This window comes from Muntiacus reevesi, chromosome 2 (assembly GCF_963930625.1).
Source record: "Muntiacus reevesi chromosome 2, mMunRee1.1, whole genome shotgun sequence".
In the NCBI taxonomy this organism is placed as follows: Eukaryota; Metazoa; Chordata; class Mammalia; order Artiodactyla; family Cervidae; genus Muntiacus; species Muntiacus reevesi.
Genome location: NC_089250.1, coordinates 276,386,184 through 276,458,113, shown reverse-complemented (window position 1 = coordinate 276,458,113; position 71,930 = coordinate 276,386,184). Strand labels below are relative to the sequence as shown.

Sequence of the window (71,930 nt, the reverse complement as noted above, 5' to 3'; positions counted from 1 at the left end):
ATGGTCTCTTTTGTTTCTTTTGCGTTTATTTCTGCCCCAATTTTAAAGATTTCTTTCCTTGTATTAACCCTGGGGTTCTTCATTTCTTCCTTCTCTAGTTGCTTTAGGTGTAAAGTTAGTTTATTTATTTGACTTTTTTCTTGTTTCTTGAGGTAATCCTGTAAATTTTATTTTCTTGGGCTCCCAAATCACTGCAGACAGTGACTGCAGCCATGAATAAAAGACACTTGCTCCTTGGAAGAAAAGCTATGAGAAGCCTTCACAATGAATTAAAAGCAGAGACATCACTTTGTTGACAAAAGCCCATATAGTCAAATCTATGGCTTTTCTTGTTGTCATGCATGAATGTGAGAGTTTGTCCATAAAGAAGGCTGAGCGCTGAATAATTGATGCTTTCAACCTGTGGTGCTCTTGAGAGCCCCCTGGACAGCAAGGAGATGAAAACAGTCAATAAAGGAAATCAATTCTGCATATGTATTGAAAGGACTGATGCTGTAGCTGAAGCTCCAATACTTTGGACCCCTGATGTGAAGAGTTGGCTCATTTTAAAAGACCCTGATGCTGGACAACATCAATGGCAGGAGGAGAAGTTGTCAACAGAGGATGAGATGGTTGGATGGCATCACTGACTCAATGGGCATGAGTTTGAGCAAACTCTGAAAGTTAGTGAAGGACAGGGGAGCCTGGCATGTTGCAGTCCATGGGGTCGCAAAGAGTTGGACATGACTGAGCGACTGAACTGAACTGAAGAGGGTATGGAAGGGACAGGATTTGATTATTCTGGAAAGTTATTCAGTTTTCCTTGGTCTTTCTCCTGTATTGTTTTTCAGTCGCTCAGTCGTGTCCAACTCTTTTAATTTCATGGCTGCAATCACCATCTGCAGTGATTTTGGAGCCCCCAAATATAAAGTCAGCCACTGTTTCCACAGGTTCCCCATCTATTTGCCATGAAGTGATGGGGCTGGATGCCATGATCTTAGTTTTCTGGAGACTAAAGAGGGTGTTGTAGGTAGTGGTTTCAGACTTGAAAGAGAAGGAAGGTGATTCACAGGAAGATGGAATAGTAAATATTTGATAGGCTAATGTTAGCCAAGCCAGGTAGAGAAAATGAGACAACGGAGGGACTCAAATCTCCAAGTCTCAGTGGGTTTCCTGATAACTTTGAAACATTTCCTTGCATGCAGAGATGTTTGCCTTAGTAATTTTAGTCATTTTAATTATACATATTAACCAGAATTCCTAACGCTTAAAAATTTCGATTTCTAGTGAAAAACAAGAATTAAACAATTGTAGACTATTGGTCATACCAGTATTTTTTTTAAAAATTGAAGTATCTCCAATTAAAATGAAATTATATTTTTAAATAAAAAATGCTATCAACTTAAAAAATTGAAGTATCATTGATTTACAGTATGAATTTAGTTTCAATATACAGCACAGTGATTTGGTATTTTTACAGATGATACTCCAGGGAGTTATACAAGATAATGGCTATAACTCCTTGTGCTCCAAACATATCCTTACTGACTATGTATTCAGTTCAGTCACTCAGTGGTGTCTGACTCTTTGCAACCCCATGGACTGCAGCATGCCAGGCCTCCTGTCCATGACCAACATTTGGAGCTTACTCAAACTCATGACCACCAAATTGGTGATGCCATCCAACCATCTCCTCCTCTGTCATCTTTCTTCTCCTGCCTTGTATCTCTTAATCCCATACCCCCGATTTGCCCCTTCCCCTTCCCTCTCCTCACAGATCACCACTAGTCAGTTTTCCGAATTGGCGAGGCTGTTTTTGTTTTGCTATATACATTCATCTGTTAATTTTTCAGATTCCATACGTAGTATTAATACATTAATTTTTCAGATTCCATATGTAGTATTATACAGCATCTGTAAAAATACCAAATCTACGCAGTGTATCTAAAACTAATATCATAAACCAAGTCTATTTCAATAAGTAAACAAACAATGAGTTAGACATCCACTCAGGAGGAAAGGCACCTCTGTGAGTGTGGGGGACACAGCGCCACCTGCCCAAGGAGCCCTGGAGGAGTCTTGTCCGTCTGTGCGTCTGGGTCACAGGCCGACAGACCTCGCTATGGGCTGCAGAACCTGCAGAGCCAGGGAACCTGCCTGAACCCCTCTGGGGGGTGATGCTGCCAGTGGTGGTGGTGGTCGTGGTGATGGTGGTCGTGGGAACCCAGAGATACTGACCTAGAGATTCCATGCAAGGGAGGGGATTTGCAGAAGGTCAGCCTTCACAAGGGGTTTCCCCCGTGGCTCATCAGCAGAGAACCCTCCTGCCAATGCAGCAGACACAGGAATCATGGTTCAACTCCTGGGTTGGGAAGATCCTCTGGAGGAGGACTTGGAAACCCACTCCAGGATTCTTGCCTGGAGAATCTCATGGACAGAGGAGCCTGGCGGGCTAGGGTGCATAGGGTTGCAAAGAGCTGGATAGAACTGAAAAGACTGATTACGCATGCAGCCTTCACTTGCAGGGGCGGGGGGCCTTCTGGCTACAAAAAAAAAGAGGAGTCTGATCAAGGCTCACGTAGCAGACGCTTTCCCCTCCCCCCCACAAGGAAACATCCCACGAGGTTGACCTCCCACCACAGAAAAAGCTGCCCTAGCTCTGCAGACATCTGTGGAGACCCCTGTTTCTCTCCCGCAGCACCGGAGACCTGAGGGGGGACCCCCATGACGAGGGAGAGGAAGGGTTTTGAGGAAGGGTTTTGGTAAAGAGGCTGATAAACACTGCGAAGGGCGTGAAAGGGACCGCTCCCCACAGGCAGTTCACTGAGAAGCTTCTGGGAGCACCACACCCCGGAACCTCCCTCCTGGGTCCCCGGGCACCCTCAGTGCCCCGGGTGCTGGACCTACACCAGCCCCCCAACTCTCCGGGGGCTCCTTGTGTGACCCACCCCCTGCAGCGCCCATGGCAGCTCTGGTAGGCAAGGAGCAGGCTCAGAAACCAGCCCCTGCTATGGGCGAGGGTGCCCGCAGACGTGAGGTCTAGTGCCGCCTGCTGGAAATCCAAAGACAGGTTTCCAGGAGGCAGCCTGGTGAGTTGTAAGAGCAGCCCAGCTCAGTTCAGTTCAGTCGCTCAGTCGTGTCTGACTCTGCGACCTCATGGACTGCAGCACGCCAGGCTTCCCTGTCCATCACCAACTCCCGGAGCTTGCTCAAACTCAAGTCCATGGAGTCGGTGATGCCATCCAACCATCTCATCCTCTGTCATCCCCTTCTCCTCCTGCCTTCAATCTTCCCAGCATCAGGGCCTTTTCCAATGAGTGAGTTCTTCGAACCAGGTGCCAAAGTATTGCATCTTCAGCTTCAGCATCAGTCTTTCCAGTGAATTTTCAGGACTGATTTCTTTTAGGATCGCAGACCAGACAAGAATGCTTAAGAATTCTCCCACAAGAGGGAGCAGGCAGAGTGGAGCAGGTGTAGGGAGAGAAAAACAAGAAACCCCAGGAATCACCACAGTCAAAGAGAATAATACCCCAGCTGGAGGGAACCCCCACAGACTGAGGGACAAGTCTGCTCCTTCAAATGTGAGAGCACCGATGGAAGACTACAAAAAAACCCAGAAAAAATCAAGCAGATGCGCCATCACAAATAAAAAGCCAACGTTTCCAATAAGCTACAGCATGGATGAGCCTTGTGGCTGTTATACTAGTGAAGGCAGTTCCACAGGAAATGACACAGACCGGAGGACCCCACTTAGTGAAGTACCTCGAGGGGTCAGGTTAAGAGAGTAGAATGGGGGTCGCCAGGAACTGCAGAGCAGCAAGAGGGAATTTCAGTTTAACGGGTACAGTTTCAGTTTTGCAAGATGAAAAAAAGTTCAAGAGATTTGTTTTACAAACCAATGAATGTCCTTAACACTTTTTTATTGGTCCTAAACCATTTTGAACTGGACAATTAAAATGGTTAAAGTGGTAAATTTACATTATGTGTGTTTTACCACAATAAAGGCCATCTCAGAACTATCTTCTGAGGGTAACCACAGAAGAGTCAGGGCTGATAGCTGCACTGCAGGTGTTTCCCCCTGACCCCAACCCCACCCCAACAACCCAGGGGTGAGGGCTGTCTTCTGTGCTCAGGACTCCCTGCTTCAGTTCTTGGAGATGTCTCAGCTCCAGCCTTGCACGGCTTAACCTCAGCCTCCCTGACTGCCCCAGTGCTCCAGGCTCTGCTCCAAGGATCCAGTAAGTCTCGGGTCACCCTCTTCTGTAGGAGACTGGGCGCTGAGTTCACATCCTCCCAAAGAGACCTCTGCAACCCCAGAGTTCAGGGGGGTCAGCCCAGCTCCTGACTGAGGGTGGAGAGACCCGTTTTCTAGATGAAAGTGTCTATGGGGTGTGTGTGTGTGTGTGTGTAAGGAAAGGTGTGGGAGATTAGATCAGTGCTCTGAGACTCTAAGACAATTTTACTCAAGTTCAAATAATACTAGCGATTAATTACCCTTAAGTAGGGGCTATGATGTGGACCACTGATTTCAGGCTCCTGTATTCTTCTGGCCCTGGGAATCTATGGGTTCCTCCTCTTCTGCAGATATTGGGGTAACTGTAAGGGACTTGAACATCCACAGATTTAGGTTTGTGTGGAGGACCAATGCTTGCTGACTTATAGTCAGTCCCCTTTGGGTTTCCTACACCCAGTAACTGTGTGAACCTTGTTCTATTACTTATCATGGGCAGCAATTTTTTTAAATGGTGATAAAATACATGTAACATAACATTAACAAACTTACCATTTTAAGTGTACAGTCCAAAAATGTTAAGTATATTTACATGGTTGTGCAGCCAGTCCTGCAAAAGTACGAATTCAAGAAACACCTGCAGTAACAGGCAAATTTGGCCTTGGAGTATGGAATGAAGCAGGGCAAAGGCTAATAGAGTTTTGCCAAGAGAATGCACTGGTCATAGCAAACACCCTCTTCCAACAACACAAGAGAAGACTCTACACATGGACATCACCAGATGATCAATACCGAAATCAGACTGATTATATTCTTTGCAGCCAAAGATGGAGAAGCTCTATACAGTCAGCAAAAACAAGACCGGGAGCTGACTGTGGCTCAGATCATGAACTCCTTATTGCCAAATTCAGACTTAAATGGAAGAAACTGGGGAAAACCACTAAACCATTCAGGTATGACCTGAATCAAATCCCTTATGATTATACAGTGGAAGTGAGAAATAGATTCAAGGAATTAATCTAATAGACAGAGTGCCTGATGAACTATGGACAGAGGTTCGTGATATTGTACAGAAGACAGGGATCAAGACCATCCCCAGGAAAAAGAAATGCAAAAAAGGAAAATGGCTGTCTGAGGAGGCCTTACAAATAGCTGTGAAAAGAAGGGAAGTGAAAAGCAAAGGAGAAAAGAAAAAAATTCCCATTTGAATGCAGAACTGCAAAGAATAACAAGGAGAGATAAGAAAGCCTTTCTCAGCGATCAGTGCAAAGAAATAGAGGAAAACAATAGAATGGGAAAGACTAGAGATCTCTTCAAGAAAATGAGAGATACCAAGGGATCATTTCATGCAAAGAAGGACTCAACAAAGGACAGAAATGGTATGGACCTAACAAAAGCAGAAGATTTTAGAGGTGGCAAGAATACACAGAAGAACTGTACAAGAAAGATCTTCATGACCCAGTTAATCACGATGCTGTGATCACTGACCTAGAGCCAGACAGCCTGGAATGTGAAGTCAAGTGGGCCTTAGGAAGCATCACTAGGAACAAAGCTAGTGGAGGTGATGGAATTCCAGTTGAACTATTTCAAATCCTGAAAATGATGCTGTGAAAGTGCTGCCCTCAATATGACAGCAAATTTGGAAAACTCAGCAGTGGCCACAGGACTGGAAAAGGTCGGTTTTCATTCCAATCCCAAAGAAAAGCAATGCCAAAGAATGCTCAAACTACTGCACAATTGCATTTATCTCACATGCTAATAAAGTGATGCTCAAAATTCTCCAAGCCAGGCTTCAGGAATACGTGAACCATGAACTTCCAGATGTTCAGGCTGGTTTTAGTAAAGGCAGGGGAACCAGCGATTCCAACATCTGCTGGATCATCAAAAAACCAAGAGAGTTCCAGAAAAACATCTACTTCTGCTTTATTGACTATGCCAAAGCCTTTGACTGTATGGATCACAATATACTGTGGAAAATCCTGAAAGATATGGGAATATCAGACCACCTGACCTGCCTCTTGAAAAACCTGTATGCAGGTCAGGAAGCAACAGTTAGAACTGGACATGGAACAACAGACTGGTTCCAAATAGGAAAAGGAGTACATCAAGGCTGTATATTGTCACCCTGCTTATTTAACTTATATGCAGAGTACATCATGAGAAATGCTGGGCTGGAAGAAGCACAAGCTGGAATTGAGATTGCCAGGAGAAATATCAATAACCTCAGATATGCAGATGACACCACCCTTATGGCAGAAAGTGAAGAGGAACTAAAGAGCCTCTTGATGAAAGTGAAAGAAGAGAGTGAAAAAGTTGGCTTAAAGCTCAACATTCAGAAAACTAAGATCATGGCATCTGGTCCCATCACTTCATGGGAAATAGATGGGGAAACAGTGGAAGCAGTGTCAGACTTTATTTTGGGGGGCTCCAAAATCACTGTAGATGGTGAATGCAGTCATGAAATTAAAAGATGCTTACTCCTTGGAAGGAAAGTTATGACCAACCTAAACAGCATGTTAAAAAGTAGAGACATTACTTTGCCTAAAAAGATCCATCTAGTCAAGGATATGGTTTTTCCACTGTTCTTGTATGGATGTGAGAATTGGACTGTGAAGAAAGCTGAATGCCAAAGAATTGACGCTTTTGAACTGTGGTGCTGGAGAAGACTCTTGAGAGTCCCTTGGACTGCAAGGGGATCCAACCAGTCCATCCTAAAGAGATCAGTCCTGGGTGTTCATTGGAAGGACTGATGCTGAAGCTGAAATTACAATACTTTGGCCACCTGATGTGAAGAGCTGACTCATTTGAAAAGACCCTGATTCTAGAAAGATTGAGAGCAGGAGGAGAAGGGGACAACAGAGGATGAGATGGCTGGATGGCATCACTGACTCAATGGATATGGGTTTGGGTGAACTCTGGGAGCTGGTGATGGACAGGGAGGCCTGGCATGCTGCAATTCATGGGGCCGGAAAGAGTCGGACACGACTGAGTGACTGGATTGACTGACTGCACCCAGTCCCTGGAACACGTTCTCCTGTGTCTCCTTGGACGATAACTCCCCAGTTCCCCTTTACCTCAGTCCCTGGCCAACCACCATTCTACATTTGTCTCCACGGCTTTGACTCTTTCAGTACTTCATAGAAGTGGAATCATGTGATATTTGTATTTTTGTGACTGGCTTAGGTCTCTCAGCATAATGTCCTCAAAGTACCTCCACATGGTAGCATGCGTCAGAAGTTCCTGCCTTTTTAAGGCTTAGTAATATTCCACTTGGGTATAGACCACCTTGGGTTTATCCATTTCTCATGGATGAATGTTTGTGATGCTTCCAACTTTCAACTTTCCAAGTTGCTGGGAGAGCCCTGTGAATGGAGGAGTCTGGCAGGCTATAGTCATTGTGGTCGCAAAGAGTCAGATACAATATGAGCGACTTTAATTTTCAACTTTCAGCTCCTATGAATAATGCTGCTATGACGCTGGGTGTACAAATATCTCTTTGAGAATCTATTTTCATTTCTTGTGGGTGTACTTGCTGAAGTGGAATTGCTGGATTTTTGCAAATTATGTTTAACTTTCGAGCAACCACCATACGTTATCCAGAGCAGGTGCACCATTTGACACGCCCAAGAGCTCATCAGCAGAATTTAAACAAGAAGAAAACATGGGTCCAGAGAACTAAATGACTTCCTCAAGGGCACAAGGTGTTGGCAGAACCAAGATTCTAATCAGAGCTTCCTGGCTCTTTGAATGCTCGCTCTGAACCAAAGTGCTAACCTTGGACTTTGGAGTAACAGTTGTGGAAGCCACCTGGCAGGTGACTTCTGTTAACTGGGTCAGTCGAGCCTTGCAGAGCCCTGTAGTGAGGTGTATTTCGTGCCTCAAAGAGCAGGAAACAGGGTCCTGCCATTTCTGATTCAAAATGGAGACCAGATCTCTCTCCCTCCAGGCAGGTTTTTTTTTGGAAGGGAGTATAATTGCTTTACAATGTTGTGTTGGTTTCTGCTTTACAACCACGTGAATTAGCCATGTGTACACACACATCCCCTCCCTCCCAACCCTCCCACCATCTTGGTCCACACAGAGCCCCCAGCCGAGCCCCTTGTGCTCACAGCAGCTTCCCACCAGCTGTCTGTGTTGCACGTGGTCGTGTATATGTCAATACTACTATTTCAGTTTGTTCCCCACCCCTCCCCGCCCTGTGTCCACAAGTCCATTTTCTACATTTGCTCCTCCATTTCTAACCTGTAAATGGATTCATCAATATCGTTTTTTTAAAATAGTCTATATATTTTCATTAATATACAATAGGTCCTGTCACACAGAGTGAAGTAAATCAGAGACAGGCTGCTCTGGGGTGGGGGAGAAAGGATACATGAATGTGTATGGCTCAGTCCCTTCGCTTTTCACCTGAAACTGTCACAACATTCTTAATTGGTTACACCCCAATACAAAATAGAAAGTTGTTTTTTTTTTTTTTTTGAAAAAAAAGAAAGAGGCCACTCTGCTTTGCTGATTTGACTGAGCCGGGCTAGAGTCTGTCCCTCCCTACAAATTCCATTTCATTCTGCCCCAAAGCAGAGTTCCAATTTCATGTCAGTCTGCAAACAGTGAAACAGAAGGCTTCCAGGTTTCGGGATCCTTGGTGAAGATTGTGTGGAGTGTGAGTTCTCTGATCATCAAGCTCCTTAAAGACACTTCGTCCCTATCCAAGAAGGCAGGGAATAATGATGATGATAACCTCCCCTGAATCCACAGGACAGCAGGACAGAGATGGTAGGCATTTTGTGCAACATCAGGCCAGCTGAGATGTGCGGGAGCTTGGATGTGAACCAGCAGAGCAGATTGATTTCAATGAAAAAAAATCATCATTCTTATCCACTCAACTTTTACCGATTAAGCAGCTACTGTGTGTGCCTGGGACTGTGCTGGAATCTTTTGCTTCTGAAGAAGCAGAAAACTTTGCTTTCTAGGTTGTTTGGGTGATCTAATAATTAATTTGACATGAGACAAATTAACACATTTGATTTGTTAAGTGTGAGAGCCCCATAGAACTCTTTCTGCTTAGATTATTTTTCATTGGAGGATAGTTTCTTTACACTGTTGTGCTATTTCTGCCACACAACAACTCAATTTAGCCATAATTATACATATATCGGAGAAGGCTATGGCACCCCACTCCAGTACTCTTGCCTGGAAAGTCCCATGGACGGAGGAGCCTGGAAGGCTGCAGTCAATGGGGTCGCTGAGTCGGACACGACTGAGAGACTTCACTTTCACTTTTTACTTACATGCATTGGAGAAAGAAATGGCAGCCCAGTCCAGTATTCTTGCCTGGAGAATCCCAGGGACAGGGGAGGCTGGTGGGCTGCTGTCTATGGGGTCGCACAGAGTCAGACACTGAAGCGACTGAGCAGCATACATATATCCTCCCTCTTGAGCCTCCCTCCCCTCCCCCAACCCACCCTTTAGGTCTCCACAGAGACGGGGCTGAGCCCCTGTTACACACCAATTTACTGTCAGCTCTGATTTACACGCGGAGGTGTATGAATGTCAGTGTGACCCTCAGTTCACCCCACCCTCTCCTTCCCCACGGTCTGTTCTCTGCGTCTGCCCCCGGGGGGCTCCCAGGCACAGAGGCCTTCCTGTCCCCCGTTTCTTGCAGGCAAGACTGCGGCCGTGATGACCTTCCAAGCGTTCCAAAGGGCAGATTCGCACGGTTGCTGATCAAGGGAGGAGCAGCCCCAGAACCAGCTGAGATTAAAGGGACCAGAGAAGGTCATCAAGACTGGGAGAGCCGACCACCACAGACCCCGGGTCCCCGAGATGAGATGAAGGGAGTGCATGCCCTGCTCAGCCTGCAGTCTTGTCAGGGACCCTGCCTTGGACCCACAGGTGTAAAGGCCCTGATTAAATTCCCTGGGGTTGAGACACATCACTCTTTTCAGGCAGAAGCCTGGTGTGTCTCCCTTTGCCCAGTAAATAAGGAAGCTGTCCTCTTCTACTTCCCCCAGAATTGTCTTGGGGGTTGATTCGGCATCTGTGTACACAGTCTGAGTCTTCGGTAACCCTGGAACAGTCCAGTGTGGAAACAGAAAACAGAAAACCGGCCAAAGGCTAACATAGACCCAGAAGGACGGCCTGTAGAATGATTTACCTGCGTGTTCATGGAACTCGTCCTCATGGGGTGGGGGACCCCACACCCTTTCCCTCTGGGTGTGTAACGGCCTTGCTTCTGTCTTAACTGAACAAACTGTGCTCGTCTGCTTGTTGGGCTGAGTTTCTATAATACACGTTCTACCTGTTCTTGTTCTTGATTTTTACAGTTTCTGCCTCCTTGAGAAATGCATTTTTCAATGAGGGCAAAAGCTGGGGGAACCCGGTTTTGAGCCTCTAGCCCCTGGTGGACGAGCAGCTAGGATTCCTGGTTTTCATCCAGGCCCCCCACCCTCACCCCAGGTCCAATTCCTGGGCAGAGAACGAGGCTCTGGCTTCAAACCACCGCTCACGGCTGACTCTCTCCGAGATCATTGGTGCTGAAACCCGGGATTTCAAGATAAAGCCGGTCTCCCCAGACTGTTGGCTGGAGACTTCTGAGTCTCTCTCTCTCTCTCCATGAGAACTTGCTCTCACTCTCTGCTTTGTTCTCTTTCCAAGACCCACAGGTTTTGATCGAGATCCACTCAGTGAAGGAGCCCAAGTTCTGGTTTTTCTCTCTCCTCTCTCCATCTCTCTCACTCTGCTGAACTGCACCCCCAGCATGTCCCCGCCTTCTTCAATGTTGCGAGCAAGGCACTGGGAGCCGTGGCTCACCTCCCACCACCTCCAAGAAATCGCTCCCTGCTACACCCACACTTTATCCCCCAGCCCCACCGTCTTCTAATGTATGTCTCCCCGAGCAGCCCGCACAAACACTGCCTTTCTCTAATTTTTTTTCCTGTGATTTCCTTTCCTACTTTACTCGAGAAGCAAGATTTCTTTCTCACCTAAACTTTATGTCCCCTTCAGTTTTACCCCAATTGCCAGACAAACAGGTGACAGACTTGGGGTGCTCCTGTTGTTTAATCTCCCACCATGCCCAAGGCCCACAAATCCTCTGGGAATCCTCCTGCCTCCAGGCCCTCAGGCCCTCCAACAAGTCCCCCCTCACTCCGGGCAAGGGACAGCCTGCTGGGCGGGCCACGTTCCAGCAGACCTCATTGCTGCAAAAGACGCCTCTCAGGAAAGCCTTGGCAATGCCTCCCAGGAGGGACTGGCCCACCAGAGATGTCTGGTCAGGGGTCAAAGGTAGAGAAGAGACGCTCAAAATCCCACCAAGCACAGGATTCGAGGGAAATCCAGAAAACACTCTGAGCCGCCATCAGGTGCCCCCTAGGAATGCTTCTGGCTTCCCTGGTAGCTGGGACAGTAAAGAATCTCCCTGCAATGCAGAAGACCCGCGTTTGATCCCTGGATTGGAAAGATCCCCTGGAGAAGGGAATTGCAACCCCCTGCATTATTCTTGCCTGGGAAGTCCTATGGACAGAGCGGCCTGGGGGCTACAGTCCATGGGGCTGCAGAGAGTCAGACATGACTGAGCGACTAACACCAACACTCCTTCTACTACCAGGAATGCTTCTGGGATGCAGGACTTTACTTCCAAGAGTGCAGTTCTTGGTTGCAGTCTGCTCACCATGGAGAATCCCTTTCTAATCCAGAGAGGCTGAGAAAAGGAAAACTAGGCTTTGCTGTAAAGTTGCCTGGCCTTTATTTAAGTTGGGCATGAAAAAATTTGGTCTCTAGATTATATACTATCCTACAATTAGATCTACATTGCCAAAGTATGGGAACATGGATGGAGGTTAAACCCCCTACATTCTTAATGATCCCTTTCAATCTTCCCGCAAATCTCAGGGGGGAAATCAAGCTTTCCCCACTCCTGCAAGTTCCCTTACTCCTTCAGCTTGTCCTGATCAGCCAAATGAAAACAATGGAGCACACACACACATACACCCAGGAACAAACAAAAACATTCAGAAAAATAAGTAAATAAAGTACAAGAGATGGACCCAGGAAGCAAAGGAAACCAAAAATGATAGCCAAACAAGATCAACTAAAGCACAAACTGGAAAATGAAACCAAATCAAGGTGCCAGCTGGGGAATAAAGTAATAGAAACAAAACAAACATACATGGTGAGAAAAAAAAGAGGAAGAAAGAATACAAAAAGCAGAGTTAAATACGGGTAGATAAAGATTTATGTATATTAAGGACTAAATGCAACAGGAAAATAGCAATAAGGAAAGCAGAGAATAATTGTAGAAAAAAATAATAAAAAAATTTAAAAGTTTAAGAATTAAAAAGGAACACCCCATAGAACCACAGAAGGCCAACATAGAGGCAGAAGAATAAACAGGAAATAAAAAGTGTGGTTAAAAAAAAATCTCTGCCTTGGGGGAAAATTCTCAAAAGTTTAAGTAGATTTAATAGTGCTAATAAAATCAACTACTACAGCAACAGAGTGGGGAAAAAAAAATCCAGAAGCAATTTCAGAACAAGTGAAAATATAAGAACACTAAATGCTTTTCTTGGATCTCAGCTGTCAGCATCCTTTCTGTTGCTGAGAGTCTCCGCGCACTTCGCCTCCTGGGATGCCCTCCAACACTGTGCTGGTCTTCGCCCTGCTGTGTGGGCAGCTGAGACTCTAATCTGGTCCTACTCCTGCCTGTTCTTGCCTCCACGGTCCACAGCTGCCAGAGCTGTGTGTTTTCTTCTGCGGGAGCGCTCAGTGTCCTTTCATATGTTGAGAGACACAGAGTCTGCTCCTTGATCGAGTGGCTTCAATCTGCAACTTGTGCAGCAGGTGGGAAGGTTCTGAGTTCTCCTCCTCAGCCGCACTGCCCCTGGGTTTCAGCTGTGGCTTGGTCTCCACCTCTGCCTGTGAGTCGTCCACAGGGCTTTGCTGCTGAGGCTGCCCTGGAGGGGGTGCGGGGGGTGCAGCTGCTGGGGTGGCAGGGCCCGGGGCACCAGGTGCTCAGGGGAACTGGTGGCTAGGGCCACGGGAAAGGGCTTTTTCTAGCCCCTGGCAGATCTGCCCCAGTGAGGATCCAGCGTGGGGGTGGCACAGCTCCTTGCACCGTTGGAACTCTGGGGGCGCTGAGTGTGCAGGGACCCCAGCTGTCTCAGCCGAGGGAGCTCTGGCCCTCCCAGAGTCTCGCCCTCACCTCTGGCAGCTGCGGTCAGAGCACCTCTGGGGTGGTCCTTCTCTACAGTGATGGCTTCACCACCTGTGAGTAACTCAGCAGGATCGCCCTGCCTCCACAGCTGCCCAGGTCTCCTGCAGAGGCATTTCCCACTGCCACCTCCTCCCGCACATTCCCTGGGGCCCTCTCCCCGCAGTCAACAGCAGACCTTGCCCTGGGGTCGCGCCACAGTCCCTCCGCTCCAGCTCCCAGCCCTTTGCCTTCTAGGAGACTTGCGTCCCTGTCTGCAGTAGTCTCCATGATTCTCATTGCATTCAGACACTCACAGATCAGCTTCCCTCGTAGCTCAGTCAGCAAAGAATCTGCCTGCAATACAGGAGACTTGGGTTTGATTCCTGGCTCATCAGGAAGATTCCCCTGGAGAAGGAAATGGCAGCCCCCTCTAGTATTCTTGCCTGGAGAATCCCATGGAGAGAGGAGCCTGGCGGGCTATAGCAAGAGTCATGTCTTAGTGACTGTACCCCCACCACCACCATCTCAGATCAGCTGCTTCACCCTCAGCCTCAAGTGCTTCTCCTCTGCTCCCCAGACAGTTTCCTCACCCTCCAAGGGCGCCAACGTGGGGATCAGACCCCTGCTTCAGTCCCCCCACCTGCCAAGGGCAGGTCCAGTCCTACTAACTCTCTTTTCCTCCCACTTCCTTCACCCTACCGAGTTTTGTGTGGTTCTATATATTCCTCTCCGGTGGCCAGGAGCTCCTGCCTGCTCTCAGCTGCTGTTCTGCAAGATCTCCTGTGTCTGAAGGTGTCTTCCTGATGTACCTCTGGAGAGAGAGGAACTCCACGTCCACCTGCTCCTCCGCCATCTCGTTCCCCCTCATCTGATCAGACTAAGACCCCACCTCCCCAGAGGGATGATCCCTGCTGGGACAGCATTTTATCAGCCAGCCTGCCATTCTTATCTGGGCCAATTTGAGCACTATCTGGGCTAAATTTTAGCTATAAAACTTTCACTAGAGAAAAGAAATATGACATTTTATTATGACATGGTGTGGCCACAAAATTCTCTGGACTCGAGAAAACTGGCTAAGGTAAAACTTTTTGAAATTGGGGGGGTGAGGGTAGAAATCAGCAAAAACAACATCCCCAAACAAAAGCAAACAAACAGAAACTGGTTCTTTTTGCGTGTGCAACTAGAGAAAGCTAGTTTGTAAAATACTTTTTTTTTTCTTTTCAGAGTTCTGACACTGAGAGAACAAGTTCTGCTAGAAGAACATGACTTTCCCTGTGCACTCTCTTACCTAATCTAATAACTCTGATTCCTGAGACTGAGGGTGGGAAATGGAAAGGAAATCTTTTAAGTTTTTACTTATTAAAACTGTTGATGATAAACTAGTGAGTTTTATACTACCTGATTCATGACTAAGTTTAGAAAATGAAACTGTATTATTTCAATGCATGTATAGGCCTCATCACATTTATCCATTTCTTTGAGGATGGACATTTGGGTTGCTTCCAGCTTTCAACTATTGCGATTAATGCTGCTATGAATATAGGTGTGCAAAGATCTGTTTGAGATCCTATTTTCAGTTCTTTTGGGTGTACACCCAGCAGTGGAATTGCTGGATCATGTGGTAAATCCACTTTTAGCTTTTTTAGAGAACCTCACATTCCTACTCATGGTGCTCAAGGGTTCGTCAGTAACGTTTGAGCAAGAAGAAAACACAGGTCCAGAGAAGTATATGATTTGTTCAAAGGCACAGTAGTGTTGAAGGAGCCAAGATTCTAATCAGAGTGTCCTGGCTCTCTGAATGCTTGCTCTGAACCAAAATGCTAAACTTGGACTTCAGAGTGTCAGGGGTGGAAGGCCCCTGATGGTGACTCGTGGTCACTGGGTCAGCCTAGCCCTGCAAAGCAGTGTAGTGAGGGGCCATTTCGTGCCCAAAGCAGCAGGAAACAGAGTCCTGTCATTCCTGATTCAGAATAAAGGTTAATCCCTCTTCCCTCCAGGCAGTTAATTGGGAGGCCACTCTGGTTTGATGCTTTGACTGAGCTGGGCTTGAGTCTGTCCCTCCCTACAAATTCCATCTCCTTCTGCCCCAAAGCAGAGTCCTTATTGCATGTCGCTCTGCAGGCAACAAAACAGGAAGCTACCAGGTTTCAGAATCTTCATCATGGAAACATGTGGAATCTGTGATTTCTGATCACCAAGCCCCTTAGTCACTTCATCCCTATCTAGGATGGAAGGAAATAATGATCATAACGGCAGTTTCCCCAGTGGTATAGAGAAAAGCAGGACAAAGATGGTATATAGCACGTGCAATAGCAACAAGCTAATAAATAGCAGAGCTAGATTGGAGAAGGCAGAGCTGATTGATTTTGCTTAAAACAAAGAAATCAGCATTCTTATCCACTCAGACCATACCTATTAAGCAGATACTATGAGCCAGGCAGTGTGCCGGAAGGTTTTTTTCCTGTAGGGACAGAAATTTCCTTTTCTAAGCTCTTTGGCTGGTCTAATAATTAAACTGACATAAGACAGGCTAACAGGCACTTCCCTGGTGGTTCAGTGGCTAAGACTCCATGCCCATATTGCAGGGGGCCTGTGTTCGATCCCTAGTTGGGGAACTAGACTGCAACTATGCTGCAACTGAGTTCACCTGCCTCAACGAAAGATCTGTGTGCTGCAACTAAGACCCAGTGCAGCTGGAAAAAAAGACAGATTAGGAGATTCAATTTGCTTCATAGGGGAGCCCCATAAAAGTTCTGAGACTCAAGACATTCAAACAATTGAGGCTCATATCCTCCCCTGAGCTAAGGAGAAGGGAGTAGGGATCAGGGGCTTCAAATGGGAGGAAGAACCCACAGGAATATGGAAGAGAAAATGCTTGGAAGACCCTTGTGAGTCCCTTGGACGGCAAGGAGATCAGACCAGTCAATCCTAAGGGAGATCCACCCTGAATATTCATTGGAAGGACAGATGCAGAAGCTAAAGCTCCAATATTTTGGCCACCTGATGTGAAGAGCCAACTCATTGGCAAACTCCCTGTTGCTGGAAAAAATTGAAGGCAGGAGGAGAAGGGTATGACAGAGGATGAGATGTTTGGATGGCATCACTGACTCGATGGACATGACTTTGAGTAAGCTCTGAGAGTTGGTAATGGACAGGGAGGCCTGGCGTGCTGCAGTCTGTGGGGTCACAATGACTGAGTGACTGAACTGATTCTGCTCCCCGTCACTTCTCCTTAAACACTCTTTCTAGTGATTTTGAAACATGTTAAGAGGCTTCCTTGTGTTTGAAGAATCCACAGCTCAGAGATGGAGAACTTACCCAGTGTGTCCTTTTGCCACCTGCCCCTCGTCACTCCAATACTTCATGGAATTTAACTCCTAGGGTCAAGGACAGATAAACAATCTTGACCACTCTGTGTCTTGTTTTCTCAGCAGATTATAGCCTCCTCAAGTACGTCTAGGATGATGCATCAGTATGTTCACCGGTATGGTCAGAAGCTGGTTCACAGGCGAGGGGAAGACACCATAAAGGAGTCTGATGGTCTCAAGATTCATCTGAGTGCTGTAGAACTGGTGTTCCTGGGTGTGGGCAGGAACCTGGGAACCGGCCTGTACATCGTGGTTGGTGCCGTGGCCAAGTTCAGCTACGGCTGAACGTAGCTGGACCAGCGATTGTCGTCTGCTTCTTGGTGGCCGGCCTGTCTTCCCTGCTGTCCAGGCTCTGCTATGTGGAGTTTGACGCCCGGGTACCACGCTCCTCTTCTGCGTATGTCTGCAGCTTTGTCACGATGGGGCAGCTCTGGGCCTTCGTTGTTGGCTGGAACATCATAGTGTTATTTTTATCTGGTGAGGTGATGGGACCAGGCGACAGGTGTGGGGGAAAGGTGTGGGGCTAAGGTCAGGAAACTGGGAGATGGGACTGCGGTCTCATTCATGGGCATTTTGTTACATGACTTGTGGGGGGAAGTGGGTAACAGTGGCTGGAAAACCCCACAGCTTCATTCTATTCCGCTCTCTCCTGCTTTCCTTAAAAAAGTGGACTAAGAATGAGAAGGAAAGGAAATTAGGCCCGGATGGGAGGGAGGCGTGTCCCACAGGCTCATCACTTCATTATATTGAAGTCTTTGCTCAGCTGTTGCCTTCGAGTAGTTTTTTTTTTGGGGGGGGGAGGGGTTGCCACTTGATTTAAAATTTCATCCCTCATCCTTTAGCCCTCTTCATCCAACCTCCCTGTTTTCTTTCCTTGTGAAACACTGATGTCCTCCTAACATATTAAATAGTGAACCTATTTTGCGAGTCATCCCAGTCTGCTCTCACCACCCCATGTAAAAAAAACAATCTTTGAGATTATGTATTTTGTCTATTTTTTCCTCCAAAATATGTCCCATGGCACATACTAGGTGTTCAATTATGTCTGTGAATGTTCGTTCTTCTGCTGCTGCAGCCACTGCATGTACAGCCATGGCTTGGAGGTACGCCTTTGACAACCTCATCGGGGACCGCATCTCTCAGGCATTGGAGGGAACTGTTCCTCTGCATGTGCCCTACTTACTGGCCACGTATGCAGACTTTTTCGCACTGGGCCTGGTGCTGCTGCTTGCGGGTGAGTCGGGGTCAGATATAAGGTGGGATGAGGGGACTCCCCTGGTGGTCCAGTGGTCAAGAATCTGCCTTGCAATGTGGGGACACAGGTTCTATCCCTGGTCAGGGAGCTAAGATCTCATGTGCTGCAGAACAACTAAGCCCAAGTCCTTAGCCTGCACACTACACCTAGAGAATCTGTGTGTGTGTGTGTGTGTGTGTGTGTGTTCAGTCATGTCTGACCCTTTGGACTATAGCCCAATAGGCTCTTTTGTCACTGGGATTTTCCAGGCAAGAATACTGGAGTGAGTTGCCATTTCCTTTTCCAGGGGATCTTCCTGACCTGGGAAGTGAACTCATGCCTTCTGTGTTTCCTGCATTGCAGGCATTCTTTATCCACTGATTCCCAAACTGTGTTGTTTGGGTCACAACAAAAAATCCCACAGCTGAGACCCAACTCAGCCAAACTCATTTCAGTTCCCTCACTCTTTGTTGGACTCTTTGTGACCCCATGGACTGCAGCACGCCAGGCTTCCCTGTCCATCACCAACTCCCAGAGATTACTCAAACTCATGTCCATTGAGTCCGTGATACCATCCAACCAACTTATCCTCTGTTGTCCCCTTCTCCTCCCACCTTCAATCTTTCCCAGCATCAGTCTTTCCAAGTGAGTCATCTCTTCGCATCAGGTGGCCAAAGTGTTGGAGTTTCAGCTTCAACATGAGCCCTTCCAATGAATATTCAGGATTGATTTCCTTGAGGATGGACTGGTTGGATCTTCTTGCTGTCCAAGGGACTCTCAAGAGTCTTCTCCAACACCACAGTTCAAAACCATCAATTCTTTGGCGCCCAGCTTTCTTTATAGTCCAACTCTCACATCCATATGTGACTACTGGAAAAACCATAGCTTTGACTAGACAGATCTTCTTGGAAAACTAATGTCTCAGTTTTTTAATATGCTGTCTAGTTTGGTCACAACTTTCTTTCCAAGGAGCAAGAGTCTTTTAATTTCATGGCTGCAGTCACCATCTGCAGTGATTTTGGAGCCCCCAAAAATAAAGTCTCTAACTGTTTCCACTGTTTCCCCATCTATTTGTCATGAAGTGATGGGACCAGATGTCATGATCTTAGTTTCTGAATGTTGAGTTTGAAGCCAGCTTTTTCACTCTCCTCTTTCACTTTCATCAAGAGGTTCTTTAGTTCTTCTTTGCTTTCTGCCATCTGTGTGTTGTCATCTGCATATCTGAGGTTATTGATATTTCCCCAGAAATCTTGATTCCAGCTTGTGCTTCATCCAGCCTCGCTTTTCTCATTATGTACTCTGCATATAAGTTAAATAAGCAGGGTGACAGTATACAGCCTTGATGGGCTCCTTTCCCGATTTGGAAACAATCAGTTGTTCCATGTCCAGTTCTAACTGTTGCTTCCTGACCTACATATAGATTTCTCAAGAGGCAAGTCAGGTGGTCTGCTATTCCCATCTCTTGAAGAATTTTCCACAGTTTGTTGTTAGCTACACAGTGAAAGTTTTGGCATAGTCAATAAAACAGAAATAGATGTTTTTCTGGAACTCTCTTGCTTTTTCCATGATCCAACAATGTTAACCATTTGATCTCTGGTTCCTCTGCCTTTTCTAGATCCAGCTTGGATCTCCTTGCAGTCCAAGGGACTCTCAAGAGTCTTCTCCTACACCACAGTTCAATAGCATCAATTATTCAGTGCCCAGCTTCCTTTATAGTCCAAATCTCATATCCACACATGACTAGATACCAGTGAAACACACTCCCCAAATTGTGACAATCAGAATGTCTCCAGACCATGCCAAATATTTGGGGAATAAAACTTACTCCCAGGTGAAAATCATTTTCTTAGACTGACATATTTTCTTCTTGGTACTGAGACCAAAGTTTTTTTTTTTTTTAATTTCAGAGGAAATTCACATAGCATAAATTTATCATTTTGCTATTTCCCCCAGCTTTACTGAAATATAACTGACATACAGAATGATAAGTTTGAGGTGTACAATGTGACTTTTTTGTTGGCTGTACTAGGTCTTTGTTGCTGCTCACAGGTTTTCTCTAGTTGCAGAGAGCATGGGTTACTCTTTGTTGCAATACACAGGCTTCTCATTGCGGTGGCTTCTCTTGTTGCAGAGCACAGGCTCCAGAGCTTGGGCTCAGTAGTTAGCGCACATGGGCTTAGTTGGTCTGCAGTACGTGAAATGTCCCTGGACCGGGGATCGAACCTGTGTCCCCTGCATTGGCCGGCAACCTCCCAACCACTGGACCACCAGGGAAGTTCCACGGTGCTGATCTGATAGACCTGCCTACAGTGAGATGATCGCCACAGTAAGAAACAAACTATTAGGACTTCCCTGGTGGTCCAGTGGCCAAGACTCCTTGCTCCCAATGCAGGGGACCTTCCACCCCTGGTCAGGGAACTAAGATTAAACTTGATGCAACTTAAGAGTTCACACACCACAACTGAAGATTCTGTTATGCCGCAGTGAAGACTCAGCACAGCCAAATATAGATAAAATGAAAAAAATTTTAATTATGTGAAAAGAAATTAACTATTTTATGGGGACAGTTCAGGGGCACTAGTACATTCACAATGTTGTCCAGCCGTCACCTGCATCGAGTTTCAAACATGTTCACCCCTGAAGGACACCCTGTACCCACTGAGCAGTCAGAGCCCACCACCCCGCCCCACAACCCCCAGCCCCTGAGGCTGCTTTCTGTCTCTATGGACTTAGTTACTGTGCATGTCTCATATTCCATCTCTCCTCCAGTACTACTCGCTCTGGGAGTTCCTGAGTCAGCCTGGGTTTACAGAGTGTTCACCGGCATCAACATTTTGGTTCTCAGCTTCATCATCCTCTCTGGTTTCATTAAGGGAGACCTGCACAACTGGAAGCTCACGGAACATGACTACGAATTGGCCACAGCTGTATTCACTAATAGGTTAGGAGCGTACCCTTGGTCATATTAATGTGTGTGTGTGGGGGGGAGTCAGAGCCAAGGATTTGGTGGGGACTGGCATGCTGCGATTCATGGGGTCACAAAGAGTCGGACACGACTGAGCGACTGAAGTGAAGTGAAGTGAAAGAGACCCAGGCTGGTGGATCCAGATGGTGGGTTTCGAGAGCTTGTGGTACTCAGGGGAGAGTCCAGAAGTGATGGCTGAACCCACCTCACCCCCGTTCTTTCTTGCTCCTTCTCCCACCATAGGTTGGGCCCTCCAGGCGCTGGAGGATTTGTGCCTTTTGACTTTGAGGGGGTTCTCCGAGGAGCAGCTACGTGTTTCTATGCATTTGTCGGTTTTGCTGCCATTAACACTAGAGGTAACGAGGTCACTGAGTGTCCCATCTGGGGTTTGGACAGAGTTTGGGCTGCCCTTGGGCACAAAGGTTGGGAGGAAATTAGCCTGCTTTTGGAGGTCCAAGAGGGAAGGCAATTCTGTGCTTTCACCCAAGGTGTTTTCCTGACCTGCTGCTTCTACCCCTTTAGCAGAGAGAGGAGGTCTAAGGCGTCAGCGATCCATCTCCCTGATCTCACTCTTGATGTGCTTTTTGGCCTATTTTGGTGTCTCAGCGGCACTCACCCTCATGGTGCCCTACTACCAGATTCACCACCACAGCCCCTTGCCCGAGGCTTTTCTCCATGTAGGCTGGGGCCCAGCCAGATACGTCGTGGCTGTTGGCGTTCTCTGTGCTCTCACGTCCAGGTCAGTGTCACGGGTTTCTCTCCGTCTACTGTCAGATGCTCATGCACCCCAGCCTGTGGGACTGAGAGACAAGAGGGAAAGGCATCTTGCTCTCTGTAGATCAGGGAGCAGATGCCCTGGTCTCCCCTGCTTCCCCACGTCCTCACACGTGTCTCCACTTTCTCTCCCAGCCTCCTGGGTGACATGTTCCCCATGTCTCGGTTAATCCATGCAATGGCAGAGGATGGGCTCCTTTTCCGGGGACTTGCCCGAGTCTATGGTCACACAAAAATCCCCATTATGGCCATCATGTCTTCTGGAAGCCTTGCAGGTGAATAAACAAAGCTCACTCCTTCCTTGATCCGTTTCCCTTATGTGCAGATCCAGTGGTTTCTCAATCCCACCCCCTCTGTTTTTGTTCCCCCATTCTAGCGATCACGGCATTACTCTTTGAGTTCAGTGACATTGCAAACCTCATGGCAGTTGCGTCCCTGCTCGCTTACTCCATGGTGTCCTTCTCGGTCCTTGTTCTCAGGTGAGACCCCGCTACACCTTGATTGGGGGACTTGGGATCATGGGGATGATGGGGAGGTCATCCTGGTCTGTGTCGTGCTGCCTTCTGATTGTTCAAGAGAAGAAAGAAGTGGAATAGACAACCTGATGTTGTGTGAACGGGAGCTGCTGTTAATACTGTCTTTAAACCTCTAATTCAGGTACCAGCCAGATCAGAATTTAAGTAAGAATGAGAAAACAGAAGAAGAAACTGAGATGGAGCCTGTACTTGAAAGAAGTCCTTTGGACTCTGTACCTGAAGCAGGAACCTCAAACATTCTAAAGAGTCTGTGGTTCCCTACCAGCCCCATCCCCACCCGGAAATCTGGCCAGATTGTCTATGGATGTGCCTTCCTGGTTGGTGAGCAGTGGGGTTTCACTTTATTCGTATTCTGAAATTGACAGGATGGAGTGAGCGTGTGTATTTTGTCAGTTGAGGAGTCTGGGAAATATGATGGCCTTTCCTGATGTTGGTGGTTTCAGGGAGGGGTGTGACCCGAGGTCCTGACATCTTTGTCTTCTGGGTCCAGCCTGTTCTCCTCCACCTTGACCCCTGCAGTTCTCCTGCTGACTATCCTGAGCCTGATCCTGGCCCAGTGGCCCAGACGTGTGTTCTCTGGAGACCCTGTGCTCACAACAGTGGCTGTGCTGCTGCTGCTGCTCATCTCTGGGGTCACGGTCATCATCTGGAGGCAGCCCCAGAGCCCCTCTCCTCTTACATTCAGGGTAGGTGACCTATGTGTTCAAAGTGTCCACCTTGAGTGGAGCAAGTCTGTGTGCTTTAGGTCTAAACATCATTCACTGGACCAGGGAAGAAGGGGAGTTGCTGAAAGCAATGGACTCTTCCCTGATCCACACTCAGTGCTTTAGAAACCAGGCTCAATAGGCACCGAACACACAGCCTGAATTGGACTGAACTTGTCCCGCCCACGTGGGGTAGGGTCTCCCTCTCAGACATCTGGACTGTGTTCAGGGATGAACTGACTCTGCCCACAGGTCCCTGCTCTGCCTGTCCTCCCACTGGTCAGCCTCTTCCTGAACCTTTACTTGATGATGCAGATGACCTCTGGGACTTGGACTGTCTTTGGCATCTGGAATGCCATTGGTGAGTGACTGTCTGGGGTGAAAAAGCTTCTTGAGTGACTGAACCCAATCCTCTTCTAGCCACCTCTCCCCTAAACTGTGTCAGATGCCATAATAGGAGGCTTACTGGCCATTTATAAGTGAGGAGAGCCCCTGTTTTTCTTCTTACTGTCTCATTTCCCTACTAGGATTTGCCATATATTTTGGATATGGGATCCGACACAGCTTGGAGGAGAAGAATGAGCCACAGCCACCAGTCTCCACTTTCCAGGCTCCGGACTAAAACAGCCCTAGTGATGAAGCATCTTAGCCACAGGAAATAGATGCTGTGTGGGACCCCCCATGTCCTGGAAGTATCTGCTGGTTCAAGGTGCACTTTGAGCCTCGATGGACTGTGAAGGTGGAAAGCATTTAGTATTTAGTATAAGTATTTAGTATTTGTTGCCAGTGGGCAAAATGACTTTGCTATTGTATAATTTTTAAGTAAACTTTTTAAAGCTTAATATGCCTACAGAAAATTGCATGCTTCATAAGTGTGCAGTAAGATGAATCTTCACAAAGAAAGTACTATGATGTAACTGGAAATTAGAGGAAGAAATATTAGCTGACACATAAGAAGCACCTTCTTGTACTTATTTCCAATAAGAACTAGAGATTGCCTCATGGGAAGGAAACTCAGGTAACGGTGTAGTATGTCAAGAGTTATACTTTAGGGGCTTTTCTGATGGTTCAGTGGACAAGACTCTGGGCTCCCAATGCAGGGGGGATGGCTTCGAGCCCTGGCCAGGGAACTGTGATTTCACATACCACAAAAGGGACCCTGCAGAGCCACGTAAATAAACAAATAAAAATTTTAAAAAGAGTTACACTTAAATAAAGGCAATGCCAAAGAATGCTCAAACTACTGCACATTGCACTCATCTCATACACTAGCAAAATAATGCTCAAAATTCTCCAAGCCAGGCTTCAACAGTACATGAACCGTGAACTTCCAGATGTTCAAGCTGGATTTAGAAAAGGCAGGGGAATCAGAGATCAAATTGCCAACATCTGCTGGATCATCAAAACAGCAAGAGAGTTCCAGAAAAACATCTACTTCTGCTTTATTGACTATGCCAAAGCCTTTAACTGCATGGATCACAACAAACTGTGGAAAATTCTTAAAGAGATAGAAGTACCAGACCACCTGACTTGCCTCCCAAGAAACCTGTATGCAGGTCAGGAAGCAACAGTTAGAACTGAACATGGAACAACAGACTGGTTCTGAATTGGGAAAGGAGTACGTCAAGGCTGTATATTGTCACCCTGCTTACTTAACTTATATGCAGAGTACATCATGAGAAACGCTGGGCTGGATGAAACACAAGCTGGAATCAAGATTGCTGGGAGAAATAGCAATAACCTCAGATATGCAGATGACACCACCCTTATGGCAGACAGTGAAGAAGAACTAAAGAACCTCTTGATGAAAGTGAAAGAGGAGAATGAAAAAATTGGCTTAGCTCAACATTTAGAAAACTAAGATCATGGCATCTGTTCCCGTCACTTCATGGTAAATAGATGGGGAAACAGTGGAAACAGTGAGAGGCTTTATTTTGGGGGCTCCAAAATCACTGCAGATGGTGACTGCAGCCATGAAATTTAAAGGTGCTTGCTCCTTGGAAGAAAAGTTATAACCAACCTAGACAGCATAGTTAAAAGCAGAGACATTACTTTGCCAGCAAAGGTCCATCTAGTCAAAGCCATGGTTTTTCCGGTAGTCTGGTATGGTTGTGACAGTTGGACTATAAAGAAAGCCGAGCACCATAGAACTGATGCCTTTGAACTGTGGTATTGGAGAATACTCTTGAGAGCCCCTTGAACTGCAAGGAGAACCAACAAGTCCATCGTAAAGGAAATCAGTCCTGAACATTCATTGGAATGACTGATGTTGAAGCTGAAACTCCAATACTTTGGCCACCTGAGGTGAAGAGCTGACTCATTTGAAAAGACCCTGATGCTGGGAAAGATTGAAGGTGGGAGGAGAAGGGGTTGACAGCGGATGAGATGGTTGGATGGCATCATTGACTGAATGGACATGATTTGAGTAGACTCTGGGAGTTGGTGATGGACAGGGAGGCCTGGCGATCTGCAGTCCCTGGGGTTGCAAAGATTCAGACAAGACCAAGTGACTGAGCTGAATTGAGATTATAATACTATCCTGCAATTAGGTCTTCAGTGCCAAAGTATGGGGATATGGATGGAGGTTACCTCTCCCACATTCTAAATGATCCCCTTCAATCTTCTTCAAACTCTTAGGGGGAAATCAAGATTTCCCATTTCTACAAGTTCCCTTACTCCTTCAGACTGTTTTGATCAACAAATAAAAACAAGAGAATATATACACACACACACCCCCAGAAACAAACAAAAACAGTCAATAAATAAATAAATAAAGTACAAGAGATGGGCCCAGCACACAAAGGGAAGCAAAAATGATAGCCGCCATTTAAAAACAAAATTAACTAAAGTACAAACTGGAAAATAAAACCAAGTCAAGGTGCCAACTGGGGAATAAAGTATAGAAACAAATCAAGCTAACAAGCATCGTAAGAAAAAGAAAGAAGAGGAAGAAAGAATAGAAGAAGCAAATTTAAGCAGAGGTAGACAAAGATTTATACATATTAAGGAATAACTACAACAGGAAAATAGCAATAAGAAAAGCCAAAGAAAAAGTAGAAAAAAAATAATAAAATTTAAAACTTTAAGAATTAAAAAGGAAAACCCCATAGAACCATAGAAGTCCAACATAGAGGCACAAGTATAAACAGGAAATAAAAAGTGTGATAGAAAAAAATTCTCCCTGGGAGGGGACATTCTCAAAAGCTAAGTAGATACAATAGTACTAATAAAATCAACTATTAAAGCAACAGAATGGGGGAAAAAATCCAGAAGCAACTAGAAAACAAGTCAAAATATAAGAATGCTAAAAGTTTTTCTTGGATCCCAGCTGTCACCGTCCTTTATGTCGCTGGGAGTCTCCATGCACCTCGCCTCCCCGGGATGCCCTCCAACACTGCGCTGGTCTCTGGCCCTGCTGCCTGGGCAGCTCAGACTCTAATCTGGTCCTACTCCTGCCTGTTCTTGCCTCCACGGTCCACAGCTGCCAGAGCTGTGTGTTTTCTTCTGCGGGAGCGCTCGGTGTCCTTTCATATGTTCAGAGACACAGAGTCTGCTCCTTGATCGAGTGGCTTCAATCTGCAACTTGTGCAGCAGGTGGGAAGGTTCTGAGTTCTCCTCCTCAGCCGCACTGCCCCTGGGTTTCAGCTGTGGCTTGGTCTCCACCTCTGCCTGTGAGTCGTCCACAGGGCTTTGCTGCTGAGGCTGCCCTGGAGGGCGTGGGTCTGCCCCAGGGAGGACGGGGTGCGGGGGGTACAGCTGCTGGGGTGGCAGGGCCCGGGGCACCAGGTGCTCAGGGGAACTGGCGGCTAGGGCCGCAGGAAAGGGCTTTTTTTAGCCCCTGGCAGCTCTGCCCCAGTGAGGATCCAGCGTGGGGGTGGCACAGCTGCTCTGATCGTGGCAACTCTGGGGGCGCCGAGTGTGCAGGGACCCCAGCTGTCTCAGCCGAGGGAGCTCTGGTTCCCCCAGCGTCTCGTCCTGGCCTCTGGCAGCTACTCTCGGAGCGCCTCTGTGGCCGGTCCCTCTCTACTACTCCTGGATCCCTCCCCTGTAAAGGCAGTAACAGGCCAGCCTCTCTCTGGGGAATTTGCTGTCCAGGGCTGACGTGTGGGGACAGAGAGGCTACAGCGATCGTTTCCACCCTTGTGAGTGACTCAGCAGGATCTCCCTGCCTCCAGGCTGCCCGGGATTCCTGCACAGGCATTTCCCACTGCCACCTCCTCCCCCACATCCCCTCTGGCCGGCATCTCCCTGCAGCCAACAGCTGGGATAGCAGTCAACAGCTGGGATCGCTCCAGAATCCCTGCGCTCCAGCTCCCTGCCCTGCGCCTTCCAGGGGACTTGCGTCCTTGCGTCCCTCTCCAGGACACGTATGGCTGCGGCAAGGATTGTCCCTGTGATTCTCATTCCATTCAGACTCTCACAGATCAGCTGCTTCACCCTCAGCCTCGAGTGCTTTTCCTCTGTCTTCTGAACAGTTTCCTCACCCTCCAAGGGCGCACACGTGGAGATCAGACCCCTGCTTCTGTCCCCCCACCCTCCGAGGGCAGGTCTAGTCCTACTAACTCTCCTCTTGTCCTCCCACTTCCTTCACCCTACCGAGTTTTGTGTGGTTCTGTATATTCCTCTCCGGTGGCCAGGTGCTCCTGCCTGCTCTCAGCTGCCGTTCTGCAAGATCTCCCGTGTCTGAAGGTGTCTTCCTGATGTACCTCTGGAGACAGAGGAACTCCACGTCCACCTGCTCCTCCGCCATCTCGTTCCCCCTCATCTGATCAAACTAAGACCCCACCTCCCCAGAGGGATGATCCCTGCTGGGACAGCATTTTATCAGCCAGCCTGCCATTCTTATCTGGGCCAATTTGAGCACTATCTAGTCTAAATTTTAGCTATAAAACTTTGACTAGAGAAGACAAAGATGACATTTTATTATGACATGTCGTGGCCACAAAATTCTCTGGACTCCACAGAAAACTGGCTAAGACAAAACTTTCTGAAATTGGGGGGAATATAAAACCACAAAGAACAAAAACAACCTACCCAAACAAAAACAAACAAAAAACTGGTTCTTTTTGCATGTGCAATTAGAGAAAGTTACCTTTTAAAATAACTTTTTTTTCTTCCAGAATTCTGACACTGAGAGAACAAGTCCTGCTAGAAAAACATGACTTTCCCTGTGCTTAAGATCAGCACTCTCAGGTACATTTCTCTTATCTAGTCTAATAATCTCCAGTTCCTGAGACTGAGGGGGAAATGGAAAGGAAGTCTTTTAAACTTATCCTTATTAAAACTGTTGTCTATAAACCAGTGAGTTTTATAATACCTGATTCATGACTAAGTTTAGAAAATGAAGCTGTAAGATCCCTATCTGGATGTACATATGTCTCAGTATTTGTCTTTGTTTTGAATTTTTGAGATTAATTTGTAAAGGAGCTCTATTAAATTGACTTAAGGAAAAGTAAACATTTGCAAATCAAACAATTCTAAAAATAAGAGACATTAAACTAAATGAATTTTAGGTTCACATGATCTGGGAAATATTCAATGTTAAATATCAGATAAGAAAGTTACAGTCTCAATATGGACTTTCAGTTCAGTTCAGTTCAGTTCATGTCGCTCAGTCATGTGCGACCCTTTGTGACCCAATGAATCGCAGCATGCCAGGCCTCCCTGTCCATCACCAACTCCCGGAGTGCACCCAAACCCATGTCCATGAGTCAGTGATGCCATCCAGCCATCTCATCCTCTCTCATCCCCTTCTCCTCCTGCCCCCAATCCCTCCCAGCATCAGGGTCTTTTCCAAAGAGTCAACTCTTCGCATGAGGTGGCCAAAGTATTGGAGTTTCAGCTTCAGCATCAGTCCTTCCAATGAACACCCAGGACTGATCTCCTTTAGGATGGACTGCTTGGATCTCCTTGCAGTCCAAAGGACTCTCAAGAGTCTTCTCCAACACCACAGTTCAAAATCATTAATTCTTCTGTGCTCAGCTTTCTTCACAGTCCAACTTTCACATCTATATATGACCACTGGAAAAACCATAGCCTTGACTAGATGGACCTTTGTTGGCAAAGTAATGTCTCTGCTTTTTAATATGCTATCTAGGTTGGTCATAACTTTCCTTCCAAGGAGTAAGTGTCTTTTAATTTCATGGCTGCAATCACCATCTGCAGTGATTTTGGATCCCCCGAAAATAAAGTCTGACACTGTTTCCACTGTTTCCCCATCTATGTGCCTTGAAGTGATGGGACCAGATGACATGATCTTAGTTTTCTGAATGTTGAGCTTTAAGCCAACTTTTTAGCTCTCCTCTTTCACTTTCATCAAGAGTCTTAGGACACAGTTTAACTGGAGACTGACTTTGCTAGGTGGAACTTTGATGGAACAGGTTGACATCACCTGATTATCATTCTACCCTTCCTGATGTGGAAAACCAGACACCAATAAAGAACACTTTCTGGAGCATAGCCCTGATGAAAAGTTGAATCAGAATATAATTACAGATGTATGGAACAGACTTTAGGACTCTGTGGGAGAAGGTGAAGGTGAGATGATCTGAGAGAATAGCACTGAAGCATGTATATTATCAATTGTGAAACAGATCACCAGCCCAGGTTGGATGCATGAGACAGGTGCTCAGGGCTGGTGCACAGGGAAGACCCAGAGGGATGGGATGCGGAGGGAGGCAGGAGGGGGGATCGGGATGGGGAACACATGTAAATCCACGGCTGATTCATGTCAGTGTATGGCAAAAACCACTCCAATATTGTAAAGTAATTAGCCTCCAACTAATATAAATAAATGAAAACAAATAAAAAAACAAAAATAAAAAAAAGAATATAATCAAACTTTTGGATGAACTACCACCTCATAGCAGACATAAGGGACAGATTCACATTTCAACTGAAAACACAGTCACCCAAAACTGGAATGTGGGCAGCTCTCCAGGAAATAAAACGGTGCACTCTCTGTAATATTAGTAGAGGGGATTCCTTGGTGGTCTAGTGATGAGGACTCCATGCTCCCACTGCCAAATACTCAGGTTCCATCCCTGGTCAGGGAACTAAAATCCAGTGAGCTTCAAAGTACAGCCAATAAAATAAAATAGATGGTATGACCCAAACAGGAGATTCGTTAATTAATTCAAAAAGGTCACTCATATAGGCATATCTTGGAAATATTGCTGGTTGGGTCCAGACCACCTGAATAAAAAGAATTGGCAATGAAAGGAGACATAATTTTTTAAGTTTCCCTGTGTATGTAGAAGTTATGTTATATTACACACTAAGTGAGAAATTGCTTCAGTTTAGTCGTTCAGTTGTGTTCAACTCTTTGCGACCCCATGGACTGCAGAACACCAGACCTCCCTGTCCATCACCAACTCCCAGAGCCCATCCAAACTCATGTCAATTGAGTGAGTGATGCCGTACAACCATCTCATCCACTGTCGTCCCCTTCTCCTCCTGCCCTGAATCTTTCCCAGCATCAGGGTCTTTCCAAATGAGTCAGCTCTTCACATCAGATGGCCAAAGGATTGGAGTCTCAGGTTCAACATCAGTCCTTCCAATGAACACCCAGGACTGATCTCCTTTAGGATGGACTGGTTGCAGCCCAAGGGACTCTCAAGAGTCTTCTCCAACACCACAGCTCAAAAGCATCAGTTCTTCTGTGCTCAGCTTTCTTTATAGTCCAACTCTCACATCCATACATGACCACTGGAAAAACCATAGCCTTGACTAGATGGACCTTTGTTGGCCAAGTAGTGTCTCTGCTTTTTAATATGCTATCTAGGTTGGTCATAACTTTCCTTCCAAGGAGTAAGCGTCTTTTCATTTTATGGCTGCAGTCACCATCTGGAGTGATTTTGGAGCCCCCCAAAATAAAGTCAGCCACTGTTTCCACTGTTTCCCCTTCTATTTGCCATGAAGTGATGGGACTGGATGCCACAATCTTAGTTTTCTGAATGTTGAGCTTTAAGCCAACTTTTCCTTCTCCTCTTTCACTTTCATCAGGAGGTTCTTTAGTTCTTCTTCACTCTCTGCCATAAGTGTGGTGCCATCTGCATATCTGAGGTTATTGATATTTCTCCCAGCAATCTTGATTCCAGCTTGTGCTTCATCCAGCCCAGAGTTTCTCATGATGTATTCTGCATATAAGTTAAGAAAGCAGGGTGATAATATATAGCTTTGACATACTCCTTTTCCTATTTGGAACCAGTCTGTTGGTCCATGTCCAGTTCTAGCTGTTGCTTCCTGACCTGCATACAGGTTTCTCAAGAGGTGGTCAAGTAGTCTGGTATTCCCATCTCTTTCAGAATTTTCCACAGTTTACTATGATCCACACAGTCGAAGGCTTTGGCATAGTCAATAAAGCAGAAATAGTTATTTTTCTGGAACTCTCTTGCTTTTTCAATGATCCAGCAGATGTTGGCAATTTGATCTGGCTCAAATCTTATTTGGTTCCTTTGCCTTTTCTAAAACCAGCTTGAACTTCTGGAAATTCACAGTTCACGTATTGCTGAAGCCTGGCTTGCAGAATTTTGAGCATTACTTTGCTAGCGTGTGAGATGAGTGCAATTGTGCAGTAGTTTGATCATTCTTTGGCATTGCCTTTCTTTGGGATTGGAACAAAAACTGATCTTCTCCAGTCCCATGCCCACTGCTGAGCTTTCCAAATTTGCTGGCATATCAAATGCAGCACTTTCACAGCATCATCTTTTAGGATTTGAAATAGCTCAACTGGAATTCCATCACCTCCACTAGCTTTGTTCATAGTGATGCTTCCTAAGGCCCACTTGACTTCGCATTCCATAATGTCTGGCTCTAGGTGAGTGATCACACCATCATGATTATCTGGGTCATAAGGTATTTTTTATACAGTTCTTCTGTGGGTTCTTGCCACCTCTTCTTAATGTCTTCTGCTTCTGTTAGGTCCATTTCTAACATTTCTGTCCTTTATTGTGCCCATCTTTGCATAAAATGTTCCCTTGGTATCTGTAATTTTCTTGAAGAGATCTCTAGTCTTTCCCATTCTATTGTTTTCCTCTATTTCTTTGCATTGATCACTAAGGAAGGCTTTCTTATTTCTCCTTGCTTTTCTTTGGAACTCTGCATTCAAATGGGTATATCTTTCTTCTTCTCCGTTGCTTTTCACTTCTCTTCTTTTCACAGCTATTTGTAAGGCCTCCTCAGACAGTCATTTTGCCTTTTTGCATTTATTTTTCTTGGGGATGGTCTTCATCCCTGTCTCCTGTAGAATGTCACGAACCTCCATTCATAGTGTCTATCAGGCACTGTGTCTATCAGATCTAGTCCCCTAAATCTATTTGTCACTTCCACTGTCTAATCATAAGGGATTTGATTTAGGTCATACCTGAATGGTCTAGTGGTTTTCCCCACTTTCTTCAATTTCAGTCTGAATTTGGCAATAAGGAGTTCATGATCTGAGCCACAGTCAGCTCCCGGTCTTGTTTTTGATGACTGTATAGAGCTTCTCCATCTTTGGCTGCAAAGAATATAATCAATCTGGTTTCAGTGTGAGAAATAACAATCTGTAAAAAAAAAATTACTGTACATATCTTGATTTAAAAATATTTTTTTCTAAGATATGGTGAACATTAACTGACAACACAGTGGCCACAAATCCTCAATTTGTGAAAAATGTAGCATTGGTAAAAAAGTGAAGTATGTGTGTACATGTTTAATTGATATGCATAAAATATGCACCCATATAAGATATAAGTACTAAATGTACACTTTACTTGTTTCACTACAATAAAAAAAGTTAAGACCTACTTAGTTAAAGGAGACAGCTGGAACCTGACTACAGGTCTCCCCAAAGCACCAGGTCCAGACTGGTTGTCAGGCAAATTCTCCTGAGAAGAAATGAGATCTAGGGGATTTCCCCGGTGGTCCAGTGGATAAGAATCCACCTGCCCATCCAGAAGGCACAGGTTCAATCCCTGGTTCAGAAAGATCCCACATGCCTCGGAGTAGCTGAGCCTGTGTCATCAACTACTGAGCCTGCACTTGAGAGCCAAGAAGCCACCGCCATCAGCAGCCCATGCACCCCAACCGGAGAGTAGCCCCCGCTGCCCGCAAATAGAGAGAACTCGCACGCAGCAGTGAAGACCCAGCACAGCCAAAAAAAAAAATAAATAAATAGAGGAATGATAGAAATGAGGTCTCCTTTGGCTACTAATGATCAGGTTGTCACCCCTCCACTCCTTCTATCTGGGTCATTACACCTGCATTAACAGGAAGTGATGCTGAAAGCTCAGCCTCTCTGAAGACCAGTGTGGAGTCCAACCTCAGAGGCAGAGTTTTGGGTGGAGGAGGAAAGAACAGCTTTATTGCTTTGCCAGGCCCAGGGGACAGAGCAGGCTCCTGCCATTGAAATTATGTCCCAACCCAGGTGAGTTCAATGAAGAGTTTTATGGCAACTATTCAAGGGAGGAGTTGCTGACAGATCAGGGTGTGTGCAGGGTCCCAGGCAGTCGGTCTCCTAATCTTCAGGAAGATTAAACTTTAAAGGGTCTCTGGTCCCTTTAATTTTGCCTCAGGTAGCTTCTCAGCTGCTCCTTCCATGATTCAGTTCAGTTCAGTGCAGTCACTGAGTCGTGTCTGACTCTTTGCAACCCCATGGCCTGCAGCAAATCCCAGAGTTTACCCAAACTCATATCCTTTGAGTCGGTGATGCCATCCAACCATCTCATCCTCTGTTGTCCCCTTCTCCTCCCGCTTTCAATCTTTCCCAGCATCAGGGTCTTTTCCAATGAGTCAGTTCTTCACATCAGGTGGCCAAAGTATTTCAGATTCTGTGAGTAGCAACTGCTTGAAGCTGGCCTTTGCAACTCAGGGCAGGTCATGGAGGCTGGAGTCTGGATACAAGAAACAAGGGACAGAAATGAACTTACTTACAAATCAGAAAGAAACTCAGACTTAGGAAATGAATTTATGGTTGCCAGGGGAAGGGATAGTTAGGGACTTTGCGAAGGTCATGCACACACTGCTATATTTAAAATGGAGAAGCAACCAGTACCTACTGTAGACACAGGGATCTGTTTGGTGTTGGGTGCAGCCTGGATGGGAGGGCAGTTTGCGGGAGAATGGACACTTATGTGTGTATGACTGAGTCCCTTCGCTGTTGACCTAAAACTACCACATTATTACTTGGCTACACCCCAATACAAAATGTTTTTGGTATTAAAAAATACTTTTAAAAAAGGAACAGGGGACAGAAAAAAATCCTTCATTCCGAGGAGCCCCATATTGTCCTGAGGTAGGGTTAGGTGGGCTCCAGGCTGAGCATTTACAATTAGACTTCTTTTTACATTTCCTGAGGAAGGAGGCAAGTGGACTCTAGGCTAGACATTTACAACCAGCCTCCTGTTGGCACTTCAAGATGGAAATGACAAGAACAGAGTGAGTAGCTGGACTTTGTCTCCTGGACACTTTGAGGCAACAATTATGGCAGGGCTAAACCCTCTTTGATTTAAAGGTCAAGAGTGACAGATTTCCCAACCCTGTGGCCAGGGAGACAGGGGCACATGTTCAGGGTCAGAGAGGAGGAGGGCATCCCCCCATAATAGGAGCTGCTGGGATCCCACCCCATCACATGGCCTCCCAGCTGGAACCCATCTTGAAAATGAGGATTCAAGGGCAGGGCAGGTGTGGATAAAGAAACCAGATAATTTGCCAAAGGCTAACAAATGCAGAAGAACTGCCCTGTATGAATGGTTTTATTGACTTTTGTGGGTTATGGGGCTCCTCCTCCTGGGAGAACGCCCACACTCTTTCTCTCCAGGTGTGTATCTCTGCCTCGCTTCTGTGCTAACTGAACAAGCTTCCTCTGTGTGCTCGCTCACTTGTGCTGAGTCTCTAATAATACACTTTGTACCTATTTTTGATTAAAAAATTCTTTTCCCCCTTGAGAAATGCATTTTTCAATGGGGGCAAGAGTCAGGGGAACCTTGTCTCTAGCCTCTGGCCCCTGGAGGACGAGCAGTTAGGAGTCCTGGTTTTCCCCCAGGCCACCCGGGTTCAATACCTGCACACAGAGCTAAGCCACCCCTCACGGCTGACTCTCTCCAAGAACACCTGATGCTGAAACCCAGGATTTTAAGGTAAACCCCAAACTGCTGGCTAGAGACCTCTGAACTTCTCTCTCTTTCCCATGAGAACTTGCTTGCTCTCACTCTCTGCTTCCAAGACCCACAGCTTTCAATCTAGGTCTGCTCAGTGAAGGAGCCCAAATTCTGTTTCCTCTGTCTCTTGCTTTCCTTGAACTGCAACCCCCGGCGGGTCCTCAGCCCAGCAGTGCTTCCTCATCAACACTGCAAGCCATGTGCAGGGACTCATTGTTGGCACCATCAGCAAATTGCTCCCTGCTACACACCACACTTTATTTCCTAGGGGTGGTAGAAAAATTACATCCCCGGGTCCTCCAGTATATTCCTTCTCAAGCAGCCCACCAGCACACACACTGTGCTTTTCTCTTTTTATCCTGTGATTTTCTTTCCTACTTTACTTGAGAAGACCCAGGTTCGATCCCTGGGTTGGAAGATCCCTGGAAAAGGGAATGGCAACTCACTTTAGTGTTCTTGCCTGGAAAATTCCATGAATAGAGGAGCCTAGCAGGCTACAGTCCATGGCGTCACAAAGAGTTGGACAGAACTGAGCAATTAACACTTTCACTTTCAAAGCTTCTTTTTCATCTAAGCTTTATGTCCCCTTCAACTTTACCTTAGATGCAACACAAACAAGTGTAATGTTATCAAGTATAATTCCAGTTATTTTCTGAGAGTGTTTTAAGTCACAGCAGTAATCCAGCTACTTTGTCAATTGCATTGCAATCACATTTTTAACGTGAAAACCCTAGAGACTATTTTATTAATTTATTTAATATTTGGCTGTGTCTGGTCTTTGTCACTACGAGCTGGCTTTCTCTAGTTGTCTGAGTGGGAGCGGCTCTCCAGTTACGACGTACAGGCTTCCCATTGTGGTCGCATCTCTTTCTGCGGAACCTGGGCTCTAGGGTGCGGGCTTCCGTGGTTGTGGTGCATGGGCTTCGTTGCATGACAGCATGTGGAATCTTCTGGTTCAGGGATCCAACTGCAACCGCTGCATTGGCAGGTGGATTCTTTGCCACTGGACTCAGCAGAGAAGTCCATAGTCAGACTTAAACATGCCTTCTTAAATCTTTTCTTTACATATATAGTTATGGTTTCACTTGGATGCCTTTGCAAAAGTGCTACCTCTTCAAGATCTATAGAGAGGGCTTTCCAAAATTGAATCAAAATTAATTAGGTAAATAAATGTTGTTACTAACAGTAAGCTGTTGCCAGATTGGAATATGATTTCCTCTGTCTGTTAAGAGAACAATGTTTTCTTGGAGCGCTGCTTTTGATAACAGACTGTGTGAACTCTTTGGGTCTAAGTGATTTGTAATTGCTTTTGAGATCTCTCACTACTTTGGTTGAGAAAATAAGGAGCATTTCACGATCTCTGAAGATTATAGCACATGTAGATAAAGTTCATTCTTCTACAAAACTTAACCTTTATTGTCAGACTTTGGATACCCTAATATCCTTGTGGCATAGCAACTAAAAGTGAAAGTATTAGTCACTCAGTCATGTCCGACTCTTTGCAACACTATGACTGTAGCCCACCAGGCTCCTCTGTCCATGGAATTCTGCAGGCAAGAATAGTGGAGTGGGTTGCCAATCCTCAACCCAGGGATTGAACCCATGTCTCCTGCATTGCAGGCAGATTCTTTACCATCTGAGCCACCAGGGAAGAGCATGGCAGAGGTCTACTCCTAACTGAGGGAGTTTAAAATGGGTAAACAATAGCTGCTGATTAAACAGTCAGGGCTCTGGGACACCCAAGATGACTGCCCGCCTTTTCCTGGTTCCCTGAAAAATCTCATTTTTATTTGATGGGTTAAAGCCTTTCCTGGCTGCAAGACTGATGCCCTTACAATGAAAAGAAGATTGTAAAAAATAAATATGCGTTCCACTTGGAGTATGCCTTCCACAATCTCCAGTGATCAAGGTACTCACCTCACTGGGCAAATCATACCAGCCTTAACAAAAACCTCACAGACTTCTTGAAACTATCATTGTCACTGTCATCCTTAGTCACCAGGCCAGGTCAACAGAACTAATAAAAAAACTGGACTCAAACAGAACAGAAGTGAATTACATGGCATTAAATGAACTGCTGGGCTTCCCTGGTGGCTCAGATGGTAAGAACCTGCCTGCAATGCAGGAGACTCGGGCTTGATCCCTGGGTCTGGAATATGCCCTGGAGGAGGAAATGGCAACTCATTCCAGTAGTCTTGCTTGGGAAATCCCACGGACAGACAAGCTTGGCGGGCTGCAGTCCATGGGGTTGCAAAGATTTGGACACAACTGAGTGAGTAATATCCACAAATGAAATGCTAAATATGATTATAATCTTTATGACTTTTGTATGGCAAATTATTGGCTTCTAATTATTGTTTTTTCAAACATAAGAAGACTGTTCTCCTCAAGCTACTTATGATGTACAGCAATCTGTTAATTTACACTTGTGGGTAAAATAAAACGTGTTTATTCTGTCTCTGGCTGGCCACTTCAGAAATTGGAGACTCTTCGGTCATGAATAGCTTTAACAGGTGCATAGAAAGCACTATCGGTTGGCATTTCAAAAACATTCGGGGGATCTCTAGTAGAAAGAAATCTAGGGCACGGGGAGGATCCTAGGGCAGATCAAGTGTGGAAAGAGAAACCAGACAGTTGGCCAAAGGCAAACACACCGAGAACTGTTCTGCATAAATAATTTACCTGCATCTTTATGGGGATCCTACTCGTTATGGGGATGCCCACATCTTTTCTCTACAGGCATAAACTCTGCCTTGCTTCTGTCTTAAATAAAAAACAAAAAACTATTTCTCTGTGTTTTCTCCTGCTTGTTGTGTTGTGTCTCTAGTAATACGCTGCTTTCTTAATTTTAATTTTTTTTTCATTTTTTTCCTCCCATTTTTCAGTGGGGGCAATAGCCAGGGAAACCTTGTTTCTAGCCTCTAGCCCATGTTGGACAAGGAGGAGGATTCCTGGTTTTCATCCAGGCCGCCCAGGCCCAATTCCTGGTCAGAGAACTAAGACCTCGCTTCAAGCTGCCGCTCACGGCTGTCTCTCTCTCTGAGATCACTTCCGCTTGGTTACAGAAGAAGAGAAGAGCAAATGATTGGTTAACAAACGTTTGCCCCTCCATGGTGACAAGCCTTTCTAAGACAAGAAGTTCTCTCTGATAATAGCTCTCTGGGTACATGGAGCTGTTAGGGGTTCCCTAATCTAAATTACTTTCAGCCACGAAGGGACAGGCAAAAGGCTTTTCTTTAGGCTGCAGTATCTTCATTGACTTCATCTCAAACAGCCCCAAAACCCAAGTGGCACCCTCAGGAAGATGTATTCTGTGCCCCCATCCCCCACTTCTCTTTAAGCAACCTTTCCAGCAAGTTTGAAGCATATTATATGTCTCATTTATGTTTGAGGAAACCAAGGCGCAGAGGTGGAGAACTTGCCCGTGTGTCCTTGTACCGCCTGCCCCTCATCACCCCATTGCTCCGTGGAATTGGACTCCAGGGCCAAGGGCGGATGGACCTGCTCGATGACTTTGTGTCTTGTTTTCTCAGCAGACCGTAACCTCCTCAACTCCGTCTAGGATGCTGCGTCAGTATGCTCGCCAGTTTGTTCAGAAGCTGGTTCGCAGGCGGCCACTGGAGCCCCGGGAGGAGTCTGAGAGTCGCAGAGCTCCACTGAGCATCCTCAGCCTGGTGCTCTTGGGTGTGGGCAGGACTCTGGGCGCTGGTGTGTACGTCCTGGCCGGCATCATGGTCATGTTCATCACTGGACCGGCGATCATCATCTCCTTTTCGGTGGTCGCCCTGTCTTCTGTGTTGTCTGGACTCTGCTATGCCGAACTTTGGGCTTGGGTACCATGCTCCGGTTCTGCGTATCTCTACAGCTACGTCACCATGGGAGAACTCTGCGCCTTTGTCATTGGCTGGGACCTCTTGCTGTATTTAGTGGCTGGTGAGATGATGGGGAGGGGGACAAAGTGGGGCTTAAGATCAGTAAACTAGGAGGGTAACTGGGGTCTTCACTAGAGGAAAGGGCACTGTAGCGGGTGGGTGAGAGGGAGGCAGTTCCCACAGACTCTTCCCCTGAAAGTCTTTGCTCAGCTGTTGCCTTCATGGAGTTATCCTTTACCACTTGATTTAAAACTTCAACACTCATCTCCCAGCCACCCCAGGTCCCACCTCACCGTGTTATTTTCTTGCATAACTTTGGTCTCCCCCTCACATGTTAACTAGTTGACCTATTTTGTGAGTCATCTGATTCTTCTCTCCCCAACCTCATGAAAAGGAACTATTTCAGAGTATTTTGTCTGTTTTCCCCCTAAATACATCCCAGGGTACATTGTACGGGTTTAATTATTGTCCATTAACCTCTCTTCTGCCACTGCAGCTGCTTCCTGTTTAACAAGGGCTTGGAGTTACACCTTTGACAGCCTCATTGGGAACCAAATCTCTCAAGCCTTGGAGAGAACTTTCTCTCCACATATGCCCTCTTTCCTGGCCCCGTACCCAGACTTTGTTTCGTTGGGCCTGGTGCTGCTGATGACTGGTGAGAAGGGGTCAGACACTGGATGGAAAGAGTGGGGTTTGGTGGGGGGGGGGGTGGGGGGTGCTGGTATGGGAAAGGTTTGAGGTGGCAGAAGGTAGAACTAGGACTAAAAAGAAGAATCAGGGTTACGAGTAAGGGAGGTAAGACGGAAAATTGTTTCCCACCCTGGGTCTGTCCTAAGCTTCATATTGTAGGGAATTAAAAAAAAAAAAAAATCATAGTCGGATGTTGAGTAGCATCTCCAGCCTTGCTCACTAGAATCTGGTGCTAAACTGTGATCATCAGAATGTCTCCACACATTGGGAAATGTCCCTTGAGTGACAAATGACCCCAGATCAGAATCATTTACTTAAGGCAACAAGACTCTTCCTCAGTATTGAGAGCAAATTTTTTTTTTTTTCATTGAGAGGAAATTCTCATAGCATAAAACTTATGCATTGTTTTCCCTGGTTTTATTGAGATATAATTGATATACAATATTGTATAAGCTTAAGGTGTACAAATTGATGATTTGATAGATGTGCATTGTGAGATGACGGCCACAGTAAGAAATTAACCATCTTAAAATGCATGTGTGTATATGGGCACTAAGTCAATTCGGTTGTGTCCAATTCTTTGCAACTCTATGGACTGTAGCCCACCAGGCTCCTCTGTCCATGGGATTCTCCTGGCAAGAATATTGGAGTGGGTCACCATGCCCTCCTCCAGGGGATCGTCCCAACCCAGGGATTGAACCTGTGTCTCCTGTGACTCCTACGTTGTGGGCAGATTCTTTACTGCTGAGCCACCAGGAAAGTCTCTCAAAGTGTGCAGTTCACTGGGACTTAGTCCATTCACAGTGTTGTATCCACTACTCCATCTAGTTCTGAACATGTTTATCTCCCTGAAAGGAAACCCTGTACCCACTGAGCAGTCACGGTCTATCCCTCCATGCCACCCCACCCCATAACCCCTGGCAACCACTGGCCTGCTTTCTGTGTCTATGGATTTAATTATCTTGGATGTCTCATATTCCATCTTTCCCACAGGACTACTGGTTCTGGGAGCTCGTGTGACAACCCTGATTTTCAAAGTGTCCACAGGCTTGAACCTTTTTGTTCCCATCTTCATGATCCTCTCTGGCTTCATTAAGGGAGACCTGCACAACTGGCAGCTCACAGAACAGGACTTCAGCTCAAACACATCTGGATCCAGCAGCACCTTTAGGTCAGGAGGGTCCTCTTGGTAATGCATGGGTGGTGGTGGCACAGAGCTGGGAACATGGTGGGGACTGAAGACGTCTAGGCTGGTGGATCCAGGTGATGGGGGTCCTGGGGCCCAGGACTTGAGGTATGAAGGGAGGAGCCCAGTAGAAATGGCTGAACTCACTTCACCCATGTTTTTTCTCTTTCCTTCTCTCACCATAGCTTGGGCCCTCTGGGTTCTGGAGGGTTTGTGCCCTTTGGCTTTGAAGGGATTCTCCAAGGAGCAACTATACTTTTCACCTCCTATTTTGGTGTTCATGGCATAGTCACTGCAGGTAACATGGTCATTATGTGTCCCATCAGAGCTGTGGCCGCTGGTTGGGCTACCCCTGGGCACAGGGGTTGGTAGAAGGTAAGACCCTGATGCTGAGAAAGATTGAGGGCATAGGAGAAAGGGGTGACAGATGATGAGATGTTTGGATGGCTTCACCGACTCAGTGGACATGAGTTTGAGGAAACTCAGGGAGATGGTGAAGGACAGGGAAGCCTGGTGTTGGACATGCAAAAGGAAAGGGTATTTTCAGCTTTCATTCCAGTGTTTTTGCTGACACAATACTTCCACCTCTCCTGCAGGGAAGGAAGCCCCAAATCCTCAGCGTTCCATCCCCTTGAGCATGGTGATCTCCATCTTCATCGGCTTCCTGGCGTACTCTGGAGTCTCAGCGGCGCTCACCCTGATGGTGCCCTACTACCAGATTTACCCTTACAGCCCCTTACCGCAGGCTTTCCTCCAGGTCGGATGGGACCCGGCTGGATACGTCATGGCTGCTGTCTTCCTGTGTACCCTTTTATACAGGTCAGTGTCCTGGCTTTCTCATCTATTGTCAGACTCTCAGGTGTCCCAGCCCTTGGGATTGAGAGTCAACAGGAAGGACCCCTTCCTGTTGACTAGGAACCAAGGGTGCACTGATCTATCCTGCTTCTGCACATCCTCACACGTTTCCACTTTCTCTTCCAGCTTCCTATGCGCCACGTTCTCCATGTTTCAGCTGATCTATGCAATGGCAGCTGATGGGCTCCTTTTCCAAGTTCTTGCCCGGATCCACACCCGTACAGGCACCCCCATCATGGCCATCTTGGCTTCTGGAACTCTTACAGGTGAATAGAGGAAGCCTTTTCCTTTCTTTTTTTTTTTTAAGAAATATATTTATTTTTAATCAGTTGATGATCGGTTTACAATATTGGTTTGATATCTATCATACATCAAGATGAATAAGCCATAGGTATACATATGTCCCCTCCCTCTTAAATCACCCTTCCACCCCTCTAGGTTATTACAAAGCCCCAGTTCGAGTTCCCTGAGTCATACAGAAAATTTCCATTGGCTGTCAGTTTTGCATACGTTAGTGTATATGCTTCCATGCTACTCTCCATTCATTTCACTCTCTCCTTCTCTCCTGCCCTTGTCCGTAAGTCTGTTCTCTATGTCTGCATCTCCACTGCTGGACTGAGAATATGTTCATCAGTACCGTCTTTCTACTTTCCATATATATGCATTAATGTATGATATTTGTTTTTCTCTTTCTGACTTACTTCAATCTGAATAATAGGCTCTAGATTCATCTACCTCATTAGAATGGACTCAAATACATGCCTTTTATGGCTGAGTAGTATTCCACTATATATATGTACAACAGCTTCTATATCCATTCATCCATCAATGGATCATTCTTTCTTTGAATAATTTCTTTAACATGAATGTATCCAGGGACTTCTCATTCCCTCCCCCCACCCTGATTCTAGGGTTCATGGCATCACTCCTCAGGATCTTCGATCTGGTGAAACTCATGTCAGCCGGGGTCCTGCCTGCTTACACCCTTGTGGCTGTTTCCATACTTGTCCTCAGGTGAGACCCACTAACCTTGTCTGAGAGCCTTAGACTCTCGGGGGTGATGGGGAGGTGATCCGCTTCTGTCTTCTTGCTGCCTTCTGTATGTCTCATTAGCCTTAAGGCAAGAAAGAGGTGCATTATGCTGTCTGATGTTGAATGAGTAGGGGCTGCTGTGAATACAGCCTTGATATCACTCCTTCAGGTACCAACAAGACCAAAATTTAAGCAAGAATGAGAAAATAGAGGAGGAAATTGAGATTTCTGATCATGAACCAAGTCCTTCAGAACCTGTACCTGAAGCAGGAAACTCAAGCATTCTGAAGAATCTGTGGTACCCTACCAGTCCCATCCCCACCCGGAAATCTGGCCAGATTGTCTATGGATGTGCCTTCCTGCTCGGTGAGCAGTGGGGTTTCTCTTTGGTCATATTTTAAAATTGACAACATAGGTTGGGGTTCTGTGTCTTTGGCATTTGAGAAGGAGTCTTGGAGATACGATGGCTTTTCCTGATGTTGGTGGTTTCAGGGAGGGGTGTGACCCGAGGTCCTGACATCTTTGTCTTTTGGGTCCTTCCTGTTCTCCTCCACTTTGACCCTTGCAGTTCTCCTGCTGACCATCCTGAGCCTGATCCTGGCCCAGTGGCCCAGCCAGGTGTTCTCTGGAGACCCCGTGCTCACAACAGTGGCTGTGCTGCTGCTGCTGCTCATCACTGGGGTCACGGTCATCATCTGGAGGCAGCCCCAGAGCCCCACTGCTCTTCACTTCAAGGTAGGTGACCTCACGTGTCCAAAGTGTCCACCTTGAGTGAATGAAGTCTGTGTGCTTTGAAGAATAAACATCTTTGTTGGGTCAGGGAGTAAAGGGAACTGCTAAAACCAATGGGTCATTCCCGGAACACACTCAGCATCCACACTGGTGCTTTAGAAACCCAGTCTCAGTAGCCACTGAACACACAGCCTGAGTAGAAATGGAGTCTTCCTGCTCTTCCTGGGGTGGAGTCTCTAATTCAGATGTCTGGGTTGTGTTCATGGATGAACTGACTCTGCCCACAGGTCCCTGCTCTGCCTGTCCTCCCACTGGTGAGCATCCTTGTGAACATTTACCTGATGATGCAGATGGATGCTGGGACCTGGGTCCAATTTGGCATCTGGATGGGGATTGGTGAGTGGCTTTTTGGGGTGAAAAGTCCTCTTGAGTGACAGAAGTGAGTCCTCTTCCTGGAAGCCCTCCCCAAATATGTCAGATGCCGTTAATAAGAGACATGTTGGGCATTTGTAAGTAGGGAGAGCACCTACTTTCCCTTGTCAATGTCTCATCTCCCTACTAGGATCCGTCATATACTTTGGATATGGGATCCGACACAGCTTCAAGGAGAAAAATGAACAACAGCCAGCAGCCTCCACCTCCCAAATGCTGGACAAAAACGTCCCCAGTGATGAATCGTCTTAACCATGAGAAATAGATGCTGTGTGGAATCCCTCCATACACTGGAGGGATCTTCTGCTTCAAGAGACAATTTTAGCTTCAGTGGGCTGTGACTGTGGAATGCACTTAGAGCCCTGTATTTATTGTTAGTGGACAAAGTGACTGTAATATTGTACAGTTTTTACATACACTTTTCAAAGCATAATATGCATACAGAAAATTACATGTTCATAAGTGAGCAGCAAGATTAGTTTTCACAGAAAAGTACAACAATGTAACTATCACTTAAAGGGAGTAATGAAAGATTAATAGGCATATAAGAAATACCTTCTCATGCCTATTTCCAGTGGAAACACAGAGACTGTGACCTGGGAAGGAAATGCAGGTAACCATATTTCATGTCTAGTGGTACACTTCAAATATTAGGACACGAATAGATCAAAAGTGAAAAGAAAGGAACAAATACATAGTGCAAACAGTAACTCAAGAAAGCTAGGGTAGCTATATCAAAGAGAACAACAGAAAAACTGCATTATTGAAGAATGACAAAGAGAAATACACATTTTAATCTCTTCCCCCAGCTTACTGATAGACTGTAACATCGTGTAAGTGATAACTTTCTCTACATTTCTGTCACCAAAACACTGTCACACAACAAATAAAAGTGTGTGATGAGGGAAAGTTCTAAACTGAAAAAAAACCCCAAAACCCCACAATAATAACAACAAATGCATTGGTAGATAAAGGGGAATGGAATGGGAAGTAATTGTCAATAAATGCTTACAGTTGGGTGGAATGGAAAGAAAGTGAGACTGAAAAGTCAGGATAAAAAGTGGTTACTGAAGAAGAGAATGCTGGAAATTGAGATCATGAACTTTGACAATGTTGGTAAAAATGAAGTTAAAGATTGTTTGTGGGAATGAGTGAAGTGGAGATAGAGGTCAAGAAACTAACAGCACAATTATTAGATGAATTAAAAAATAAATGGAGGATTAACTGAATTAGAAATATCACCATGCTGCGAGTTCTAATGAAATTACAGACTCACAACACAATTAATGGAGACTGACAATGCCAAAAAATGTTGAAACTACCATACAATTGCACTTATCTCACATGCTAGTAAAGTAATGCTCAAAATTCTCCAAGTCAGGCTTCAACAGTACGTGAACCGTGAACTTCCAGATGTTCAAGCTGGATTTAGAAAAGGGAGAGGAACCAGAGATCAAATTGCCAACATCTTCTGGATCATCAAAAAAGCAAGACAGTTTCAGTAAAACATCTACTTCTGCTTTACTGACTATGCCAAAGCCTCTGACTGTGTGGATCACAACAAATTAGAAGAGGTGGGAATACCAGACCACCTGACCTGCCTCCTGGGAAATCTGTATGCAGGTCAAGAAGCAACAGTTAGAACTGGACATGGAACAACAGATTGGTTCCAAATCAGGAAAGGAGTATGTCAAGGCTGTATATTGTCACCCTGTTTATTTAACTTATATGCAGAGTACATCATGAGAAATGCTGTGGATGAAGATAAGCTGGAATCAAGATTGCCAGGAGAAATATCATTACTTCAGATATACAGATGACACCACCCTTATGGCAGAAAGTGAAGAACTAAAGAGCCTCTTGATGAAAGTGAAAGAGGAGAGTGAAAAAGTTGGCTTAAAGCTTAACATTCAGAAAACTAAGATCATGGCATCTGGTCCCATCACTTCATGGGAATTAGATGGGGAAACAATGGAAACAGTGACAGACTTTATTTTTTTTGGGCTCCAAAATCACTGCAGATGGTGACTGCAGCCATGAAATTAAAAGGTTCTTGCTCCTTGGAAGAAAAGGTATGACCAATCTAGACAGCATATTAAAAAACAGAGACATTACTTTGCCAACAAAGGTCTGTCTAATCAAAGCTATGTTTTTTCATTTTATTATGTTTTAATTTTAATTGGAGGCTAATTACTTTACAATATTGTGGTGGTTTTTGCCATATGTTCACATGAATCAGCCATGGGTGTACATGTGTTCCCCCATCCTGACCCTCCTTCCCACCTCCCTCCCCATTCCATCTCTCAGGGTCATCCCAGTGCACCAGCCCTGAACACCCTGTCTCATGCATCGAACCTGGACTGGCGATTCGTTTCACATATGATAATATACATGTTTCAATGCTATTCTCTCAAATCATCCCACCCTCACCTTCTCCCACAGAGTTCAACTGTCTGCTCTTTGCATCTGTGTCTCTTTTGCTGTCTTGCATATGGGTCATCAATACCATCTTTCTAAATTCCATATATATGCATTAGTATACTGTATTGGGGTTTTTCTTTCTGATTTACTTTTCTCTATGTAATAGGTTCCAGTTTCATCCACCTCATTAGAACTATTTCAAATGCATTCTTTTTAATAGCTCTGTAATATTCCATTGTGTATACGTACCACAGCTTCCTTATCCATTTGCCTGCCGATGAACATGCAAGCAACCGCTTCCATGTCCTGGCTATTGTATACAGTGCGGCAATGAACACTGGCGTACACATGTCTCTTTCAATTGTGGTTTCCCCAGTGTGTATGCCCAGCAGTGGGATTGCTGGGTCACATGACAGTTCTATTTCCAACTTTTTAAGGAATCTCCACACTGTTCTCCATAGTGGCTGTACTAGTTTGCATTCCCACCAACAGTGTAAGAGGGTTCCCTTTTCTCTGCATCCTCTCCAGCATTTATTGCTTGTAGACTTTTGGATAGCAGCCATTCTGACCAGCGTGAGATGGTACCTCATTGTGGTTTTGATTTGCGTTTCTCTGATAATGAGTCATGCTGAGCATCTTTTCATGTGTTTGTTAGCCATCCATATGTCTTCTTTGGAGAAATGTCTGTTTAGCTCTTTGACCCATTTTTTTGATTGGGTCACTTATTTTTCTGGAATTGAGCTGCAGGAGTTGCTTGCATATTTTTGGATTAATCCTTTGTCAGTTGCTTCATTTGCTATTATTTTCTCTCATTCTGAAGGCTGTCTTTTCACCTTGCTTATAGTTTCCTGCATTGTGCAAAAGCTTTTAAGTTTAATTAGGTCCCATTTATTTTTGCTTTTATTTCCATTACTCTGAGAGGTGGGTCATAGAGGATCCTGCTGTGATTTATGTTGGAGAGTGTTTTGCCTATGTTTTCCTCTAGGAGTTTTATGGTTTCTGGTCTTACATCTAGATCTTTAATCCATTTTGAGCTTATTTTTGTGTATGGTGTTAGAAAGTGTTCTAGTTTCATTCTTTTACAAGTGGTTAACCAGTTTTCCCAGCACCACTTGTTAAAGAGGTTGTCTTTTTTCCATTGTATATTCTTGCCTCCTTTGTCAAAGATAAGATGTCCATAGGTGCGTGGGTTTATCTCTGGGCTTTCTATTTTTTTCCATTGATCTATGTTTCTGTCTTTGTGCCAGTACCATACTGTCTTGATGACTGTGGCTTTGTAGTATAGCCTGAAGTCAGGCAGGTTGATTCCTCCAGTTCCATTCTTCTTCCTCAAGATGCTTTGGCTATTTGAGGTTTTTTGTATTTCCATACAAATTGTGAAATTATTCTAGTTCTGTGAAAAATACCGTTGGTAGCTTGATAGGGATTGTGTTGAATCTATAGATTGCTTTGGGTAGTATAGTCATTTTCACTAGTGATTCTTCCAATCCATGAACACGGTATATTTCTCCAACTATTTGTGCCCTCTTTGATTTCTTTCATCAGTGTTTTATACTCTTCTATACGTAGGTCTTTTGTTTCTTTAGGTAGATTTATTCCTAAGTATTTTATTCTTTTCGTTGCAAAGGTGAATGGAGTTGTTTCCTTAATTTCTCCGTTTTCTCATTGTTAGTGTATAGGAATGCAAGGGATTTCTGTGTGTTAATTTTATATCCTGAAACTTTACTGTATTCATTGATTAGCTCTAGTAATTTTCTGGTAGAGTCTTTAGGGTTTTCTATGTAGAGGGTCATGTCATGCGCAAACAGTGAGAGTTTTACTTCTTCTTTTCCAATATGGATTCCTCTTCTTTTTCTGCTCTGATTGCTGTGGCCAAAACTTCCAAAACTATGTTGAATAGTAGTGGTGAGAGTGGGCATCCTTGTCTTGTTCCTGACTTTAGGGGAAATTCTTTCAATTTTTCACCATTGAGGATAATGTTTGCTGTGGGTTTATCATATGTGGCTTTTATTATGTTGAGGTATGTTCTTTCTATGCCTGCTTTCTGGAGGGTTTTTATCATAAATGGATGTTGAATTTTGTCAAAGGTTTTCTCTGCATCTATTGAGATAATCATAAGGTTTTTATCTTTTTTTAATGTGATGTATCACCTGATTGATTTGTGGATATTAAAGATTCCTTACATCCCTGGGATAAAGCCCACTTGGTCATGATTTATGATCTTTTTAATATGTTGTTGGATTCTGTTTGCTAGAATTTTGTTAAGGATTCTCGCATCTATGTTCATCAGCAATACTGGCCTGTAGTTTTCTCTTTTTGGTGCATCTTTGTCTGGTTTTGGTGTTAGGGTGATGGTGGCCTCATAGAATGAGTTTGGGAGTTTACCTTCCTCTTCAATTTTCTGGAAGAGTTTGAGTAGGATATGTGTTCACTCTTCTCTAAATTTTTGATAGAATTCACCTGTGAAGTCATCTCGTCCTGGACTTTTGTATGCTGGAAGATTCCTGATTATGGTTTCAATTTCTGTGCTTGTGATCGGTCTGTTAAGATTTTCTATTTCTTCCTGGTTCAGTTTTGGAAAGTTAAACTTTTCTAAGAATTTGTCCATTTCTTCCAAGTTGTCCATTTTATTGGCATATAGTTGCTGATAGTAGTTTCTTATGATCCTTTGTATTTCTGTGTTGTGAGTCTGGTTTGCTAACAGTTTGTTTATATTTTATTTACTTTCTCAAAGAACCAGCTTTTAGCTTTGCTGATTTTTGCTATGGTCTCTTGTTTCTTTTGCATTTATTTCTGCCCTAATTTTTGTGATTTCTTTCCTTCTACTAACCCCGGGGTTCTTAATTTCTTCTGTTTCTAGTTGCTCTAGGTGTAGAGTTAGGTTATTTATTTGATTTCTCTCCTGTTTCCTGAGGTAGGCTTGTATTGCTATGAACCTTCCCCTTAGCACTGCTTTTACTGAATCCCATAGGTTTTGGGTTGTGATGTTTTCATTCATTTCTATGCATATTTTGATTAAAAACATTTTTTTTGTGATTTGTTCGTTATTCAGAAGTGTGTTGTTTAGCCTCCATATGTTTGTATTTTTAATCTTTTTTTTTTTTTTTTTTTTTTACTGTAGTTGACATTAGATTGACATCTAATCTTACCGCATTGTGATCAGAAAAGATGCTTGAGATTATTTCAATTTTTCTGGATTTATCAAGTATAGATTTATGACCTAGGATGTGATCTATCCTGGAGAAGCTTCTGTGTACACCTGAGAAAAAGGTGAAACTCATGGTTTTAGAGTGAAATGTCCTATAGGTATCAATGAGGTCTAACTGGTCCATTGTATCATTTAAAGTTTGCATTTCTTTGCTAATTTTGTTTGGTAGATCTATCCACAGGTATGAGTGGGGTATTAAAGTCTCCCACTATTATTGTGTTATTGTTAATTTCCCCTTTCATACTCATTAGCGTTTGCCGTACATATTGTGGTGCTCCTATGTTGGGTGCATATATGTTTATAATTGTTATATCCTCTTCTTCGATTGATCCTTTGATCATTATGTAGTGTCCTTCTTTGTCTCTCTTCACAGCCTTTATTTCAAAGTCTATTTTATCTGATATGAGCTTGCTACTCCTGCTTTCCTTTGGTCTCCGTTTGCGTGAATTATCTTTTTCCAGCCCTTCACTTTCAGTCTGTATGTGTCCCTTGGTTTGAGGTGAGTCTCTTGTGGACAGCATATATAGGGGTCTTGTTTTTATATCCATTCAGCCAGTCTTTGTGTTTTGGTTGGGAGATTCAACCCATTTACATTTAAGGTAATTATTAATAAGTATGATCCCATTGCCATTTACTTTGTTGTTTTGGGTTTGAGTTTATAAACCATTTCTGTGTTTCATGTCTAGAGAAGATCCTTTAGCCTTTGTTGAAGAGCTGGTTTGGTAGTGCTGAATTCTCTCAGCTTTTGCTTGTCTGTAAAGCTTTTGATTTCTCCTTCATACTTAAATGAGATCCTTGCTGGGTACAGCATCTGGGTTGTAGGTTTCTCTCTTTCATCACTTTAAGTATGTCCTGACATTCCCTTCTGGCTTGAAGAGTTTCTGTTGAAAGATCAACTGTTATCCTTATGGGGATCCCCTTGTGGGTTAATTGTTGTTTTTCCCTTGCTGCTTTTAATATTTGTTCTTTGTGGTTGATCTTTGTTAATTTGATTAATATGTGTCTTGGGGTGTTTCACCTTGGGTTTATCATGTTTGGGACTCTCTGGGTTTCTTGGATTTGGGTGACTATTTCCTTCCCCATTTTAGGGAAGTTTTCAACTATTATCTCCTCAAGTATTTCCTCATGGCCTTTCTTTTTGTCTTCTTCTTCTGGAACTCCCATGATTCGAATGTTGGGACATTTGACATTGTCTCAGAGGTCTCTGAGGTTGTCCTCATTTAATTCTTTTTTCTTTTTTCCTCTCTGCTTCATTTATTTCCACCATTCTTTCTTCCACCTCACTTATCCCATCTTCTTCCTCAGCTATTCTCCTGTTGGTTCCCTCCAGAGTGCTTTTGATCTCAGCTAGCTATTGCATTATTCATTATTGATTGACTGTTTTTCTTATTTCTACTAGGTCCTTGTTAAACTTTTCTTGCATCTTCTCCATTCTTGTCTCCAGACTATTTATTTGTACCTCCATTTTGTTTTCAAAATTTTGGGTCATTTTTACTGTCATTATTCTGAATTCTTTTTCAGTTAGACTCTCTATCTCCTCCCCTTTTGTTTGGTTTGGTGGGCTTTTATCATGTTCCTTTACCTGCTGAATACTTCTCTGCCTTTTCATCTTGTTTAGGTTGCTGTGTTTGGGGTCGCCTTTCTGTATGCTGGAAGTTTGTGGTTCCTCTTTATTGTGGAGGTTCCTCCCTATGGGTGGGGTTGGAAGAGTGGCTTGTCAAGGTTTCCTGGTTAGGGAAGCTTGCGTCGGTGTTCTGGATGGTGGACCTGGATCTCTTCTCTCTGGAGTGCAATGAAGTGTCCAGTAGTGAGTTTCGAGGTGTCTATGGGTTTGGTGTGACTTTTGGCCACCTGTATTTTTGTGCTCAGGGTTATGTTCCTGCTTTATTGGAGAAGTAGCTTGGTATGTCTTGCTCTGAAACTTGCTGGCTCTTGGGTGGAGCTTGGTTTTAGTGTAGGTATGGGGGTTTTGGATGTTGCTGCTGCTACGGAGAAGGCAATGGCACCCCACTCCAGTACTCTTGCCTGGAAAATTCCATGGATGGAGGAGGCTGGGAAAGATTGAAGGCAGGAGAAGGGGACAACAGAAGATGAGATGGCTGGATGGCATCACCAACTCAATGGACATAAGTTTGAGTAAACTCTGAGAGTTTGTGATGGACATGGAAGCCTCGTGTGCTGCAGTCCATGGGGTCACAAAGAGTAGGACACGACTGAGTGACTGGACTGACTGGTTCCTTTAGTTTTGTCTCAGGTGATTTCTCGGCTGCTCCTTCCATGAGAAGCAACTGCTTGAAGCTGCCCTTTGGAACTCAGGGCAGGTCATGGAGGCTGGAGTCTGGATACAAGAAACAAGGGACAGAGATGAACTTACTTACAAAACAGAAAGAGACTCACAGACTTAGGAAATGAATGTATGGTTGCCAGGGTAGGGGATAGTTAGGGACTTTGTGAAGGTTGTGTATACACTGCTGTATTTAAAAAGGAGAAGCAACCAGGACCTACTGTAGACACAGGGATCTGTCTGGTGTTGGGTGCAGCCTGGATGGGAGGGCAGTTTGCGGGAGAATGGACACTTATGTGTGTATGACTGAGTCCCTTTGCTGTTGACCTAAAACTACCACAACATTGTTAACCGGCTACACCTCAGTGCAAAATGTTTTTGGTATTAAAAAATATTTTAGAGAAAGGAACAAGGAACGGAAAAAAGCCTCTGTGCCCAGGAGCCCCATATGGTCCTGAGGTAGGGTTAGGTGGGGTCCAGGCTGGGCATTTACAATTAGACTTCTGTTTACATTTCCTGAGGAAGGAGGCAGGTGGGTTATAGGCTAGGTAGTTACAAGCAGCCTCCTGTTGGCACTTCAAGATGGAAATGGCAAGAACAGAATGAGTAGCTGGACTTTGTCTCCTGTGGACATTTTCAGGCAACAATTATGGCAGGGCTAAACCCTCTTTGATTTAAAGGTCAAGAGTGACAGATTTCCCAGCCTTGTGGCCAGGGAGACGCGGGCACATGCTGAGGGTCAGAGAGGAGGAGGGCATCCTCCCATAACAGGAGATGCTGGGATCCCACCCCGTCCCGTGGCCTCCCGGCTGGAGTCCATCTTCAGAGAATCTTTTTCGAGCCTGCAAAAATAGAGGCAGAAGGAGAAGAGATGGTGACAGAATGAGATGCTAAAATGGGTGTCCCAAAGAGAAGCTAACTTTTATTTACCGTCACAAGGATATTGCTCTACCTCCAGCTTCACGCAGAGAGATTCCAAGGCACTAGAGCTCCTTTCCATAGAAAAGCACAAAAGGAAAGAGACAGGAAATCCCCAGGAAAGACGGTGAAACAAACAGGACAGGGTAACTGAGGTCGCTGTCACTGTACAGAAATCCAACTCCTCTTCTTTGTATTACTAACACACATTCACAGACTTTTGAGGAGGTCTTGGCACGCTCTTCTCTGAGAAGAGGTTAGGGTCTGGGTACCCAGTCAGAAGTCCCCTCCCCAACACGGGTAACATTCACAATCAGTAAGGGGAGACTTATCCATCTGTGGTGGTCACCATCTCAGATCTTTGAAAAACGCATGACTTGAAATTGGTGCAGCCACAATGGAGAACAGTAAGGAGGAAAAACTAGAGTTACCATCTGATTCCGTAACCTGACTCCTGGGCATACAGCCAGACAAGGCTATACTTCAAAAAGGTACACACAAGCCAATGTTCACAGCGCTGTTCATAATAGCCAAGACACGGAAGCAACCTAACTTCCCACTGACAGCTGAATGGGCAAAGATGTGATATATAGTCACAGTGGAATATTACTCAGCCATGAAAAAGAATGAATTAATGCCTTTGGCAACAACATGGGTGAACCTAGAGATGATCATACTAAATGAAGTCAGATATATGATATCACTTATATGTGGAATCTTAAATATATAAATATATATATACACACACATATGTATGTATATGCACAAACACATAAACTTATACACAAAACAGAAATAGACGCACAGACATAGAAAACAAACTTTACAGTTACCAAAGGGGAAAAGAGGGGGAGAGATAAATTAGGAGCTTGGAATTAACATATACACAGGACTATTAAATATATATATAGATATATATATAAAATAAACCAACAAGGAGTTGCTGTAGAGCACTGGGAACTATATTCAATATTTTGTAATAACCCATAAGGGAAAAGAATATGAAAAAGAACAGAAACGATTGACGCAGTATGCATAACTGAATCACTTTGCTTTACGCTTGAAACCAGCACAATTATAAATCAGTCATACTTCAATTTTTAAAAATGTATGACTTCGCATTTGTGGAGACATGGATGGACCTATGGACCATCAAACAGTGAAGTCAGTCAAAAAGAGGAAACAAATATCATATGTTAATGTATATGTATGGAATCTGAAAAAAACTAGTCTACACAATCTTATTTAAAAAGCAGAAATAGACACACAAATGTTGAGAGCAAACATATGGACACAAATGGGGGAACAGGGGTTTGGGATGAATTGGGAGGTTGGGGTTGACATATATACACACTGTGTATAAAATAGGTAACTAATGAGAACCTACTGTATAGCCCAGGGAGTTCTACTCGATCCGTGGTGCCCTAAATGGGCAGGAAATCAAAAAAATGAGGGAAAATATGCATATATATACGTGTGGCTGATTCACTTTGCTGTACAGTAGATTAACACAACACTGAAAGGCAACTATCCTCCAATAAAACTTTTTAAATGTATGTCTTAGTTATGACGTTGCTAACATGAAATCCTCAATGCAGAGATTTTGACCAACTTCTCAAAGTGGGCAAGGTTCCCTGGTATTGAAGAGGATTCCTGCTAAAACATGCTTAGTTTAATGCCTTTCTTAAGAAAAAAAAAAGAAAACCCTGCTGCTTATCTTTCTGACCTCATCTCCAGGATATTAAACAAGGTGGAAGAGTGTTCTAATTAACTGCTCTTCTTTCAGACGAACTTGTGGTTGCCAGTGGGAATGGCGTAGGTAGGGAGTTTGGGATGGACAAGTACACACGGCTGTATTTAAAATGGATAACCAACAAGGATGTACCATACAGCACACTGAACTCTGCTCAGTGTCATGTGGGGGCCCGGATGGGAAGGGAGACTGGGGGAGAACGGATACATGCACATGTATGGCGGAGTCCCTCCAATGTTCACCTGAAACTATCACAACATTGCTCATCAGCTGTACGCCAATAGAAAATAAAAAGTTTAAAAAATCAAACGCTCTTCTTTCAATGCCCCCAAGGGTCACACAGCTTGGTCCAACCTCAGGTCTCCGCAAACGTTCCTCTGGCTTCCTCGGAGCACACGCCTCCCTCAGGTGCAGTCACTGTCCGTCTTCCCCGCCTGACACACGGTTCGTACCCCCAGCCTCGCCGGGACCCCCACGGACATGCCTTCCCTCACCACCCTGATCTCCACCACAACCTGAAGCTTCCCTCCCAGCATTCACGGCAGCCAACCCTGCTGTCACGGGTCTCAGATTTGTTATCTCCCAAAGACAAACACACCCCATGATGAGAAGGCCCAGGACCATGTGTCACACCAACTACCACGCCCTCGTGCTCAGCCAAGGTCAGCACTGGGAAGGAAGTCGCTGAGTGAACGTCTGAACGAGACACAGTCGGCACCAGAATCAGAAAAGTAGGGGACTCACTCCCCAAAACACCCAAGTGCGTAGGACTGCGCCATCCAGTCTGGGGACCACCAGCCACACATGGCTGGTTAATTCAGCCTAAAGATTAAAAAGTCAGGTTGTCCATCACAGGAACCACATTTCAAGTGTCCAGTACCTGTGCGTGGCCAGCGGCTCCTCTGCTGGACAATGTGGATACAGACCACCACGCATGTCACCGGAAGCTCTGCTGGCCAGAACTGCCCTGGGAAACTGGACGCCCAGGGAAACCGGACGCCCTGGGAAATCGAACTGTAGGCTCGCTTAGGACCTCGTCCCATTCATCTCCATCCCGACAGCCGCTTCCCCGTGTAGGAGTCGGGGGATTACCCGAGTTTCCACAGCTTGCACGCTGACTTTCTCAAGGGTGTCCACAGCCTGCTGACTCCGTCCGGTCCCAGGTCGTTTTCTAAAAGGTTCAGGTTCTCCAGGCTTTTACTGCTTCTGAGAACAGAGGACAGCGGCCGGCAGCAAGCGGCCGTCAAACTGCATTTCTCCAGCCTAGGGGTGGTGGGACAGAAGCATGAAAGATGGCCCTCCAAGATGGACGAGTTACAGACAAAAGGGATTCAGGATTTAGGGGCAAACACGCTACTGAAGGGCTTCCCAGGTGGCTCAGTGGTAAAGAATCCGCCTGCCAATGAGGGAGACACAAGAGATGCGGGTTTGATCCCTGGGTCCGGAAGATCCCCTGGAGAAGAGAATGGCAACCACTTCAGTATTCTTGCCTGGGAAATCCTATGGACAGAGGAGCCTGGCGGGCTACAGTCCACGGGATCGCACAGTTGGACACGGCTGAGCGACTGACACTGACTCACTCGTGTTCTCAGCAGCTTCAGGCACCAAGAGAACTTGTCTCTCAGCCCAGTTAGTAAAAGCCATGGATCCCTCTGAGAACAGACCCCTCTGGCGGCTCCCTGCTCCACTCTGGGTTTACAGGCAGTGTGGCTGTACCTCAATGCACAGGAGTCGCTCACGCCCCAGTCCGCTTGCCGCAGTCTCCACCTTGGTCTCACAGGGAACACCTTTTAGTCATGCTCTGGTTTCCTAAGCATGACTGTCCCTGTCTACTTTAGATTGCATTTTCCCCTTCAGTCATGTGTTTGAAATCATTTTAGATTCACAGGAAGCTGGAAAAATAACTCAGATACGTGTGCCCTTCACCTGGTCCATTGGTCCATCATGGGTTCCAATGGTCCATTATTCACCCCAAACAATATCAAGTCCAACAAGCTGACATTGGGCAACTATATAGAAAACCCAAAAGACTCCCCACAGAAACCATGAGAACTAATAAAATGAATTCACCAAAGTTGCAGGATATAAGACTAGTATATAGAAATCTGTTGCTTTTCCATACACTAATGATGAACTATCAGAAAGAGAAAGCTTAAAAAAAAAAAAAAAAACTCGTTTAAAATCACATCAAAAAGAATAAAATATCTAGGAACAAAGTAAGCCAAAGAAGTGAAAGACCTATACTCTGAAAACTATAAAACACTGATGAATAAAACTGGAGATGATTCAAAGGAATGGAAAGATATCAGATGTTCTCGGATTAGAAGTATTAATAGTTAAAATGGCCATACTACCCAAAGAAATCTACAGATTTAATGCAACCCCTATCAAATTACCCATGATATTTTTCACAGAACTAGAACAAATACTCCTAAAATTCACAAAGAAGTACAAAAGATCCTAAATTTGCAAAACAAGTTAGAGAGAAAAGAACAAAGTTGGAGCTATCATTCTCCCAGACTTCAGACTACACTACAAAGCTACAGTATTCAAAAGAGCATGGCACTGGAACAAAAACAGACACATAGATTAACGGAACAGAGTAAAGAGCCCAGAAATAAACCTGCACATTAACAATCAATTAATTTATGACAAAGAAGGCCATATACAAGGGACAGCTTCTTCAATAAGTGGTGCTGGGAAAACTGGACAGTTACATGCAAAAGAACGAGATTAGGGCATTACTAGGGAAGTATGTTAAATATCCTGTGGTATACCATAATGGAAGAGAATATTAAAAAAATAATGTCCATATGTTGGAGGCTAAATAACATGCTCCTGAATAACCAACAAGTCATAGAAGAAATCAAAAAAGAAATCAAAATATGTATAGAAATGAATGAAAATGAAAACACAACAACCCAAAACCTACGGGACACTGTAAAAGCAGTGCTAAGGGGAAGTTTCATAGCATTACAGGCTTACATCAAGAAACAAGAAAAAAGTCAAATAAATAAACTAACTCTACACCTAAAGCAATTAGAGAAGGAAGAAATTAAGAACCCCAGGGTTAGTGGAAGGAAAGAAATCTTAAAAATTAGGGCAGAAATAAATGCAAAAGAAACTAAAGAGACCATAGCAAAAATCAACAAAGCTAAAAGCTGTTTTTTTGACAAAATAAACAAAATTGACAAACCATTAGCAAGACTCATTAAGAAACAAAGGGAGAAGAACCAAATTAACAAAATTAGAAATGAAAATGGAGAGATCACAACAGACAACACTGAAATACAAAGGATCATAAGAGACTACTACCAGCAGTTCTATGCCAATAAAATGGACAACTTGGATGAAATGGACAAGTTCTTAGAAAAGTATAACTTTCCAAAACTGAACCAGGAAGAAACAGAAGATCTTAACAGAGCCATCACAAACAAGGAAATCGAAACTGTAATCAGAAATCTTCCAGCAAACAAAAGCCCAGGACCTGATGGCTTCACAGCTGAATTCTACCAAAAATTTAGAGAAGAGCTAACACCTATCTTACTCAAACTCTTCCAGAAAATTGCAGAAGAAGGTAAACGTCCAAACTCACTCTATGAGGCCATCATCACCCTAATTCCAAAACCAGACAAAGATGCCAGAAAAAAGGAAAACTACAGGCCAATATCACTGATGAACATAAATGCAAAAATCCTTAACAAAATTCTAGCAAACAGAATCCAACAACATATTAAAAAAATCATACACCACGACCAAGTGGGTTTTATCCCAGGAATGCAAAGATTCTTTAATATCCGCAAATCAATCAATGTAATACACCATATTAACAAATTGAAAGATAAAAACCATATGATTATCTCAATAGATGCAGAGAAAGCTTTTGACAAAATTCAACACTCATTTATGATTAAAACTCTCCAGAAAGCAGGAATAGAAGGAACATACCTCAACATAATAAAAGCTATATATGACAAACCCACAGCAAGCATTACCCTCAATGGTGAAAAATTGAAAGCATTTCCCCTGAAATCAGGAACAAGACAAGGGTGCCCACTCTCACCACTACTATTCAACATAGTGTTGGAAGTTTTGGCCATAGCAATCAGAGCAGAAAAAGAAGTAAAAGGAATCCAGATAGGAAAAGAAGTGAAACTCTCGTTGTTTGCAGTTGACATGATCCTCTACATAGAAAACCCTAAAGACTCTTCCAGAAAATTACTAGAGTTAATCAATGAATATAGTAAAGTTGCAGGATATAAAATTAACAAACAGAAATCCCTTGCATTCCTATACACTAACAATGAAAAACCAGAAAGAGAAATTAAAGAGACAATACCATTCACCATTGCAACAAAAAGAATAAAATACTTAGGAGTACATCTACCTAAAGAAACAAAAGACCTATACATAGAAAACTATAAAACACTGATGAAAGAAATCAAAGAGGACACAAACAATGGAGAAACATACCGTGTTCATGGATTGGAAGAATCAGTATTGTCAAAATGGCTATTCTACCCAAGGCAATCTATAGATTCAATGCAATCCATAGATTCAATGCAATCCCTATCAAGCTACAAACGGTATTTTTCACAGAACTAGAACAAATAATTTCACAATTTGTATGGAAATACAAAAAACCTCGAATAGCCAAAGTAATCTTGAGAAAAAGGAATGTAACTGGAGGAATCAACCTGCCTGACTTCAGGCTCTATTACAAAGCCACAGTCAACAAGACAGTATGGTAGTGGCACAAAGACAGAAATATAGATCAATGGAACAGAATAGAAAGCCCAGAGATAAATCCACGAACCTATGGACACCTTATCTTTGACAAAGGAGGCAAGGATATACAATGGAAAAAAGACAACCTCTTTAACAAGTGGTGCTGGGAAAACTGGTCAATCACTTGTAAAAGAATGAAACTAGAACACTAGAACACCATACACAAAAATAAGCTCAAAATGGATTAAAGATCTAAATGTAAGACCAGAAACTATAAAACTCCTAGAGGAAAACATAGGCAAAACACTCTCCGACATAAATCACAGCAGGATCCTCTATGACCCACCTCCCAGAATATTGGAAATAAAAGCAAAAATAAGCAAATGGGACCTAATGAAACTTAAAAGCTTTTGCACAACAAAGGAAACTATAAGCGAGGTGAAAAGACAGCCTTCAGAATAAGAGAAAATAATAGCAAATGAAGCAACAGACAAAGGATTAATCTCAAAAATATACAAGCAACTCCTGCAGCTCAATTCCAGAAAAATAAATGACCCAACCAAAAAATGGGCCAAAGAACTAAACAGACATTTCTCCAAAGAAGACATACAGATGGCTAACAAACACATGAAAAGATGCTCAACATCACTCATTATCAGAGAAATGCAAATCAAAACCACAATGAGGTACCATTACACGCCAGTCAGGATGGCTGCTATCCAAAAGTCTACAAGCAATAATAAATGCTGGAGAGGGAGTGGAGAAAAGGGAACCCTCTTACACTGTTGGTGGGAATGCAAACTAGTAAAGCCGCTATGGAGAACAGTGTGGAGATTTCTTAAAAAACTGGAAATAGAACTGCCATATGACCCAGCAATACCACTCCTGGGCATACACACTGAGGAATCCAGATCTGAAAGAGACACGAGCACCCCAGTGTTCATCGCAGCACTGTTTATAATAGCCAGGACATGGAAGCAACCTAGATGCCCATCAGCAGACGAATGGATAAGGAAGCTGTGGTACATATACACCATGGAATATTACTCAGCCGTTAAAAAGAATTCATTTGAATCAGTTCTAATGAGATGGATGAAACTGGAGCCCATTATACAGAGTGAAGTAAGCCAGAAAGATAAAGATCATTACAGCATACTAACACATATATATGGAATTTAGAAAGAGGGTAATGATAACCCTATATGCAAAACAGAAAAAGAGACACAGATGTACAGAACAGACTTTTGGACTCTGTGGGAGAAGGTGAGGGTGGGATGTTTCGAGAGAACAGCATGTATATTATCTATGGTGAAACAGATCACCAGCCCAGGTGGGATGCATGAGACAAGTGCTTGGGCCTGGTGCACTGGAAAGACCCAGAGGAATCGGGTGGAGAGGGAGGTGGAAGGGGGGATCGGGATGGGGAATACATGTAACTCCATGGCTGATTCATGTCAATGTATGACAAAACCCACTGCAATGTTGTGAAGTAATTAGCCTCCAACTAATAAAAATAATTGAAAAAAAAAAAAAAAGAATATCCATATGTGTATAAGTCACTTTGTGGTACAGCAGAGATTGGCACAATGCTGTAAATGGACTGTACTTCAATTAAAAATAAATAAAAGAAGAACTAATTCAGTCAGTACATGAAAACGCTTAAGACAGTGCTATGCACACAATCACAGCCCCCCAATTTCTTCACACCATATACTAAAATAAACTAAAACCAGATTAAAGACCTAAACATAAGACCTGAAACCACAGAACTCCTAGAAAAGAATACAGAAGAACATTCTTGGACATACATCTTAGCAATATTTCTTGGGATCTGTCTCCTAAGGCAAACGAAATAAAAACAAACATAAACAGACCTAACTAAAATCAAAAGCTTTTGCACTGCAAAGGAAACCACAGACAAAATAAAAAGGCAACCTGCAGGATGGGAGAAAATATTTGTAAATAATATGATGATAAGTGGTTAATATCCAAATACATAAACAGCTCATACAACTCAGCATCAGAAAAACAAACAACCTGATTGAAAAATGGGCAGACGGCTTGAATAGATATTTCTCTACAGAAGACATACAGATGGCCAACAGGCACACGAAAAGATGCTCAGCATCCTTAATTATTAGAGAAGTGCAAATCAAAAGAAAACCGACATATCCCCTCACACCTGTCAGAATGGCTATCGTCAAAAAGTCTGCAAATAACCAATGCTGGCAAGGATGAGGAGAAACAGCAGCTCAGGAAGGACCAAACAAAAACTTGCACTCCATCGCCACCTACTGAGAAAAGAAAGGGCTGCAGTCACTCGCCTGCTGAACTGATCTGCGTGCATGCTCAGGCCCTCAGTCGTGGCCGACTCTGCAATCCCACGGACTGTAGTCTGCCAGGCTCGTCTGTCCATGGGACTCTCCAGGCAAGAACACTGGAGTGGGTTGCCGTTTCCTCCTCCAGGGGATCTTCCCAACCTAGAGACGGAACCCAGGTCTCCTGTCTTTTGCATTGGCAGGCAGATTCTTACCACTGAGCCACCTGGGATCAAGTAAAACAGACAAGCAAAAAGCTTTACCTGAAGAAGTAAGGTGTTTGCTACTTCAAATGTACCAGCAGAGGACAACACATCAAGTGCCACGAAAAACCACAGTAACATAGTGTTGAGGTCCAGCCTCGGCAGGATCCAGGGGGTACCCTCGGGATGAATGGTGTCAGCGAGAGAGAGAAGACACGTGAGACCAGCCTTGATAGGGCCAAGTCTATCTTTTATTTTTTGACAACAGTTTATATACCCTCACTCAGAATGTATCCAGGATACAAGATGCTTACTCATGCTTATACAGGGTTAGTTTACATTACATCAGTTTGTCCTTTAGGAAGAACAAAATGTTTTCTGTATTCTGTTTCCATAATAAATCTTTGCACATTATCTTTTGGCCTTGGGGCTTATTAACATTTTATGTAAGTCAGGTGAATGTAAACCTATTTTCTGTTTCTGTGGTGATCCTAACAGAAGTATGACCCTGTTAGTACCAACATCAATTCTTCTGCAAAAGTTGTCAGTTAAGTTTATCTAAGAGTTTTACCCCATACAGACTCTGCGGCTTCGGTGAGGCAGCCTCTGCCTAGCACTCCTGGCTAATAATTAACAACTACTTCATTGTTACAACACTAGGGCTAAGCTCTTATTTTTCTAGATCTATAACTATATTAACAATTGTTTCCATAGCACAGCCTTAGCACATTAAAAGCAAAAACACAGCAAGCAAACGTTAACTCAATAACCACCTGTATAATAATTTTTTCTTATATTTTCTAATAGGGCTCCTTCACCCCTCAAAGGGTTCTATATCTATTAGGGCCTTTGTATGATCAGGTTCTTTATGTTATTTTATGATTAGGGTATTATGAGCAGTCCTGCATGTTAGTACCAAGGGCATAAACACATTTGCAAACAAACTAAAATACCAGCAAAGGAGTTTAAATTAAAACACTCCTTTCACCCTGGATAATCTCATAAAATACCACCACCTGGGAAACTTATTGACTAAAGTTCTAAATTAATTCTTATTTGGAAAGAGAGAGAGGAAGGCCTTCTGCTTATGTCACAGAAATTAGGGAGTAGTCTAATAAGGCAAGCATCAGAAAAACAGATATCATCTTTAAGGTGAGCGCCCGGGGGCAGCTTTTCGGAATCCCTGAAAACCTGATCCACCTTGCCCATCAGGTTTTCTCCCTCATGACCTTGTCTTGGGTAGGATCTCCTGTGTTGGCTCCCGGCAACATAGTATTATAAAAGAAAATGACAATTCTCCAGAAACAAACTTAAAAGTGATGAATGTTCTGATCTAACCGATAGGGAACCAAAAATAGCTATCATGAAGAAACTCAACAGGTTATAAGAAAACTCAGAAAAACAGGTTATAAGAAAGCTCAAGAATAAAATTAATGAACAATGGATGGACCTAGAGATTATCACAGAAAGTGAAGTAAGTCAAACAAAGAAAGACATATCATATGATGCCACTTATATGTGCAATCTAAAAAAAAAAAAAAATGACACAAGTGAACTTATTTACAAGACAGAAACAGACTCACAGACTTAGAAAACAAATGAATGGTTACCAAAGGGCAAACAGGGGAAGGGGTAAATTAGGAGACTGAAATTAACAATATACACACTACTATATATAAAATAGATAATCAACAAGGACCTACTGTATAGCTCAGAGAACTCTACTTACTCAATTCTCTGTTATAACCTAAATGGGAAAAGAATCTGAAAAATAGATATATGTAAATGTGTAACTGAATCATGTTGTACACCTGGAACACAATATTATAATCTATGGTTCAACATAAAATAAAAATTTAAAAAAGACCGAGTATTAAATGCTGGCAAAAAATAAATATAATGAGCGAAAATAATACTTCATTAAAGAGATTAAAACACTAAAAAAAGAACCAAACAGAAATTCTAGAGTTGAAAAACTCAGTAAATGAATTGAAGGATGCATTTGAAAGCACTGGAAATTGAGCAGACCATAAGGAAGAGAGAATTAGCAAGACTAAAGAAATCTAGAAATGATACAGGTAGAAGAGGAGAAGGAACTAAGATCTTAGAAAACAGAAAACTCTACAATAGCTGTCTGACTGCATTATGAAGGGCAGCATTAGGATAAAGGGGATCCCAGAAGGGAGGGAGATGGGGCAGCAGGGGCGGGTGAGAGAGCTTGTTTAAGAAATAACAGCTGAGAAATTCCCCAATTTGGGGGAGGATCTGGATGTCCCTGAAGCTAAGAGAACACCTCGTTAACTCAATGCCAAAAAGACCTTCTCCAAGTCACGTGACATTAAAACTGTCAAACGTCAATGAGAAAGAATTTCAGAGGCAGCCAGGGAATAACTATCTACAAAGTGAAAGTGTTAGTCACTCAGTTGTGTCCGACTCTTCGAGACCCTTTGGACTGTAGCCCGCCAGGCTCCTGTGTCCATGGGATTCTCCAGGCAAGACTACTGGAGTGGGTTGCCACTTCCTTTCCCAGGGGGTCTTCCCAACCCAGGGGTCAAACCAGTCTCTTGTACTACAGGTGGATTCTGTACCATCTGAGCCACCAGCCCATCTACAAAGGAACTAGGCTATCAGCAGATTTCTCAGCAGAAGCCACAGACCAGCAGAGAGTGGAATGACATTCTCAAAATACTGAAAGATAAAAACTGTCACCCAACAAAACTCTATCCACAAGAGTTACCTTTCCTATGTGAATTAGAAAGAAAGGCTTTCCCAGACAGAAAAAAGTTGACAGAATTTAACACTAGACCTGCCTTACAAGAAAATTCTAAAGGAGCTCTTCTTCAGTGAACTCCAGAGAAGTACATTTTTTCAGAGAGGACACCCAAATGGTCATCAGGCACGTGAAAAGATGCTCAACATCACTAATTATGAGTGGAATGCAAATTCAAACCACAATGAGCCATCACCTCACACCGGTTAGAAGGGCTACCATCAGGAAGGCAAGAGACAACGGGTGCTGGTGAGGATGTGGTGAAAAGGGAACACCACACATCATGGGTGGGGATGTAAACTGGTCCAACCCACTATGGAAAACAATATGGAGTTTTCCTCCCAAATTAAAACTAGATCTACCATAGGATCCAGCAATTTCACTCCTGGGAACAAAAACAGGATATTTAAGAAGATACCCACACTCCCGTGTTTAACACGTTATTCACAATAGCCAACATATGGAAACCCACCCAAACTGATTAACAACAGATGCACGGGTAAAGGGATATGGCACATATACAGGATGGAATATTATACAGCCGTGAAAAGAGAGAACATCCTTTCACCTGTGACACCACAGGTGGACCCTGAAGTCATTAAGCTAAGTGAGATAAGTCATACACAGAAAGCAAGTCCTCTATGATATCACTTACATAGGGAATTTAAAAAGTCAAGGGGGATTCCTGGGTGGTTCAGTGCTTAGAACTCAAGAGCTTTCATTGTGGCTGGCCTGCGTTCGACCCCAGGTCAGAGAACTAATATCTTGCAAGCCACACCCTACAAAAACACCCCATAAAAACAACAAAACAAATACCCACTCCCAAATAAAAAAGTCAAACCTATAGAAAATAGAGAGTAAAACTGTGGTTACAGTGGCTGATGGAGGGGTGGGGTGGGTAAGACAGATGGAGCTAAGGATACACATTTGCAAGAAGCAGTAAATAAGCCATAGCCATCTAACGCACAGCCATATAACTAAGATAGAAACACTATAGTATAATTACGCAATGTGATAAACACAACGTTTATATACAACAGTATATAAGTGTATTAAAATAAGTTGTACACGTTAAATCTGCACAATGTTACAGGCGAAATCTGGGCATCCCAGGCGGCTCAGGGGTAAAGAATCTGTCTGCCAATACAGGGGACGAGGGTTCCATCCCTGGGTCAGGAAGATCCCCCTGGAGAGGGAAATAGCAACCCGCTCTGGGATTCTTGGCTGGGAAATCCCATGGACAGAGGAGTCTGGAGGGCTACAGTTCATGGGGTCCCAAAGAATCGGACATGATTTAGCAACTGGCCAACAACATCCCCCTGGAGAGGGAAATAGCAACCCGCTCTGGGATTCCTGGCTGGGAAATCCCATGGACAGAGGAGTCTGGAGGGCTACAGTTCATGTCCCAAAGAATCGGACACGACTTAGCAACTGGCCAACAACATGTGAATTTATTCAGTTTTTTTAAAATGGCATGACAGTGAGCATGCCTAGCGTGCCCGATTTGAAGACTTTAAAAAGTAGTACGTCGGTTACATTAACAGCAGACGCTGGAGAGAAAAAGAACCTCTCACATACGTAGGGCGCTCTTTAGAAGGCCACACTCTAGCACCTGAAATCAAACAACCCCGCCTCCTCCCGGCAGGGCAGAGGCGGCGGCAGAGCAAAGGCAAGCCCCCGGGCCTCCCCACCCCGCCGCCTGCCCCCAGCGCCGCGAGGGCGCTACCAGCCGCACCCGCGCCCCGCTACCTGCTCGCCAGCCGCGCCCTGGCCGGCCAGCGGCGACCGGGCGGCCCTCCAGGGCGCTGGCGGCCGCTTCCGACGACGGGGCTCGGGAGCATCCTCCCCGGAACGCCCGCTCATCTGGCGACTCCGGTGGTCGGCGGGGAGCGAGCCCACTGGGGACGCGGGTCTTCCTCACCAGGACGCGAGAGACCCCCGGGGACCCCACGCTTGGGCTCCTTCTAGGACACACCGCGGGTCAGCGGCGGCCCCCGGGGCGGCCCCCGGGGCGGAGGGTTGGCCGGCGGCGCGCACGCTCGGGCTGGGGAGGAGCGCAGGGCGCAGGCCCGCGGACCGCCGCGCCCGCTCCGAGCGCAACCGCCAGGCTGCGGGCGTGGGCTGGGCGAGTGGGGAGCGAGGCGCGCGGCGCGCGGCGTGGCCTCTCCTGGTCCGCGGTAGACCGTGCGTCCTGCGTTCGCTGCCCAAACGCAGCAAAAGTGCAGTGCCCGCCACACGAATGCCGCGTGAGTCCCGACCCGTCGGAGCCCGCCGCCCTCCCCCGACCCTCCCCCGGGACATGCTCCAGCGTTTATTGGTGCATTTCGGTGGCGGGAGCTCCGCTCAGCGCGAAAACCCAGGCGCGTGCCCCGCCCCCAGCGCCCGGTAACCCGGGCCAGGCCCGCTCGGGCTCATGGGACTTGTAGTCCTCAGGGCCTGGCCGACCCACCTTTCCTCCCTTTCGGGAATCGTAAGTGTTATATGCATCGAAAACGAGTCTGTTATTTGTTGATGGCCTACTGTGTGTGAGGTGGCTGCAGCTGTAAAGAATCCACCTGTCAGTTCAGGAGACGCGGGAGATGCGGGTTCCAGCCCTGGGTCAGGACGATCCCCTGGAGAAGGACACGGCAGCTGCTGCAGTATGCTCGCCTGGGAAATCCCGTGGACAGAGGAGCCTGGCGGGCTACAGTCCGTGGGGTGGCAGAGAGTCGCACACAGCTGAACACACAGGCACACAAACTCTGTGCGCTGAACACCTTCCTAGGGTTGGTGGAGGGTAGGTGGGTTCAAGCCCCGGCCCTCCTCCTCACATTAGGTTAAGCAGAAAGTTGCATTTGCAAAGTAGAATTTAATGAACAACAACAAAATACGAATTATAGTGTTGTCGGAGGTCCCTGGAGGGGCCAGAGTCAAAAAGAACTCCCTGAAAGATGCGCGGTTGCAATCAGGCTCTAAAACCTGTCACAATCTAAAAAATCGCAAAAAAAAAAAAACAAAAACAAAAAACCCCAGAGGTTGCAGGTGGAAGGTTTATGGGGGCAAGTGGTGAACAGGGCTTGGGTGGGGAAGGGGAGGCTTTACAAAGGGCCTCCGTTTACAGTTCCTCTCCAGTAGAGATTTATAAGTCCAGGCACTTATAGGTTTAAATTAAAAGTTTAAATTAAAAAAAAAAAAAGAAAAAGAGCACCGTCACAGGACTTACTCGTTTCTGGCCCTCTAGGCTCATGTTTGGGTGAAACTCCTGTGAGAGCAGGAGGCCTCCGGGGTCGCGGAGAGAAGCCTTGGGTCCCTTGCCCCTGTTCTCCTGGCAGGGGGTTCTCATGGAGTAGGGGGAAGGACAGATACCTGACCTCACCCTCTTTTTCCCTCTGATTCCAGGAAGGAGGTGTTTCCCTCCTAGGAGCCCTGGATTAAACCTAGGCCTCACCTCGGCCCCCGCCTCTCTCCATCTCCCCGCCCAACAACCCTGGAGGGGAGACCCGCTCTCCGTCCCTTGGTCGGCCCCCTCCCTCGTCCCCTGGCCCCGGGCCGGCCGGCCTTCCCGGGCGCCCCCTCACCCGCCACCAGCAGCAGCAGGGCCTCACTGGGCCGTGAGCTCACGCGGGGGTCCCCCGTCCCGCGGTATTCGCAGCGGTATTCTCCCGCGTGGCTGGACGTTACATCGGGGAGGTGGAATTCAGCCCGGCCCTCTGTGGAGTTCGGTGACTGGACCATCTCCCAGACGCGTCCCCCCTTCCTGAGAGTGAAGCTTACGTCCCTGGCGGGAGCCCCGCATCGCAGGGTCACGGAGCTCCGGGCGGGGACCACCGAGCTGGGCCAGGCCCCGAGGGAGGGCTTGGGAAGCGCCTCTGGAAGGAAGCGGGTCTCAGGTCTGGGGGCGCCCCTCCCACCTGCTCTCGGGAAGCCCATGGAGGCGGGGGGGGGGTGGGGGGGGGTGGGGTGGGGTGGGGGGTGGGGGGAGTGGGGGTCTCTGGGGGGGAAGGACCAGGAGGGTCCATGGAGAACCACTCACCAGCTCTTCCTCCGTCTGCTTGGCCGACACACAGCCCTGCAAGGAAGAGACACAGACACCAACCTGGAGCCCGCCTCGTCACCTCCTGGCCCCCAGGAGCCGTCCTGGGCTCCCGCCCGCGGGCGCGCACGTCCCCAGGCTGGACCCTGGGCCCTGCTCTGCTCCCAGCTCCTCCACCCCGACCTCAGGGCTTCTCCTGGGCTGCGCTCACCCCCCCAGGCCCCAGGACCTTTCCCGGCTCCGCAGAATCCCCCCGAGCCTCTCACCCTCTCCTTCTACCTAAGCCCACTCTCAGTACAGAATCTTTGAACACAGTCAAATTCCCATCTCAAATTCTAGCACACCTGGATGAATTCTAACACATCTGGATGAGCCAGAAATGCCGAAAGCCAGGATTCTCTTGAGGAGACAGAAAAAGTTGACATAGAGAAGTTGAAAAGTTCTTGGCCAGTAGGAAAAATACTGGGCATTAGAATCAAGGGAAGGGGGACAAAGATAGCGGATATTGTTGAAAGACTGTGATGTGAGATGTTTCTCTTAGGTTGTTTAAAGCTCTTGTTTTACATCGGAAAATATGACCTAGCCGTTAGTAAGTCAAGTATAAATTATCAATAGAGTCATCTCAAAAAGAATAGTGCAAAAAATAATGTAGAAGTAAAGAAAATTGAGTAGTTAAAATGGCATATTATTGGTGAAGCTAAAAAAGAGTTGGTTAAGCAGAAAAAAGCTAAAATGACAGTAAAAATATTTTTTAAAACTAAGAAGTTGGAAATAAGAAGACAGAAGAGAGATGGGCAAACAGAAAGATTAGCAAGATTATAAACTTACATCCTAATTATATCCTAATTATAAGATGTAATTATAAATAAGTAATTTATGTAAATAAGTAATTACATAGAACATCAATAGACCCTGAAATTCAATGAAAAGATCTAATTGATGTTTTCAGTTCAGTTCAGTTGCTCAGTCGTGTCCAACTCTTTGCGACCCCATGAATTGCAGCACCCCAGGCCTCCCTGTCCATCACCAACTCCCGGAGTTTACTCAAACCCATGTCCATCGAGTTGGTGATGCCATCCAGCCATCTCATCCTCTGCCGTCCCCTTCTCCTCCTGCCCCCAATCCCTCCCAGCATCAGGGTCTTTTCCAGAGTCAACTCTTTGCATGAGGTGGCCAAAGTATTGGAATTTCAGCTTCAACATCAGTCCAATCGATGTTTTAAAAAGACCTAAATAAATGTTTTTTTTCAAGAGAAACAGTTTAAGTATATGCACAGAAGTGTTGAAAGCAAAAAGATATAGGAAGATATACCATGCAAACAGCAGCAAAACAAAGGTGGTATGTCTATATTAGCATCATATAAAGTAGATTTTAAAGCAAGAAATAGTATTCAGATATGAAGGTGCATATTTCCTAATGATAAGATAGTTCAAGAGAAATATACAATAACCCCAACTCTGTACGCAGCTAATAATATAGATAGAAAATCCAAGAATATAGATGAAAGTGAAAGTTGCTCAGTCGTGTCCGACTCTTTGCAACCCCATGGATGATACAGTCCATGGACTTCTCCAGGCCAGAACACTGGAGTGGGTAGCCTTTCCCTTTTCCAGGGGATCTTTCCAACTTAGGGATCGAACCCAGGTCTTCCACATCGCAACCAGATTCTTTACCAGCTGAGTCAACAGGGAAGCCAATAATATAGATACAAAATCTATAAAAGAATTGTTGATAGTATTAAAGGAGCTAAACCTATAACTGTATTTTGTATTTTGACATGCCTCTCTCACTGACTGCATTCCACGTGAAAAGTTCAGAAAAGAAAAAGAAAGACATGTGCTATTCCAAGAAACCACCCAATGCAGGAAAAATAAATAAAATGTCATCTTGCATTTTTGATTTGACAGTTTTTTCATGCTAAAATCTAATGTTAAACAGAATTTGGAAAAAGACACATGATCAGGTTTTAGAATGATGAATCAATACTAGTTACTAAGGGCAACTGGGCTATGAAGCTCATCTCCCCCTCCAACATTTCCAGCCTTCCGCCTGAGAATTTACCCCAAGGAATAATTAAGAATTTACCCCAAGGAATAATTAAGTCCAGCCAAAGATTTACAAGTTATTCATTTTCATTATGGTTATAGTAGCAAGTGAGTTGGAAGTAATATAAATGTATAGTGATAGGAGACAGGTTAGATAAAAGTTTTTACTTCCACAGAGGATGATGCAGCAATATAAATCAAACTGGATTGTAAAAATGAAATCTCAGTGTTCCAAGATGGTATGATAATGTATAAACTAACAAAAGAACCAAAAATAAAAAATAAATCATGCTGGGGAAACAGCTTATAACTATGTTGTGGGGAAGTATTCATGGGCATGAAACACTAAATTTTATAGGTCAGTGACCAAATAAGATAGCAGTTATATAAACATACAATAACTGCTATCTTGGACTTCCCAGGTGGCTCAGGGTAGAGAACCTGCCTGCAATGCAGAAGAAGCTGGAGATATGTGTTCGATCCCTAGGTCAGGAAGATCCCCTGGAAGACAGCACGGTGACCCCCTCTGGTATTCTTGCCTGGAGAATCCCATGGACAGAGGAGCCTGGCGGGCTACAGTTTGTGGGGTCGCAAAGAGTCGGACATGACTATAATAGATAAGCAATAGGATATGCTGTGGAGTGTAGGGGATATAGCCATTATATTGTAATAACATTTTTTAGACTTATTATGTGTTTGTTTCTGGCTGTGCGGGGTCTCCATTGCTGCCTGGGGTTCCTCTGGCTGCGGAGAGTGGAGGCTCCTCTCTGTTCACGGTGTGCAGGCTTCTCACTGCGGTGGCTTGTCTCGCTGTGGCCCACAGGCTCTAGGGCGCAGGGGCTTCAGTAGTTGTGGTCCGTGGGCTCAGTAGCTGTGCACATGGGCTTAATTGTCCCACGGCATGTGGGATCTTCCCGGACCAGGGATTGAATCCATGTCCTTGCATTGGCAGGTGGATTCTTTACCACTGAGCCACCAAGGAAGCCCTATCTTGTAATAACTTTAAGAAAATCTATTTATTTAGACTGCTGGGTCTTTATTGCAGCACGTGGGCACCTCTCATTGTGGCACACGGATTGTCCAGTTGAGGCAAACAGGCTTAGTTGCCCCATGTGGGAATCTTAGTTCCCTTACCAGGGCTGGGACATATGCACGCTGCTTTGGAAAGCAGATTCTTTACCACTGGAAGTTCCAGTAGTAAGTTTTAATGGAGTATAATTCATAAGAATCCTGAATCACTAGGTGGTACACCTGAAACTATTATAAGTCATTTATACTTCAGTTAAAAAGTTAAAGTAAAGCTATTTAAAAGACAAGTTATTTTTTTTAAACTCTTTAGTTTTGGGGTCTAGC

The 71,930-nt window shown here is 44.9% G+C and overlaps 2 protein-coding genes across 2 annotated transcripts; both read left to right on the top strand.

Moving 5' to 3' along the window:
- Positions 1–16,864: 16,864 nt before the first annotated feature.
- On the top strand, positions 16,865–23,603 carry LOC136157656 (cationic amino acid transporter 3-like). The gene is given in 12 exon segments (XM_065919471.1): positions 16,865–17,053; positions 17,056–17,245; positions 17,844–18,002; positions 20,772–20,952; positions 21,211–21,323; positions 21,493–21,706; positions 21,877–22,016; positions 22,118–22,220; positions 22,399–22,598; positions 22,797–22,963; positions 23,234–23,342; positions 23,509–23,603. Coding segments are annotated over 12 exon segments (1,860 nt in total).
- A 15,078-nt stretch (positions 23,604–38,681) lies between these two features.
- On the top strand, positions 38,682–45,947 carry LOC136158937 (cationic amino acid transporter 3-like). The gene is made up of 11 exons (XM_065920789.1): positions 38,682–39,051; positions 39,487–39,645; positions 40,674–40,851; positions 41,052–41,164; positions 41,463–41,685; positions 41,848–41,987; positions 42,633–42,735; positions 42,923–43,119; positions 43,322–43,488; positions 43,773–43,881; positions 44,048–45,947. Exons 1-11 carry the CDS (start codon positions 38,682–38,684, stop codon positions 44,167–44,169), a joined length of 1,881 nt encoding a protein of 626 aa, XP_065776861.1. The 3' UTR covers positions 44,170–45,947.
- The last annotated feature ends 25,983 nt before the right edge of the window (positions 45,948–71,930 follow it).

Bases quoted from the DNA above. Each gene is read 5' to 3' on its own strand.
- LOC136158937 (XM_065920789.1), top strand. From the start codon at position 38,682: ATGCTGCGTCAGTATGCTCGCCAGTTTGTTCAGAAGCTGGTTCGCAGG. The intron at 39,646-40,673 runs GTGAGAAGGGGT...TCTTTCCCACAG, and splicing joins CCTGGTGCTGCTGATGACTG to GACTACTGGTTCTGGGAGCT. The intron at 41,686-41,847 runs GTCAGTGTCCTG...TTTCTCTTCCAG, and splicing joins CTGTGTACCCTTTTATACAG to CTTCCTATGCGCCACGTTCT.